This window comes from Sciurus vulgaris (genome assembly GCF_902686455.1).
Source record: "Sciurus vulgaris genome assembly, chromosome: 8".
NCBI lineage: Eukaryota > Metazoa > Chordata > Mammalia > Rodentia > Sciuridae > Sciurus > Sciurus vulgaris.
In genome coordinates, this window is record NC_136468.1 from 146,755,803 (window position 1) to 146,826,191 (window position 70,389).

The window sequence follows — 70,389 nt, forward strand, 5'->3', positions numbered from 1 at the left end:
AATAAAACAATAAAACGTCTATCAACATCTAAAAAAATACTTAAAAAAAGAATTGAAGTGTCCCTTCATCTGTAACAATCTTTAAAATTCAAATCATACACAAAAATACCAAGAGGAAATCAAAGTAGAATTTAGTTGTTATAGTATCACTAATTATAGTGACAGTTCCCCACCAAAAAAAAAAAAAAAAAAAAGGTAAGCAAGGCAATGATTAACTCCGGGAAAGTGAAAAATTGGGACAATAAAGGAATAGAACTCAGTGCACAAGTTGGATCAAGAGTACACAATATGATGGGCGGGTAGCTCAGTGGACGTGTGTGCTTAGTGAGCCAGAGGCCCTGGGTTCATCCCCAACACCCTCTCCCCCCCAAAAAAGCACACAATATTTTTTGTTTTTGAAATAATGGAAATATTTAATGTGATTTTAATGATATTTGACTTAACTATAATACTATTATTATCAGTTTGTGATACTGGGGATTTAAAGAAGGGGTGCTCTACCACTGAGCTACATCCCCAGGCCTTTTTATTTATTTTGAGACAGGGTCTCACTAAGTTGCTGAGGCTGACCTTGAACTTGTAACCTTCCTACTTTAACCTCCTTTGTAACTGGTATTACAGGCCTGTGTTACTGCTCTTGTAGCTAAATCATAATTTTTAAAACTCAATTTTAATTTTAACCATATTTTATTTATTTATTTAAAAAAATTTTTAGTTGTCGATGGACCTTTATTTTATTCACTTATTTATACGCAGTGCAGAGAATCGAACCTACTGGCTCACATGTGCTAGGTAAGTTCTCTGCCACTGAGCCACAACCCTAGCCCCTGGTAATTCTTTTAAATATGACATGACATATGGATGAAAAGACCATTTAATTTTTTATTCTCCAAATTTTATTGAGGTTTAATTTATATGTAATAACAATTTTGAGATACAAGAAGAAAAAAATTAAATGAAATAAAATTCACTCTATTTTTAAATTTAAATTTATTATTAATATTATTATTTTTATTGGTACTGGAGATTGAACTCAGGAACTTTCTACCATTGAGCTGTACATCGCCAGCCCTTTGACCTACAGAAGCCGCAATTTTATATAGTTCAACCTAATAGTTGCCAGTGAGGTGGGATGGGCCAGATGGACTGCCAGCTCCTGGGAGTGAGTTTGAGATTTCCCTCTTGCCCAAACCACCATTCCCACTCTGGTTGCAACTGTCTGAAAAGTCCAGGCTTTGTGTCACCTTCCTTTACCCAAAGAATTCTGTCTTTAGTAAATTTATATGCCCAGTCTCTTTTGCTACAGTAGTTCCAGCTAAGAATTTCATCCTAGAGCTGGGGTGTAGCTCAGTGTGGAGTGCTTGCCTAGAACACCAAGGCCCTGTGTTAGATCCCCAGCACCACAAAATAATAAAATAACTATCATTATTATTTTAATGGTTATTAATAACTTAATATTTTACTCTAAGGATATGTATACAAGTAATTGTAGCATCATTTATATGAGCAAATATTAGAAACAATGTAATGTCTTAACAAGGAAATTCACTGAATGTTATAGGTTCCACATATAATGAGTTGAGTTTTGGCAACTTCTAGGCACCTCTGGCTTGGTCCATTCAGTTCCTTTTCAGCCTGTCGTACATTTATTGAGCACTGGTTCTGCACCAGGAACCTTGCTACGCACCTTGTAACATATGTAAATTGTTACAACTTTTCTTTCTGAGGCACAGGATTTCTTCTCCATTTTGCAACTGAAAGCTCGCGCCTTGTACCCAATGCCAATTCTTGCTAATTTAACACTGAGGACACGGTTTTGAGAAAAAGAAAAAGAAGTTTTATTGCTTTGGAGGCAAAGGAGAAGCACAGGGGACTCCTGTCCCTGAAGCTGTTATTCTGCCCATCAGGGAAAACAGAGAGCTTTTAAAGAAGGAATTCAAGGGCTACATTCCAGGTGTTCCCTGACGGGGGGTACCTGATGGTGTGTGAGGTTTCACTTGTTAATTTGGGAGATATTCACTTCCTAGACCCTCTGGCAGACGTCTTTTTCCTGTGGAGCACTGAAACTCAAGGTGATCTTGCTTTCCACCCCCAGGTTAGGGAGAGGGAGAGGGAGAAGAAAAGAAAAACGTATCTTTTACTTATTTATTTATTCATTTTTCTGCGGTGCTGGGGATTAGAACCCTTGTGCTTGACATGCAAGCACTCTACAAACTGAGCTACATCCCAGCTCAAAACAAGTCCAACACTCAGCAACCGAGGGCTACATTCACAAGGTGAACCACTGTTACAATTTGACAGAGAAGAAAGCTACGGCTCAGAATTTCCCCTTTTGGGATTATTTAGGGGCTGGTTCACCGATCAGTCTCGAAAACGATACAACAGTACGTTGAGTTGCAGCCTGAAGGAGCTGGGCTCCAGTGGGCTCTGCCACTGAAGAGCTGTGGTGCCTGGGACGGTGCCTGGACTCGGACCACTGCGGAGGTCACATCTCAGTGAGAAGTGCTCCTGTTCTTGTTTGCACATCTGGAAAGTCCCTTCGGCACTCGGCGACAATAAAAATGAAGACAGCAGCCACAATACCACGCCAGATCGGGAAGGAGCTGCGGAGGACCTAGTTCCGGGCTCTGCAGGAGAAAGCCGGCCCGGGAGGAGGAGCCCCACCCCCACCCACCACGTGGAGCTCGGGCTGGGCCCGCAGCTGGGCTGCCGGGCGATTCCGCCAGCGCCGGGCTGCGCGGGGCGGGGCGGGGGCGGAACCAGAACAGCCAGTGGGCCGAGGCCTCTGTTAGGCCAAAACACCCTCAAGGGGCGCGGCCCAGCCCCTGCGTCCCGCTGCTCCCCGGCCTGCCCGGAGGGGTGGGGGCGGCGAGGGGCGGGGCAGAGAGGCGTGGCCTCTTTTCTTTTTTTTTTTGTCCTCCTAGATAAGGAAAAGTGCCCTTGCGCCTTTAAGAGGCCGACGCGGGCCTCCGATTGGCCGAGGCGCGCCAGTGACGTCACGCGGGGTCGGTGCCCTCCCCCTCCCGCCCCGCCGCGCGCTCGCGAACGGTCCGCGCGCGGGCTGGGCCGGCGCCCCTCAGCCTCGCAGTCCCGCGTCGTCCGGACCCCGGGGGATGCCCGCGGGTGGGCCTCCCTCATGGCCGCCGACGTCTTCATGTGTTCCCCGCGCCGACCCCGCAGCCGGGTCCGTTCGGTGCTGCTCAAGCCCCAGGTGCCCGAGGACGACGACGACTCGGACACGGATGAGCCGTCCCCTCCACCCGCCTCCGGCGCGGCCACCTCGGCCCGAGCCCACGCGAGCGCTGCGCCACTGCCGCCCCGGGCCGGGCCGGGCCGCGAGGAGCCTCCGCGCCCCCAGCAGATCATCCACAGCGGCCACTTCATGGTGTCGTCGCCGCACCGCGAGCACCCGCCCAAGAAGGGCTACGATTTCGACACGGTCAACAAGCAGACGTGCCAGACCTACAGCTTCGGCAAGACCAGCTCCTGCCACCTGTCCATCGACGCCTCGCTCACCAAGCTCTTCGAGTGCATGACCCTGGCCTACAGGTGGGAGCCGGCGACCCTCGCGGACCCGGCTGGGCCCGGTCTCTCCACCGGGCCTCCCTTAGACAAAACGAGCGCGGAGCGCTGGGCCGCCGGGGGTCTCTTTGGCTTCACGCTTTTCCTCTGGTCTCCCTTTGGGAGGGGGTCCCAACGTCGGGAGAGGCGCCGCGGGCCTGGCCGCCTCCCCTGTCATCACTGCTCGGGTTCTTCCGCCTTCACATTCCCCATCCAGGCCCTCCCCTCCAGTGTCCCGGGAGCCACCGATCTCCGGCAAGATCCCTGGTGGGAAGGCTGCACCTTGTGTGCCCAGTCTGTCGACGCCTTCCCCCAAACTCTTTGTGTGTTTCCAGCAATACCCAGCGGGTGATTAGGACCACCTGTCCAGGGTGTCTGGGGCGCTGACTCCACGGTTTAATGATTGTGTAACACCTCGGAACCTGCTTCCTCCTTTATAAAGAGGGGATGACAGTCATCTGCCTCCAGGGGGCTATTGTGGGGAGGGTTTGAGATGGGTAAGGTGCTTATTACAGCGCCTTACACAGTTAGGTGCTCCGTTAATGTTAGCTACTTTTGGTGTTGGCCATGTACCTGGAGGCTGGGCCGCTTTGCAACCCATTTGTTGGGTGGCCCTTGGGGAGGGCCCTAGGTGCTCCTAGGAAGACTTTTGGATCCACAGCTGTTGGAAGTGCAGTCTGTCCTCCTGGCAAGTAGAAGGGTTTTCTGGGTGTCCCTGAAACATTATATGAGGGAGATGTCAGTGTTTAGGGCACACATCCCAGATACCATCCTGACGTGTGGATTTGGCTCTGGGCAGAAATCTCTTTTTCCAAAGTCACAGAAATACCTGGCTTTCAAGGGTTAAAAAGTCTTTCCACTCTTCTCTCCCTTCCCCAGGTTATGTGTTAGACCTTTGCTTCAGGTGACTTCTCACTCAATTACAGAATTTCTTTGCCCTGGCTGCCTTGGCCTGAACAGTCCATCCCTGCACAGAACTCCCCATGGGATTCCTACAGAGTTGAGCTTCTAGCATTAGTAAATGCAGTGGCCCTGGCTCACTTAGTTCTGCTTTGCAGGCAGCACAGGCAGTTTCCTATGAGACTCCACTAACAGTGTAGAAGAGCACAAATATTTCCCTCTCCTTTATTTATTTTTTAAGAAAGTGCCTTGCTATGCAACCAGGCTGGTCTCAAACTCCTGGGTTCAAGCAATCTTTCTGCACAAAAGACTTTCTTTTTCCTTCCTTCCTTCCTTTTCTTCTTCCTCTCTTTCTTAAGAGTGGTGAGCCCTGAATAAATCCAAGTTAAAACATTCTTTACCTGAATTTAATATACTAGTTACTTAGCTCTGAATGGCATTTTCCTCCTCTGGAATAAATGATTAGTCTACCTGTTCCTTTGTTTTTGAAACACGCCCCTCACCCCTGTTTGCTTTTATGAAGGTTTCCCTGATGGATTGTTCTGTAGCTTTTATCCTATCCCCCTGACGTGGCACATTGGTCAGTCTCTGCTCTGATTCTCAGGTCTTGCCAGTTTGAGCTGGCACTGAGCCTGGAAGATGTTCTGCTTTAAAAAAAAAAAAAAAATGGCATTGATGTGGTAGCCCTGTGCACCCTTCAGTCTCAAATTTTGAGAACTTCCATTGGAATTAAACCCAACTAGACCACAGCATGATCTATGAGAAAGCTTTTTCAAACAAAACCAGAGGTGAAAGACAGGAATGTGTTTTATTAAGAAAACTTAATCCTCTTCTTTACTTTAATATAAACTTCACCATGTACAGGGAAAGAACGATGCTTGAGTCACAGGAGGTGCAGGCTAGAAGGCCTCACTTACGTCAGCTCAGCAAAAGGAAAATTAAGCTAGTCTCCCCTTTGCCCTTTGTTTGGATAACCTAAAGGCTTATTAAATAACACCAAAGAATTTCAGTAATGGCTTTTTTTTTCATTTCTTTCAAAAATATTTTGGCAACTGGCCACTGCTCAGTTACCTTTCTTGATTGCAGAATGCACCACTAGTTTGGAGCTTACCTTGCTTTCCAGAGCTTCTAGCCCTCGGCTCTCTTGCTTTTATTGCTGTCCCTTGTGCCTGAGGTCTACTGCCACCCTAGGTCTATTCACTGCCCAAGGTCCCCTGCTGGGATCTGCTTACTAATTTCTCATGAAGATGCTCTTTGTCTCTGTGTGAGGCTCAGTTTGACCTTCCTGAGTTTAGTGGTCATTGTGGAATTTTGGTAGAGATTGACCGAAAAGCTGGGGAGAAGAGTTTTTGAACTCAGCTCTTCTGCCACAATGACCAGGTAACTTTCAGAGAAGTAAGGTTGAGGTGGGGGCCAGGGAGGAAAGAGGCTCTCTTCAGAGGTGGTCTGACTTCCTGTTCAGTGGGGTCAGAGCCTTTACTGCTTTTCCTGTTTTTTTTTTTCTTTACTTCAACTGAGAGGAAGATCAGTTGAAACTGCTCTTCTGTGTGACTGTTTCTGTCTTGGTTCTTTCTAACTTCAGCGTCCTGCTGTCCCCTGGCGTCTTGGTTCTAGCTGCCTAATTCTCCCTGGTACACTCTGTGCTTTTTCTTTTCTTTTCTTTTTTTTTTTTTTTTTTTTTTGCTTCCTGTTAACTGCTGCCTCCCAGCTGTTTCCAGCTGAGGTTCAAGAGTCTTTGGGGAGGAACCAAGTGCAGGGGAAGTTGCGGTTATTTTTCACCCAGTTCTGAGAAGTGGTCTAGGGATCATGAACATGATCTGTTCCCGAACAAGCAAAGGCTTCAACTCCTGAAGTCTGGCTAGGACTGACATTGGTCGGGAGGATATGGTATTTGGGGATAGGAGACTGTGAGCAAAGCCTGCCTGGTGACTGCGAAGGGGATTCCAGTTTCTTTGCAACTGGCTTTAAAAGCCATGGCCACTCATTCTGTGATGCTAAGTAGCCCTATGGCAAAATGTCTTGATTTGGTCCTAAAATATATGTTCAATTATTGGGATATCTTGGAGGGGAAGAAATTGCCTCTACCTTAGGCAAAATTTAGGTGGTAGAAGACATGGGAGAGCTACAGGTGGCTTTACTTTCCTAAATCTTCCTGTCTGCTGCTCTGGAATGTGGTGGATAGAACTTTTCTGCAGGGTGGAAATGAGTATTAACTGAGATACGTCTGTGAAGGTGCCTGGTACTTGGCAAGTGATAGGGAAGAGGTTTACCAGTCTGATTGTAGCAGGTGGGGCATGATGGAATTTCAATTCTGCATTCTCATTCAACTGACATTTTCTAGAATCCCAAGTTTCTCATCTTGTAATCAGGAAAAAAAAATAATGTATCTAACTGATGTCTTTTAGGGGAGTTTTAAAATGTCTGCCTAACAAATACTAAACAGAAGCTTCTTGATTTGACGGAGTCCTTCCTAGGGCTCCACAATGGAGCTATGCACTCTAGAACATAGTTCATGGTTCTTGCCCTCTTAACATTTTAAGGAATGTCACACATGTGCATCCCCCACACAGATTCTGAACACATTTAGTGTGCAGCTTTTTGGATCAGTTTTGGTTTCACTTTTCTACCTTTTAACTCCTTGTCAAGGAGCCTTGGTATGAAGTTTCCGAAGGTAGGAGATACTTTTCATGTATTTAAAGATAAACGGTAGTTTCTGGAAAACAGCTTTCTGCTTAAGTGGATATTGAAGGAGACATTTTTACTAGGAACTGTAAAGTAATCTAGGTATGTTAGTTTCCAGGATGTAGCCCCCACACGTGTGCCCTGTGTGGTAACCCTTTGTTCATGGCCTAAGGAAGGAGCCTGGGCCACACTTGAGGAATAACAAGAACTAAAGACTTAGAGCATTATGTCCTCCACAATTTTAAGTTTCAAAGCAGCATCCTCTTCCTCTTGATCCTCCTCCTCCTCCTCTTTTGGGGGGGGGTTACTGGAAATTGACCAGGCCCTTGTGCATGCTGAGCAAACATTCTACCACTGAGCTACATCCCTAACCCTTTTGATTTTTAGACAGGATCTTGCTTAGTTCTCGGGGCTGACCTCAAACTTGCCATCCTTCTACCTCAGCCTTCTGAGTAGCTGGGTTCACAGTTGTGTACCACCATGCCCAGCTGAGTTTTACTCTCTGCTTCTACAACAAGATAAGGTATTTTTCTTCTCTCGTGCTGTCTTTAACCTTTAATTATTAGATAGTGTTCACTAACTGCACTGTGGGGTCCTAGCACTCTGGAGGCTGAGGCAGGAGTATCCCTTGAGTGTAGGAGTTGAAGACCAGCCTGGGCAGTATAGCAAGAGCCTCCTTCTAAAAGGTGGTGGGGATGTAGTAGCACATGTCTGTAATCACAGCACCTTAGGAAGCTGAGACAGGATCACACATTTGAGATTAGCCTGGACAACTTAGCAAGACTGTCTTAACATTTAAAAAAAGAAAGAAAAAAAAAAAAAAAGGTTGGGGATATAGGTCAGTGGTAGAGCACTTGCCTGGCATGTGCAAGACCCTGGGTTCAATCCCCAGTACCACCACCACCACCAAAAAAAAAAAAAGAGGTGTGTGTGTGTGTTTGCACACTCAAGCACTGAGATGGGATTTGTGGCTACAGAGATGAAAATGCCAGTCCCTAAAGGAGCTCACAGAAGACTAATTGTGGGACAGACACAGGCAGTGAGAGAACAGTTATTAAGGACTGTGACAAGGTGAACCAGGTCTAATGGCAGTCCTGAGGAAGTGTCTGCACTGTACCGAGAATGTGTGCATTGCTCTAACTAGCATCTGTGGGGACAGTTTTGCCGACATCAGATTCAGTGCTTATCTCCCCTTCTCTGTATTAACTGTCAGAAGCCTTGGATTCTCTTCCCCAATGGGAAGTCCCACTATTCTTCTTACCTACTTTCTACCCTTCAGTAGTTGAGGACCAGATTTCCATTTTTATGTAGAGCTTGAATAGTTAATTGCCAGCTCAATGAAAGGGTAAAGAATGGGTGATAATTGGGGAGAGTCTGAGTAAAGAGGTTGGAGCGGGACGGGGGTTGTGGCTCCCTGATAGAGTGCTTGGCTAGCAAGCGTGAGGTGCTGGGTTTTATTTTCAGCACTGCATACAAATAAATAAAGGTCCACTGGCAACTAAAAAAATATTTTAAAAAAAGAAGAGAAGTAAGAGGGGTTATTTGCTAGGGCAAGAGAAGAAGATTCTTTTTTTTTTTTTTTTTGAAGATTCTTACTAACTGAGCAGCTGCTATGTTGTAGATTCTTTTTATGGTTTTTTTTTTTTTTTTTTTTTTTTTTTTGGTCATGGATTGAACTGAACCCAGGGTGCTCTACCATGAACTGCATCCTTAGTTCCTCAGTCTTTTTAAAAATTTTTTTGTTGTAAGCTAGGCTGACTTCAGACTTCAGTTCTACCTCAGCCTCTTGAGTAGTAGGGATTACAGATGTGTGCTGTGGCACCTGACTCAAAAGTTTCTTGGGGAAACATAAGCATACAACCATGGTACAAAGTCTTTTAACTCCTTTTCCCCCATCGGAGAACCCACCCAGGATTATATTGATTATGCTGAGTACATTGGGCTCCAGTTCAGGGGGCTCTAGCAATAGGAGGACCCTGGTCAAAGAAAAGTCTATAAAGTGGATAGTGTCGTTGTTTATTCCCTGCTTGGTATAATTCTCATAAGAGGGTTTTATGGAGAAAGTCAATAGACCTTTTTTTGGGGGGGGGGGAATGCTGGGGATCTGAACTAGGACCTCAGTGTGTGCTAGGCAAGTGTTCTGCCATGGAGCTTCGTCCCAGCCCCAATATGATTTATTTTGAAGGATTCCTATAGTAGCTGATGAAAAATTCAGATCATGAGCACCCCTTCCTCAGAATTTTTTTTTTATACTGGAGATTGAACCCAGGGTACTTTACCACTTAGCTTCATCCCCAGCCCTTTATTCTTTATTTTGAGACAGGGTCTTGCTAAGTTGCCTAGGCAAGCCTTCAACCTGTGATCCTCCTGCTTCATCCTCCCAAATTGCTGGGATTGCAGGAGAGTGCCATGGCATCTAGCCCCTTCCTGGAAATTGAATAACCTCTTGGGTATAAAATGTGCAGTCTAGATGTCCTGTGTCTCCAGTGATTATTTTCTGTCTTTTAGTGGAGATCCCTGGTCTGTGGTTAGAATTCCAGGTCCCAGGACTGTGACTGATTGATTGATTGATTGATTTTGTAGTGCTGGGGACTGAACCCAGGGCCTTGTGCTTGCAAGGCAAGCACTCTACCAACTGAGCTATCTCCCCAGCCCAGGACTGTGTTTTAGACAGGGCTTTTTAGGCTGCATGCCTTTAGGATAGGGGTTTATTAAACAGATAAGGCTGGGCACAGTGGCACATGCCTGTAAATTCCAGCAATTTGGGAGACTGAGGCAGGAGGATCGCAAGTTCAAAGCCAGCCTCCACAATTTAACAAGACCATATTTCAAAATAAAAAGTCAAAAGGCTGGGGATGTGGCTCAGTGGTTAAGTGCCCCTGGATTCAGTCCTTGGTACCAGAAAAACAAAACAAAAAGCAAGGATCAGGGAGGGTGCTGGTCATGTCACACCAATTCCAGGACTCAGAGAACTACTGGAAGGCAGTGGAGACTGGTGCTGGTGCCTGGTGGCCTTAGTGGTCAGCAGGGGCAATGCTCCTCTTTGCGATGGACCACCATGCTGTCCTCGGCTCCTCTAGACACCGCTTTCCTGGCGATCTCACTCCTGCTGCCTGCTGGCGCTCTCGCCTGCTGCTGTTTCTCCTATCTGCTGCTCTGCTTATGGGAGCTTCTGTCTGCCACCTTGAGCTCCCTGGGGCCTGTGTGTTCACCTGCGGACCTCACTCGGAGCTTCCTGTCATCACCAGTGCTCTTTGCCAGTCGTCTAATTACATTAGCCCTGTAGTCTCCAGTTCAGACGTTTGAGGGAGGCTCCCTCTCTGAGCGAGGCTCGCGAGCCACAGCATGAGTCTGGCTGTGGTCTTGGTGTAGCGGCTTATTCCCCCAACGCTTATTCATTGGACCTCTTGTGTGCCAGGCACAGGTAAGCTGTTGGGCCACAGTTGTAGATAAGACAGATTTGTCATTTCCCCTCATGGAACCTACACTTCAGTGGGAGAGTCAGTGAGCAAATGTTTTACTCACTAAGCTACATCCCCAGCCCTTTTCTTTTCTTTTCTTTTCTTTTTTTTGGGTGCTGGGATCGAACCCAGGGCCTTGTGCTTGCAAGCACTCTACTGACTGAGCTGTCTCCCCAGCCCCTCATTTTTATTTTGAGACTGGGCCTCATGAAAGTGCCGAAGCTGGCCTCAATCTTGCAACCTTCCTGCCTCTCTCTTGAGCACCTGAGAATGTAGGCCTGCACCACTGTGCCTGGCAGATTTTATCTATTTATATTTATCATCTTAGAAGCCAAATCTGAAAAAAACTTGAAGTATTTATTAAGCATTTAAAAAATAAACTCATTAGCCAGGCATGGTGGTGCACACCTGTAATCCCAGTGGCTCCAGAAACTGAGGCAGGTGAATTTGAGGCCAGCCTCAGTAATTTAGTGAGGTCCTAAGGAACTCAGTGAGACCCTGTCTCAAACTAAAAAATAAAAAGGCCTGGGTATGTGGCTCAGTGAGCACCCTGGCTTCAATCCTCAGTACCAAAAAATCCCAAGCGGGCTGGGGAGATAGCTCAGTTGATAGAGTGTTTGCCTTGCAATCACAAGGCCCTAGGTTCGATCCTCAGCACCGCAAAAAAAAAAAAAAAAAAAAAATTCCAAGCAAACTTTAACTACTTGTCTGGAAAGCTGCACCGCATACTCTGCAGTGAATGAGTGTAAAAAAGACTACAAACTTCTTGTATTACTTTGAAAATAGTTTTGATATCATGGACTCCTAGAAGGGTTGTAGGTACCCTGTGAGAACCACACTGAGAACCACTGCTTAAATAAAATAAGATGGATTGATGGAGGGACTGATGAATTAGGGACAAATGAAGTATGTCAGCATGTGAATACGGAATCCAGGTGGTGGTTACATGAGTGTTCATTGGATAATTCTTTCAACTTTCCAGTATGTTTGAAAATGTTCATAACATGCTAGAGAAATGAGAAAAACTGCATGTATTTAACGAATGATCATTGTGATTCAATCAGAGAAATCTATACTTTAAAAATATTGAAGGACTGGGGCTGTCACTCAATGATAGAGCACTTGGGTAGCATGCATGAAGCTCTGGGTTTGATCCCCAGCACCACAAAAACTAAAACAAAAGCAAAAAACTGAAAACAACTTGAAATGAAGCTCTGACACATGGCTACAACATGAATGCACCTTGAAAACATAGGGAGTGAAAGAAGCCAGACACAGAAGGCCCACGTATTGTGACACCATTGATACGAGCTGTCTAGAGAGGAAGCTCCATAGAGACAACGTGGTTGCTGGGGGACCTGAGAGAGGAGAGAATGGATAGTCCCTGCTAACATTTTTGTTTTGTTACAATTTTGTGGCGTTGGGTATTGAAACCCAGGTCTTACACATATAAGGCAAGCACTGTACCACTGACCTACATCCCCAGCCCCCTGAATACTTTTTTTCCTTTCTGTTTTATTTCTTTTTCCTCTTTTTGATACTGGGATGCTTTACCACTGAGCCGCATCCCCAGCCCACCCCCCTTTTTTTTAAATTTTGAGACAGGGCCTCACTGAGTAACTTAGGGCCTTGCTAAGTATCAGAAGTTGGCCTTGAACTTGTGATCCTCCTTCCGCAGTTACCCGAGATGCTGGGATTACAGGCTTGTGCCCCTGGACACAGCAAGGGTACATATATTTGAAGAAATGATGAAATGTTCTAAAAGTGGTGCTGGTGTGAATATACCAAAAACTATTGAACACTTTTTTTTTTTTTTTTTAGTTGTAGGTGGACACAGTACTTTTATTTTTTATTTTTATGTGGTGCTGAGACTCCGAACCCAGGGCCTTATGCATTCTAGGCAAGCGCTGTACCACTGAGCCACAACCCCAGCCCTATTGAACAATTTTTAAAGGGTGATGTTTATGGTACGTAAATTATATCTCAACATAGCTTTTATTCTTTTTTCGAAATATTTAAAACAATTCAGATTTTCAACATTATCTTTAGGGAATCTGACTTGGAAAATGCAGTACCAGATGATCCGAAGAATCCTAAATACGTCAGTGTCTAGAACATGATTCTGTATCTTCCATTCCCTACAGTAAATGTAGGAATAGTTGGGGAAAGTGACCTTCTCTGAGCCTTCCTCCTAGATCAAAAGTGGCTTGGGAATTGCTATCTGCATTTGCACCAGAGCTTGCCAAATTACCCTCTGTAAAGTTTTCCTGTTAAGACCTTTCTCCTCTTAACATTGCTTTTTCTGGGTCAGGGTTACATGTAAATGCCCACAAGGACCAGGAAATAAAGTGGGCCATCTGTAAGCCCAAGAGGCCCTTTCTTATTGTTTGTTTTCTTATTTTTGATAAAGTTATAGTTACAGAGAAATGTTTATTATGAAAACCATCTGAGTGTAAACTGTAATTGACTTGGCCTTGGTGATGGGAAGGCACTAGGGAGTGGTCTAGCGCGGTGCACCGCAGTTTGCCTGAGAAGGCAGCCCTCACCCACCTCCGGGTGACTCTTGCTATTTGGGAATGTGAGCCCAGTGTTAGAATATCTGGCATGTTTGAACAGCTCGATTTTGGGGGATGAGGGGTACTGGAGATTGAATTCGGGGCCTCATACCACTGAGTTAGACTACTCCCAGCCCCAGAAATCTGAATTTTTATGTGAACTCTACTTTTAAATTTGGTTCTGTTTGTAATTTAAGGTTGGATTTGGTGTAAAGTGAGCCTCGCCTAAGAGATGAAGGTAGTGAAATGTGGAAAGTGGGGGGAAAAAGAGAGAGAGAGAGATAAAGATACTGTGCTGTGAGCCAAAGGTCAGCTCTGGCACAAGGACATTTTTTAGGTGTTCTCACTGCTATATATACCTTCTTGGTGCAGCTTTGTTTAAGGTCACAAGACCATAATCACCCCTCCATCTCTTTTACTGGGAATTGAATGGAGGGGTACTCTAGCACTGGGCTATATCCCCAGCCCTTTTTATTTTGACACAGAGTTTCACTGTGTTACCCATACAAACCTCAAAGTCAAGATCCTCCTGTCTCAGCCTCCCAAGTAGCTGGGATTACAGGTGTGGCCACTGTGAGCATCTGGGCTGAAGCCTCTGAATACCAAATCTGAGACTCTCTCCATAAGTCTTCATGCTCCTCAAAGACAGTGGCTCTTTGTTATAAGGAGGACCAGGATTCTAAATGCTCTTTTCCCAGGGAGGAAGGGTTTACTCTTGCTTTGTGAAATTCTTGTACTCTAGGTTAATCTTAGCCTTACATTCCTTCTTGAATTACTATCCCTCAGCCTTACCACCATACTTGACTAGAATGGTGCTGTTTTCATAGGGTGATTCTGAGTTTGGGGAGCGTGGCAAAAAGTTGGACTTCAAGCAGTTGATCTGGTTACAGTTCAAACAAAATTACAGCTTCTGGATGGAGTGGGCCTCTTTCTTGCCTCCCGTTTGAAGTTGCTAACCTGCTCATTTTATTGCTTTGGGTGTGTGTGTGTGTGTGTGTGTGGTAGCCTAATAGTGGGTGCCACTAAGAGACCCCACCTACACACCCACCTCACACACAGCCACCAGATTTCGCCTCTGTTTGTCTCTTTTTGATGTGATTTATAAAGGTGTTGGCAAACAGCCTTATGGTTCACAAATGCATTACTTCTGCTTCTAAACCAGAGTAAAACGGAATTTATATTTATTGGAGATACAGTATTTCCTCTGCTGAGACATGTTCACTGAAAAGTTGGTGAATCCTTCTAAGCTTCGATTCTTACTTTTTAGAGTTTGGCTTTGCTTTCCAGGTCTCCTTCCAGATTTTATTTGTCATTATTTCTCTATGTCCGTAGTATTTTTTAACATTGAAAATAAAATGAGGGACTGGGATTGTGGCCCAGTGGTAGAGCGCTTGCCTAATACGTGTGAAACATTGGGTTTGATCCTCAGCACCACATTAAAAAAAAATAAGTTAAATAAAGGTATTTCGTCCACTGCAACTAAAAATATTAAAAAATAAAATAAAATGAACCTTTTCCTTTTAAACTGCATTTTTATGATAGAAAATTAGAAAATACAAATAAAGCTAAAAGAAGAAGAAAAATCACAACACCCAGAGATAACCTGTCAATTCCCTCGTGTTTATCCTTCCAAACCTTGTTTTAAAATTATTTTTGGCATGGCGAGTATATTTTGTTTTCCATTTAAGAGATTGTGAACATCTTTCCAAGTTCCAAAATACTCATGTGCAGTGTTTTTAGTTGCTGAACCATATCTCATTGTGCGAGCTGTTTATTTAACCCTCTGTTGACCCTGGAGAATGACTTCCACGGTGTTTTTTGGAACTTCAGGTTTCTGGGCCCCTGTTCTGTTTGCAAACTCCAGGCTGGCTCCTTTCTCCAAAGGTCCCTCTGCCTCTTCCTCCTTCCTGACAGAATAATTTGCCCTAAGAACATTTTATTTTATTTTATTTTAAAAATTTTTTTAAGTTTTTTTTCTTTAATTGTTGATGGGCCTTCATTTTCTTTATTTATATGCGGTGCCGAGAATCGAACCCAGTGCCTCACACATGCCAGGCAAGCGCTGTACCACTGGGCTACAACCCTAGCCTAGCCCTGAGAACATTTTAGGACTCTAGGAAAAGAGGCAGCACCTCATATGGCCACACCAGGTAGGTGTGTGCAGGAACCGTGGTGAGGAGGCAGAGAGCTGAACGGTGGCCTTGTTCTGGTGCCCTGACTGCTTATTTGAAAGCTTCCTGTGTTTCCCTGCAGAGGGGCAGGGGACAGAAGACAGTTGGTAGCTGCCAACAGGAGCCTGTGTGTGCTTTGCCAGCTGTCAGAATCCTTAGGCAGTAATCACAGTGGTGCTGGTGGTGAATGCTGTCCCTTGGCCTTTTTTTGGGTACTGGGGATTGAACTTGGGGGCTCTCAACCACTGAACCACCTCCCCAGCCCTGTTTTGTATTTTATTTGGAGACAGGACTTGCTGAGGCTGGCTTTGAACTCTCAATCCCCCTGTCTCGAGCTGCTGGGATTACAGGCGTGCGCCACTGTGCCTGGCTTCCCTTGACCTTTTGTTCCAGTCAGGAGGGGGAGGGCTTCTGAAGGGTAGATTGCGGATGCTCAGTGGTGAGCTCCCACAGTGTCGAGTGCTGTTCCTGCGACTTAGGAACTGGACTGAGGAAGGACCATGGAAGGAAGGGCTGACTCACTCTGAAACATGGTTTAAAAACTTTGTTAGGTGGAGTTCTGAGATGCAGACTGATCTCTGGTTTTGGCAGCCTTCCTCACTTGAGGGGGCTTCTGTGGTCCTGTCTGTCCTGCCTCCTGCTCTGTCAGCTGAGTGCTAGGCAGGGGGCTGGTGATTGAAGATACAAGGAATTTGGTTATGTTTAGCCTGTCCTGTGTGATGGTGGGGTCCCAGTGCAGAGCCTTGGAGCCCTAGGCGTCTGTGTCTGCCTTTCACATTCTTGCCCAGACCGCTTACTGAGGAACCCGTAGGTTGGACTTCTAGCTCCATGTTCTTTTGGGGTAGTCCCGTCCATTGGACCATCTGTTTCCATTTAGTTTGGAGTGTTTTTGTTGGTGTTTTGGTTTTTGTTTTTCATGGTGCTGGGGCCCAAGCCCAGGTCTTCACACTTTCTAAGCACACGCTCTGCACTGAGCTACATCCCGGGCCTCCTGTTAGTTTTAGAATTCATGTTTTTCCCCTACTGTGAAACCTTGGCAGAGGCAGTGCCCATAGGAAAGCCTGCCCTCACAGCAACCAAAAACCCAGTTATCAGCTCTGGCTTATCCTTGGCATTGTCCTTGCACAGTAGCTGAGAGCGAGCAGGCAGGCAAAACTCACCTGTGCTATGCAAGGGCCCCTCCAGATCCTTCTCAGTAGCTTACCACAGACCGTAGATTACAGCGGAGCTGGCTGGTGTGGCCTGTGTGTAGCCAGCTGCTCTTCACCTGATAAGTTTGTTTGCTTACCTTTGTTGTTGTGCCTGCTGCTGGCTCCTTGGAGCTCTGGGTGTGTCAGTGGAGTGCAGGAGATTGCCCGGATTGGAAAGTGAGGATGAAGTGAGGAGGGCAGGGTGTGGCGTGAGAAATACTGGAACCTGCTCTCTCCCGAGCCTCTAGTTCTTCTGCATAGGGAGTATCCTGAATCCTGTCCTAGAAGACCCTGGGTAGCCACTTTTAGGGTCTTGGAGAGATAGCGTGTAACCATCTCAACTTGGTAGCTCACATCAAGGTCTTAAGTGCTTCCCTCCCAAGTGACTGGAACTTGACACTGTAGCCCATAGAATACTTGATGTTTCAACCCTTTGTTCTTTGTTGGCTGGGATCACTGGAAATTCATCAGTGAGATTTAGACATGTCCCGGGAGCCCTGGCTCCTGGGTAGGAGATCCCTGCTGCACAACAGGTGGCTCTAGTGATGTGTCGTCTCTGAAGGGCAGCTGGTGACCTTCTCTTGCATCACATGCATTGGCTGATGTTGGTTTATGTGTATAATTTCATTTCCTTCTTTTTTTCTTTTTTTGGATTGAACCCAGGGGTGCATCCCCAGTCTTTTTTTTTTTTTTTTTTTTTTGGTTCTGGCAAATGAACCCAGGGGCACTCAACCACTAAGTCACATCCCCAGCCCTTTTTTTGTATTTTATTTAGAGACAGGGTCTCACTGAGTTGCTTGGAGCCTCATTAAGTTGCTGAGGCTGGCTTTGAACTCACAATCCTCCTACCTTGGCCTCCCGAGCTGCTAGGATTATAGGCGTGTGCCACCATGCTTGGTGCCCAGCCTTTTTACATATTTTAACTTTAATTTTTTATTTATTTATTTTTGAGATAGGGTCTCACTAAGTTGCTTAGGGCCTTGCTAAGTTGCCGAGGCTGTCCTTGAATTTGTGATCCTTTTGCCTCAGCCTCCTGAGCTGCTGGGATTACAGGCGTGCCCCTCTGTGCCCAACTCTTTTCCTTCTTTTTAACATGATATCTCAAAGTCATGGGGACTGGAGGGTAGTCATGGGTGGGGAGGGCAGGTTTTTCAACTGCCTCTTCTTGGGCTGTTGCAATCTCCTGACAAAGCCGCCATTGTTTTGAATAAGTGTCAGTTGGTTTGGTTTGAGTTGCACCAGTGCCCTGAAACTGGCTTTATTCTTCCTTTTACCTCTGCTGCTGTTTCTCAGGGCAGGTGGGGAGGAGGACCACCAGCCATGGAGGGGAGAAATGCCTTCCCTTTGTGGTTCAGCAGCAACAGCAGGGGATATGTTAGCTGTCCCAGAGTAGGCAGCTGTCTCCTGCTCCAGTGGCATCCCAGAATCACCCTGGACCCCAACTGGGCTGCAGCCCATGTTACCTCTGGGTAAGGCCCCTTGAGCAGGAATCAACACTTGCTGGTGGCCTTAGCCTGCTCCCTACACAGACCACCTGCTCTGGCCAGGCTGCCTGCCTGCTATTGTTGCTGCCAAGGCCGACCTCCCAATTGACCCTTTAGACCTGGCATCTGTCCCTATCTTGTATATGATGTTTCAAGTTATAGAGGTAATCAGCGAGAGCGAAGAGTTTGTCTGGCTGAGCTCCCTCAAGGACAGGAGTGGAGCCTCAGTAGTTTGGTTTCCGATGCCAGCTTCAATAGGTCGTCTCACCTCCACCTCTCAGTGCAGTGTCCTATTTGTGGGGTCAAATTATGACATCCAGATGTCTCTGGAACTCCTACTCCTGAAGGGAAGGGAGATCAGGAACTCCCCTGGGGTTGAGGTGGCTCACAGAGGAAGGTGTTCGTAGTGGGATCCGGACCCCCGTTTCAAGAACTTCACTTCTGTATATTTGAATTAATAGCTCTTAAGTGCAGTGTGCATACAAATGACATCCAAAGAGTTTAGAAGGTAAGCCAGGTGCAATGGCGCACACCTGTAATCCCAGCGGCTCTGGAGGCTGAGGCAGGTGGATGACAAGTTCAAAGCCAGCCTCAGCAATTTAGTGGGGCCCTAAGCAACAGAGTGTGAAAAAAAAAAAAAGTTTTAAGACTCTTGCCCCATGGAACTAATAAGTTAAAGTTCTTTTACTCAAAGATTGGGTTGCAGGAGTGAGAGGAGACTGCACGGTGACAGAGCCATGTGGTAGGGTGCATGTAAAATGACCTTCTCCGTAGAGCTAATTCTTGTTCAGAGACACTTGGGAAGCACCTTCATGATTCTGTCTGAGGAGAACAGAAGAATCTAGGAATGGATCAGCCCCCTGTTTTCAAATCTTTAATGATTGTCCCTTCTAGACTGTCAGCTCCACAGGCTCTGCAGTGAGTTCACTGCAGAACCCACTCCTTTGTCTAGGGTGCTGGGGCTCAAACCCAGGGGCATTTTACCACGGAGCTACACCCCCAACTCCTTTTTTATTTTTTATTTTGAGTTAGAGTCTTGCTGAGTTGTTGAGGCTGGCATTGTACTTGTAATCCTCCTGCCTCAGCCTCCCAAAATACTGGGATTACAGGCGTGCACCACACTGCCAGCCAGGTCTCCCATTTTCTATTGGTTTGCATAAATTGTTAAATTGAGTGTGAAATAAGAGTAATTAACTTAGGGTTTGGAGACTGTCCATTGAGTCAAGTGCATAGACCTTTCTCATCCATCTGGAATTACTTTTACTCACTCTTAGTTAAATTGAGCTCCAGATAGTTGTGAGAGAACGCTCCGTGTATGGACTTCTTTTCTGGAATGCTCTGAAGCTGTAATTACCCACTTATGTCACTGAAAGTGTTGGTCAAATTAACTAGTATATATGATAGAAATGACCTGCAAGTCCTGGGAACAGGTATGGATACTAGACTCCTAAGAAAATTACAGCCAGGCATGATAGCAGATACTGCAATCCCAGCAGCTCAGGAGACTGAGGCAGGAGGATCACAAGTTCAGCCTCAGCAACTTGGCAAGACCCTGTTTTAAAATAAAAAAATAAAAAGACTAGGGATGCAACTCAGTGGTTAAGTGACCCTGAATTTAATCTCTGGTGCCACAAAAAAAAAAAAAAAAAAGAGGAAAGAAAATTACAGTGTGTTCTCATTTCTCAAATGTTCCAAGTATAAAAAAAATCCAGTCAACAGGACAAACTGTGTGTCCTGACTAGTTGAATTTTACTTTATGTTAAATGTGAGGTGAACATTCACTTTTTCCCCTTTCCAAGTGGAAATTCTTTTATGTAGGTTCTTCCCTACCACCCTCCTGAGTACATAGCGATGCATGCGTATCATTGAATGGGGACTGCATGCTTCCCTAAAGACAGGAAGAAAGGGCAGAATCCTTGGAAACACTCCCGTTGGGGGTTCCGTCTTGTTACTGTCCTTTTAACTTTTCTCTGTGCCCATGTAAGTAAAATAGACTTGCACCATCATTTTCAGGTGTCTCTCTCATTTTTTTTTTTTTTTTTTTTTGTACTGGGAATTGACCTGGGCATTTTAACACCAGCCCTTTTTTTACTTTTTATATTGAGACAGGTCTCACTAACTTGTTGAGGTTGACCTTAAACTTGTGATCCTCCTGTCTCAGCCTCCTGAGTTGCTGGAATTACAAGTGTGCACCATTGTGCCTGACTTCAGTTGTTTTTTGTAGAGCAGAAGTTTTTAAAAACCAGTCATAGAATGTTTTCTCTTACAGTTCATGCTTTTTGTGCTCTATTAACAAAATATTTGCCAAACCCAAGGCCTCTAAGATTTTCTTCTCTGTTTTCTTCAAGAAGTTGTTTTGTGGTGTTGGGGATTGAACCCAGGGCCTTCCACGTGATAAGCAAATGCTCATTCTAGGCAAGAGCTCTACCACTGAGCTATACCCTCTGCCTCTAGAAACCTTATACTTGTAGTTCTTACACTTAGGATTGCGATTCGTTTTGAGTTAATTTTTGTATATAGTGTGAGGTAAGGGTTGGAATTCAGTTTACATAGGATGAATAACCTTGTTTATACCTTTTGTCATTATACTTCTCTATTTTTTTATTTTATATTTTTTATTATGTTAAAAAAGTTTATATATATAGTAGTCAGACACAGTACTTTTATTTTATTTGGTACTGAGTGCCTTGCATGAGCTAGTCTAGTGCACTACCACTGAGCCACAACCCCAGCCCACTTCTTTATTTTTTTATTTTGATTTTTATTCATTTGAGACAGGAGTCTCAAATTGTTCCCCAAACTGGCCTTGAACTCCTGGTCTCAAGTAGTCTTCCTGCCTTAGCCTCCTAAGTAACTGAGATCACAGGTGTGTACCACCACACTTGGCTGAAATCTTTGATATATATTATTAGAGTGGGTTTCAAAAATTGTACCAATTAGAAAAGAACCCCTAGAATTGAGAGAAAATTTTTGCAAATCATGTATCTAGTAAATATTTAGAATATATAAAGAGATTTACAACTTGGGCTGGGGTTATGGCTCAGCCTAGTGTGTGTGAGGCACTGGGTTCGATCCTCAGTACCACATAAAAATAAATAAATAAAAATAAAGGTATTTTAAAAAGAGATTTACAACTCAAAAATTTAAAAAATCCTAATTTATAAAATGAGCAAAGGACTTGACTAGACATTTTTCCGAAGACACACAAATGACCAGAAGCAAATAGAAAGATGTCCAGCATCATTAATCATTAGGAAAATACAAATCAAAACTACAGTGAGATCCCACTTCCTACTCCTAGGCCACAGCCCACGTGGAGGATTCGTCACCGTTGCACTGCTGACACTGCTAAAGGGCGTGTAAAATGGTACAGTGGCCGTAGCAGACAGTCTGGCAGTTCCTCAAAAAGTTAAACATAGAATTACCCTATGATTCAGCAGTTTCATTTCGGAGAAATGAAAACATATGTCCGTGCAAAAACTTGTTCATGAATTTTTGTAGAAGCATTATCATAATAGCAAAAAGTTAGAAATAAACTCAGTGTCCATCAACTGAATGGATAAACAAAATGTTAAGAATCTAAGCAATGGAGTATGATTCCACCATGAAAATGAATGAACTACTGACACCTGCTTTAATGTGAGTGAACCTCAAAAACATTATACTAAGTGGAAAAGCTAGTCACAAAAAGTCATATAGTATGATTCCAGTTATGCAAACTATCTAGAGTGAACATACGTGTGGAGACTGAATGGATTAGTAGCTCCTTAGGTTTGGAGGGTGATAGCTAAAGAGTGCAGCATTTCTTTTATTTTTTTTCCTTCAGTATTTCTTTTTCAGTTGTAGATGGGTATAATACCTTTATATCATTTATTTACTTGTATGCAGTGCTGAGGATGGAACCCAGTGCCTTACACATGCTGTGCAAGTTTTCTACCACTGAGCCACAAGCCTAGCCCTTTTTTGTATTTTACTTAGAGACAGGGTCTCACTGAGTTGCTTAGGCCTTGCTAAATTGCTGAGACTGGCTTTGAACTTGCAATTCTCCTGCCTCAGCCTCCCAAGCCTTATGCACCACGGCACTTGGCAAATTTTTAATTAATTATTTTTGCAGAACCCAGAGATACTCTACAACTAAGCCATATCCCCAGGCCTTTTGAGCCCCTGCCCTGTCTCAAAATAAATCTAAAAAAGGGCCAAGGGTGTAGTTCAGTGGTTGAGTGCCCTGGGTTCAATCCTCAGTTACCCCCTCCACCACAGAAAAACAGAATCAAGGTACAGCACTGAAAGGTTCCTTGGGTCCTTCCCAGAGAAGCTCACTTCTCCCACTGGGTGTCCATCAGAGATGGCCTTGCATAATGTATAGGATGTACTTCTCCTGGCTTCTTTTGTCAGCGTTTTTGAGATTGATCTGAGTTGCTGTGGCACCAACAGGCATTCACTGTGCATCACAGTTTCATCCATTCACCAGTTGATGGGACTTTTGGCTTCTATTCAGTTTTATTGTTTTCAACTTTATAATGAATAAAACTGCTCAGAACATTCATCTGCAAGTCTGTGAACATAAAGTTTTCAAGGGGAAGCAAACCTGTCTGTGGAGGCTGAGGCAGGAGGATCAAAGTTCGAGGCCAGCCTGGGCAATTAGACTGTAGGAAAATAGAATTAAACAAAAAAGGGTTGGGAGAGGAAAAAAAATTTCTATTTCTTTTGAGTACATGCTGGGGTCGTATGCGAATGTGTATTCACCATCACAAGAAACTGTGAAAGTGTTTCCCAGAATGACTGTATTCTTTTTTTGTTTGTTTGTTAAGCTGTGTGCTAGTATTACCCTGCTTTTAAAGATTTTTGTTAATCTGATAATCACAAATGGTATCACCAGTATTTTAATGTTTATTTCTTTGATCTCTAGTAATTTCTTTGTTTCCAAAGTTTGACCATTTATATTTATGAGTTTTTGGAAAGCTCTGAAGCTACCCCCAACCTTTTTCGTTCCTTAAAAAAATAAAAAATTGGGACATGGGCCTTTGTTTTCCAGTTTTTTTTTTTTTTTTTTAATATTTTTTGTTGTAGATGGACACAATTCCTTTATTTTATTTATTTTTATGTATGCTGAGACTCGAACCCAGTGCCTCACTCTTGCTAGGTAAGCACTCTGCCACTGAGCTACAGCCCCAGCCCCTATTTTCCAATTTTTTTTTTTTTTTCAGATTTTTGTTATAAAGGATTTTAACAGAGAAGTTTAAATAATGGTGCAGCCACCACCATTACTGTCCCCCTGCAGCCCCCATTTGTTGGCTTTTGCCACACTTGCTGTATCTGTGTCTCTTGCTTTCAGATGGTTCAGGGGAAAAGCTGTAGACAGTCCAAAGCCAGAGAGGCGCTAAGTAACTCGGTGAGACCCTGTCTCTGAATAAAGGGCTGGGGGGTCGTGGGGGGGGGAGTTGCATACATTTATGACGTTTCATTCCTAAATACATAGTCTACATGAAAGTTTCTAGTTTTTCTTCTAACTGTCTTTTGTAACTAGTTTTCATGAGTCAGGATCCAGTTCAGGCCTATACTTTGTATTTGGTTTTCATCTTTTTAGTCTTTTAATCTAGTATAACCCTTCTACCTTTTCCCAATGCAGTGACTTTTTTTTTTTTTATTTTGGTGATACCTGGGTTGAACTCAGGGGTGTTCTACTATGGGGCTGCACCTCTAGCCCCTCCCCCCCCTAAATTTTGAGACAGAGTCTTGCTAAGTTACCTAGGCTGGCCTCAAACTTGGAATCCTCCTGCCTCAGTTTCCCAAATCGTAATTATAGGCACGTGCCATGCATGCATTGACCTTTTAAAGGGACCGACCTAGCTGAGAATGTCCCACATTCTGCATTTGTTTTTCTGTTAGGGTGTTCACCCTGTGCACCTGTCCCCTTTCACTTCCTGTAAACCACACATGAGGCCTAAAAGACTTGATTAGATCGGGCTGAACATTTTTGGTGGGTGCTTCGTGGGTGTGTGATGTCAGGTTGCCCCACTGTCAGCAATGCCCACTTCAGTCATTTGATTTGGTATTCACTGCCAGATCTCTCTGTAAAGAAATGTTCTAGACCTCCTGCCCTGGCCTCTGGAGCTGCTGGGATTATAGTGTGTGAAACCACATCCAACCGATTTTAGTCTTTATGGTCAGACCACCAACGTGGAAGAGGTGTCTCTCCAGAACATCCCTTTTATGAGCCCTTCTCTCCCCTCCTTCCTCTCTCCTGCCCCCGCCCTGCCCTTTCTGCTTCACTTCAAACACTGGTTTGACAGCTGAACCCTTCCTCCTGTTCCATCATCTTTTTGGACCATAAATTCAGAAAATTACCCTTTGCCTAAATGTGAGATTTAAGCCAGCAGACTTTCCCATAGCCCTTTTCTTTTTTCAAACAACTGACACCTGCTGGTCTCCCACTAGCAGGGAACACAGCAGGAAGGTACAGACTTTGACCCTTGGCTCCCTGCATTCAGGTGCTGTTATCTTAACTCCTTCCTTCAAAACTAAGGACCCATTTATGGTCCTGATAGGGGAGGGAGAGAAGAGGAGCCCAGGAGCTAAGGCTGCTCATGTCTGGAGAGGGGGCTCCTTCCTTCTGCCGGGAGCCCTTCCTCTGCTTCCCCTTCCCTGATCAGCTCTGTCCAGCCTGGAGACAGCTGAGTCATCCTGCTGGAGGAAGCCACCATTGAATGGCCTTCCTTTGTGTTACCCTGTGCTTGCTCTGTACAGACCTCAGCTCACTCAGAGGTGGATGTCCCCAGCTCCACCCTTTGCTGCCACTGTGCAGGGCCCTTCTGTGGTGGGCTATGAACAGGCTGATGTTAGAAAGACTGCTCTGTGCCGCCCATATTGGCTGAAGTCTTGTGTTTTCGTTAAGGGGTGTGATTTCTCAGAGGGTCTGGCCAGTTCCCAGGACCTTGTTCATCCCCTCCCCTGCCCCCAGTTGTTCCCTTTCTACATTGACTGTAATGCCTTGAGACCTTTAATTGTGCCCTGTCCCTGTATCTAAAGGCATGGCAAGCTGGTTGCATAAATCCATTTAATGGAGACTTTTGTTCCAGATGGAGCAGTCTGCTGCGACCGCCAACTTCATTTTTTCTTACCATAGCTCTGTGAGATCTATTTCTTTCTTCCCAAAGAAAGTGAAGTTCAGAGAGGCCAGTGGTCTTCCTGTGCTCAGTGCTACAGTGGGGGACATTGATGTCCTTTTCCCTTGTTCTCCTGTGGCTGCAGGTAACAGGGTAATTCTGAAAGTGTCTTTCTGATTAGAAAAGCTGGCCCTGTGCCTGAAGTCACCCTGATTGGGAAGTGCTCTGTGTTTCTACCCATGAAGGGAGCCTGGCCAAGTTTCTGCTGAAAGGTCAGATGACTTTATGACATCATGACAGATATGGTGGACAAAACCAGATTTCCTCCATACTGTCTGGGGTCTTGACTATAGCAAAGTCAGGTATTGTCTTTCTTCCTTATGCTGAGAAAACATAGCAGGCCCTCATAGACAGCACAGGCTACTGAAACCCTACAGTCAAAAAATCCATTTAAAGTTTGGCTTCGGGCTTTATTCCTCTCTCCCTACTTGCCTCCTCCCATGCAGAATTCACTGGCCCCTAATGTCTATGGGAACCGAGAAGGAGGAGAGCTTCTCTCCCTTGGTCTAGACTTGGTTGTTCCACAAGCTCTTGCACGGCCTGGCTGCATCAGTATATAGGGATTTCAGTTAAGAGAAGATAAATGCCCATGTGTTTTTGGTATGTGTGATACTGGGGATTGAACCCAGAGTTGCTTTACAACTGAGCCGTACACCGCCCACCCCCCCACCTTTTAAAAACAAAACAAAACAGTGTCTCACTAAGTTGCTGAGGCTGACCTCGAGCTTGTGATCCTCCTGCTTTAGCCTCCCAAATTACTGGGCTTATTGACATGGGCCACTGTGCCTGGCTAATGACCATTACTTTCTGTGCTGACTTCTATAGTTTTCTTAAATAATCTGTGGCTTAGGCATTCTCATTTTCTTTTTATCTCTTTTGCCAGGAGGCCTTGAAGCTGGAGTAAATAAGATATCCATTAGTTACCCCTCCACTTGATTTTCATAGCACCCGAGTAACTAAAGGTGTTCTTTTCTGTTGTTTTTTTTTTTTTTTTTTTTTTTTTTTTTTTTTTTTTTTTTTTTTTTTTTTGTGGTGCCGGGAATTGAACCCAGGGCCTTGTGCTCATGAGACAAGCACTCTACCAACTGAGCTATATCCCCATCCCACTAAAGGTGTTCTTGCTGTCACATGCAGCTTTAAAACATACATTTCTCTTTATGCATTTGCATTAGCAGTTGAGATAGGAAATGCCTGTGCATCAGGGCTAATAATGTACAAAGGTCTGATGTTAAAATTGGGATCAGATAGTAAACTACAGCTTCACCTTATCTCCCTCTGCTGTTTTTAAGTTGATGAAAAGAGGGAATTTTGTTTGGGATGGCAGTAGCACTTGGAGGGAAGTCATCTGTAGCAGGCAAGGAGAACAGATTTTGTTTGGGAGTTTTGACTGAAGAGGGTAGTAAAAACTTTTTGTTTGTTTTATTGAACTGCTTTCTCAGAGATAAGCCAGTCTGTGGTTGTAACCAGGTGGTGCAGATCCAGGTATTTATTCTTTTGCTTAATGGCAACAGGTGTGACCTCCAACCACTCCTATTTGGGTACCTCTCACTCACTTTCTTTAGGACCTCCATCTCCTTTTCTAGGGAGGGGAATGCTTTGGGACTGTTGGAGCTGGAACAGAATTTGGACTAAGCTGCTGGAATTCTCTCTAAAAGGGAGAAGCTATGGAAGCCTATTTATAGGTCTTGGCTACCTGGAGAGTGTTATCTTATCCTTTGAGATGCATCAGATGGCTTCAGGTTTCCCTGACTTTTAAGCAGGTTGCGTAGCTGGCAATGCCTCAAAAATGACTGAGGTGATAATAACAGATTTGTTGCTTGCCAGTCTTCGCTGACCCATGACCCATTTCTGTTGCATCTCTGGTAGCCAGTTTCTAGAGCCTTCACTCTTCGTGTGGTCTCTGGCCAGAGAACTGTTTGTCGATTCACTTCCTCTTTAAGCCAGGTGTCTGCATGTGGGTGAAGGTTTTCATTCTTTACGTAAAATCTTACCATGGACTATTTGAACCTGCCTTCTTGCACAGGTAGGGGAAGAGGCTAGGGCAGGTGTATTTTGGGGGGACGTTATTCCTGGTACTGAATATAATAGAAGTCTCTCACTCTTCTCTGTACCCAGTGCCTTGCTCACCCCTGGACGGTTACCTTATCAGCTAGGTGGGGCTGTGTTGAATACAATAAAATGTATTGTATTGAGTTGCTGTAGTTCAGGGGCGTAACTGTGCAATTTGGTTTTGTTTTACTGGTTTCACTTTATAAATTTTATTTTTATACTATTTAAAAATGTTATAAAAGTATAATGATAGAAATGTGAAAGACATATAGAAAACCAAACAGCTTCAGATTTCTCTTTTCCTTTTTTTCCCCTTTAGTGCTGAGTGCCAGGCAAGCTCACACTGAGCTGCACCCAGACTTTCTCTTCCCTCTCAAGTGGGTCGCATGAGTAGAGAACCTAACCCTAGCCTGGAATGGGGGCGGCCCAAACGGAATGTCAGTGGGGCCACCGTAGGTACAGCCCCAGTCAGAATGCTAGAGGCATGTTCTAATCTTCTTCCTTTCCCCTCCTTTCTTTCTGTTAGGAGACAGGGTCAAGAGTGGCCTTGAATTCCTGGGCTCAAGTAATCCTCCTGCCCTAGCCCGCCAAGTATCTGGGACTAAAGTATGCACTGAGCCTGGCAAGAGTTTTCTTTTGAGAGTTGACAACATGATTGTAAAAAGTTCAAATAGAAGATATATAGGCAAGAATTCTAAAATTATTTTAAAAAAAATGATGGGGGCTAACCTTATCTAGACAGTACATAGTATGTCACAAAGTTATAATTATTGTCAGGGTCATGTTAGCAGACGATTGGACACCAATCAGTGATAGGAGGCCCTAAAGAAGACCCTACTGTATGTCATGATGACATATGTATTTGTGGAAATGCTGTAAATTAGTGGGGGATGCTAAGACAGTAAGACACCTAGTCAGAATTTATTTTGGAGAACTATGTAAGGAACTGCATTGATTCCCTCCCCCACTCCGTGAAGAATCAAGAGTTGAATGTTAAAAGTGATAAATCATTAAAAACATATGTATGGCCAGGTGTAGTACATACCTGTAATCCCAGCAGCTCAGCAGACTGAGGCAGTAGGATGAAGTTCAAAGCCAGCCTCAGCAAAAGCAAGGTGATAAAAAGAAAAGAAAGTAAGTTCAAGGCCAGCTTGGGCAACTTAGTGAAATTCTGTCTCAAAATAAAAAGAGCTGGGCGTGTTGCTCAGGGGTAGAGCACCCCTGGGTTCAATCCCCAGTATCCCCCCCTACAAAAAAACATATACATGAAAACACATAAGAAGTGGGGCATTCAGAAGTTGTCCCATGTGTGTGGAAAGGGTATGTGATGGGGTGGAAGTTTGGTATAACAGGGTTTAGCAAGTTGGTGGGAACCACTGACTAAGCAGGATCCCCCTCTCATTCATTCCACCAAAATACATTCCAGATGCCAAGAGTTGATGTATAAAATAAAGCTGTGGAAGTTCTAGAAGGAAATGTAGATGAGTAGTTTCACAGGCTTAGGGTAGGAAACCCCTTTCTAAAGTATGACAAAAAACAAACGTAAAGGAAAGGGCTTACCTTTTGACTACATTAACAAAAAACTTCTGCTAAAATAGCAACAATAGCCCACCATACATTAAAACATTAAGTGGGGCAAAAAAATTTTTTTTTTACCTCAACAGTCAAGACAAATAGGACGGGGCATGTTAACTGTCATAAGTTGCAGACATTTCCACCAGATGGAGCCAACAGGGAAAGAAACATTTAATCTTAGGAAGACCAGTAGGGAATACACATAAAGAGAGACTAATAGGAATCAAAGTATCATTTAACCAGATTTTGCCTGTCAGATTAGGAAGTATTAGTAATTAATATAAGTAATATTTGGGGGACATAGGCATTACTCATTGCTGTTGGGAGCGAAAATGAGTATAAATTTTTAAAGATTCTTTGACTATCAACAAATTATATATAAACGCTATGATTCAACTTTTTCATTTCCAGGAATTATTTTTATAGAAACAGTCACACAGTTGCACAAAGATATATATACCAGAAGGTTCATTACACTGTTGTTTATAATAGTAAAAAATTGAAAGAGTTTGAGTCTGTTAATATGAATGTCTATCTGTGGAAAAGTAGTTAAGTACATTATGATAAATATGTACAGTGGATTATTCTGTAGCCAATAAAATAATGCAAAACTCCATATAATGCCTGTGACATATAAGTAAAAAAACCTGTTGTAAAATAAAAGCATGATCCCTTATTTATATGTTACATTTATTCATATATTTATGTCTTCATCTGAATAAATATGCGGTAAAAGGACTCATGGGCCAGCTACAAAGTCAGAACAATCCCTAAGACTTCTTCAGTAAACACACCAAATACACATTGTGGGGTCTGCAAAACCATCTCCAGGTTCAGTGATTTGCTAGAAAGACCCCAGAATTCACCTAAGACTGTTAACACTTCCAGTTATAGTTGACTACAAAGAAAGAACTCAGCACCAACCAAGAGCAGAATTATTACAGGGCTCCATCCGTATTGCTCATGGCTGACCTTTATTCTCCAGTTCCTCCAGAGGTCCAGCTGAGACCTTAATTGCCAGGTGCTCTGGTGGTCAGAACTGATGTCCCCTGATCCAGAGTCCCCATGCAAACAAAACACTCCTATCAGGCAGGAGTTGCAGGGGCCCAGAATTCAAGACTGAGGGTAAGCTATACCTGTCTTTAGATAAGATACACAATGTTCTCACCAAAATTTAAACAACAGATACTTCTAGGTGTTGAAATTGCACGTGAATTTGCTTTTGCTCTTTGTACCATTCAGTATTGTTTCAATTTTCTTTAATGTGAACATGTGATCTTTTTTCAAAAATCAGTAAGATTAAAAAAGCTTAAAAAGAGATTAATGTTTAAACCAAATCTTTGAAGGCAGCATCTGGGCAGGGAAGGAAGCAACAAAACACATAAGGAAAGACCAGTAGCTACGACGACACAAAAGTGTGAACTACCTACTCAAAGACATGCTATAAGAATACATAAAAGACAATTAAAAACCTCAGAGAGGTCTAGGGATGTAGCTCAGTAGTAGAGCAGTTGCCTCGCATGCAAAAGGCCCCACATTCACCCCTAGCACTGCAAAGACCAACAGAACACCCCAAACCAAACAAGCAAAAGACCTAGAGGAATCATCTTTTAAAATATCATTAACTGTAAATATCTCTAATATAATAATATTAAGTATAAAATAGCAAGAAAAAAGCAATCCACATTTCAGTGAATGTTGAAAAGCTGAGTAAGATTGTAGTCTTCTCACCTGTAAAGCACCAAGGCCAGTATCCTGGTTTTGATATTATCCTGCAACTATATGAGATGCTACCATTGACTGAAAGGTACCTGGAACTCTTTGTTCCATTTGTAACTTGCTGTAAGTCTGTGATTATTTCAAAATTAAAAGTTACATTTTTACAATACAAAGAACATAGCCAGGTGGGCGTAGTGGTGCTCGCCTGTAATCCCAGTGGCTGTGGAGGCTGAGACAGGAGGATCACAAGTTCAAAGCCAGCCTTAGCAATTTAGCAAGGTGCTAAGCAACTCAGACCCTGTCTCTAAATAAAATACAAAATAGGGCTAGGGATGTGGCTCAGTGGTTGAGTGCCCCTGAGTTCAATCCCTGCTACAATAAACAAACAAACAAACACAATCAGATAATCATAAAATAAATAAAAGAGACAGCGAATGCTGTCCTGGAGATTGAACCAGGACCTCATGCATGCTAGGCAGGCAGTCTGCCACTAAGCTACATGCCCAGCCCTTTTTATTTTTGAGACAGGGTCTCAGTGAACTGCTGAGGCTGGCCTTGAACTTGTGATCCTCCTGCTTTAGCCTCCCAAGTAACTGGGATTACAGGTATGTGTCACCATGCCCAGTAGATTTTTTAAATTATTAAATGTCACTAACAAATGACATAAAATGAAGTGAGATACTACTTTTTTTCAGTCACAAGTCTGGTTCCATGCCCAATCTAGAGGAAGGGAGCCACCTGAGTTTAGTTTCCTGGCAAATGAGCCTCTATCTATCTATCTATCTATCTATCTATCTATCTATTTATTTATTTATTTTGGCCCTGGGGATTGAACCCAGGGCTTAGTGCATGCTGAGCACACACTTTATTACTGAGCTATACTCCTAGTGCAGATAAACATTTGTACAGGACTTTAAGTGGTATCCTGCCCTGTGAGTCCAGCTATGGCCAGAATGTAACACTTTAAAACCAAGGGACGTGCCCCACAATGACTAGTATTTCCTCTGCGCTGGACCCAGACCTCCATGCCTACTTGTAACCCACCCACTGCTCTTGTGCAGGGGACATTTCACCAGTGCAAAAGGTGGACTCAGGTAGATAATGAGACTTGTCCAGAAATGAAACCTCTGCTTTTCTTCTTTGCTTAGAAGTGGTGTCCATCTGCAAGTGGAAGACAAGACCACAGTTCACTGGAGGTCGCAGTCAGGCTGAAGCAGAGGTCAGCATTGGAGCCAGGTAGAATCTCCACATGCTCTTACTCTTGCTCACCTTGCTGTAGGACCGACCTGGAACAGGACTTGCAGTTTGTATTCCTGCCTTGCTGCTGCGGCCCTTAGAGGCTGTTCCTCTGCAGGCTGCCTTTGAATGTAAAATAAATAAGCAAACAAACACACCAGGTGACCCATACAAAGGATGGATTTCAGGTGCAGGAGGTGCCCATGCTCAGGCATGGGAGCAGGCCGCAAACCTTCGGGCCAGGAGCGTCCTCTGTTTGGGTGGCAGCTGCAAGGTGCCATGGCGATTCCTGTGTACACGTTGCCCTCTCCTGCCCTGCACTTGTGGCTGCTCCCCTTGTCCCAGCTCCTCAATGAACCTTTGTCCCTCTGTAGCCTGTTAGTTTTGGCTCTTAAACAGCCTGTGGGACCAGGCCCAGAACCCAGGACAATCCAACAGAGACTGGTCTTTAGAAGAAAAAGAACTGGAGTCTTGGAGAAGAGACGAGGCTGAGCATTGTTCCTCCACTCACTTGTTAAAGACAGCCACTTACTAACCATTATCCTATCTGGGTCTCATGCACAGAACTGATTCATTTGAACTCATTTGCAAGTTGATGTCTGTCTGTGTGGTTAATTGCCTTTCCCAATTAACTGGAGCTTTGTATGTTTCTGAACTGTGTCTGATCATTTTTCTTTGCTTTTTTTGGCGGGGTAGGTACCAGGGATTGAACTTGGGGGCACTAGACCACTGAACCACATCCCCAGTCCTATTTTGTCTTTTATTTAGAGACAGAATCTCACTGAGTTGCTTAGGGCCTCATTTTTGCTGAGGCCGGCTTTGAATTTACCATCCTCCCACCTCAGCCTCTGAGCCACTGGGGTTATAGACATGTACCACCACACCTTTTCTTTGCTTATTTTGAAAAAATAATATATTCCTATGTTACATTTAAACAAGACAAAGCAATAAGCAGTTAAAATTCCTTCCTACCAGTCCCCATAACTCTCTAGTTTGTTTTTCCAAAGGCAATTGCAGATATCAGTCACTGTTACCGCTTTCTCATGTGTCCTTCTTGAGATTGACTGGCTGTCTATCCTCCTCACTCCCCTTCTTCCTCCCTTCTTGGGTGTCTGTGTGTGTTATATACACCCCTGTTAATACAGGTGGGGTTGGGGTTGTAGTTCAGTAGTAAAGCACGTGCTTAGCATGTCTGAGTCCCTGAATTTGATTCACAGCACCACAAACAAAATTATAAATGCAAACCATACTGTATACCTTGTACCTTGTTTTGTTTTGTTTTTTACTTAATTATAGATTTGGCCTCTATATCAGCACATACAAATGTTTTTTAATGACCCCTTAATGTTCCACTACATGAATATATCACAGTGTTTGAACCAATCCCCTCTGGGGAACATCTAGTCGTTTCCAGCCTTCTGCTTCTGTGAATAGTGCTGGAGTTTAATGTACTTCTGTGTATGTATTTGTGCCCATGTGCAATTGGATCTATAAAATCAATTTCTACATTTTGAGTTGTGGATCAAAAGGATGTGCATTTAAAATGTTGATAGACAGTTGTAAGCGTGCTCTCCAACAAGGTTCAGAATCATTTCTGCCCATCATAAGCCCCCAGTGCCAACTCAGTGATGAGACCTCTCTCCCATGCCAGTGTTCTGAACCAGTTGGGAAATATGACAAAGGAATTAGTTTTGGGCAACACTGTTCACAGTAACCCAAAGGTGGAAACAACCCAGATATCCATCAGTGGAGGAGTAGACAGATATGTGTCTAGCCACACAGTGGAATATGATTCAGCCATAAAAAGGAATGAAGTTCTGAACCTGCTGCAACATGGGTAAACCTTGAAAATATGTAGAGCCGTGCATGTGGCCCAGTGGTAGAGTGCTTATTTAGTGTTTGGGAGGTCCTGGTTCAATGCCCAGCAGCACGATTTTTAAAAAAGGGAAAGAAAAGAAAATACTGTGGTAAAAGAAAGAATCCTGACACAAAGGGCCACATGTTGTATGATTCCATTTATATGAATTGTCCAAGAGGTAATAGGGGCGACTGCTAACAGGTGACAAAAACAGTTTGGGAACTAGGTAATGGTGATGGTTGTGTAACATTGTGAACATATTTAGTGGCACTAAATCATATACTTTAAAATGGCTAAAATGGCAAATTTTATGTTATATGTGATTGATCATGATAAAAATAAAAAACACCAGCAGATGATGGCCAGAATATTACCGTTATTGTTAATCAAGCTGAGGGTGGGCTGGTGAGTTAACCCCAGGCTGACTTTCTCCCTCTATGTTCACTCTGCAGAGCAGAGCAGGGTGAATATGGGCAGCTCCTTCTCAAGAAAAGAGGGACACTGTGCATCTTGTACCTTGTTTGGTTTTGGTTTTCACTTCATAATGCCGCTTATAGATCTGGGCAGCTCTGCCCAGTCCCTCCTTCTGTACTTGCACTGACACCCCCTCCACCTGTCTGTGGGGAAGGGCTAGAGATGCTTTGCTATTGGCCGACCGCCCACGTAGCCTCAGGAACAATAGGGACGTGTTGTCCAGAGCGTGCATGATGGAGTGAACAAACGAATAACCCCTGAGCCCTCTGCATGCTTCCTTTTAGAGAGCAGGTTTGACCAGGAGTTAGGTTCCAAGTCTACCTGGGACCCACAAGCTCAAATCTGTGACCTGTTCCTGCCCTCCCTCACTTTGCTGCCCTTTCCTTTTTACTAATTATCTAGCTTGGCCTGCACAAGTCTTGCAATTTAATTTCCTTTCATTCCAAAATAGTCTCTTGCCAGATCTCTGAAGAATTTATGGTGTATTCACTCGGTCCAGCAAAGTTTTGAGAGGGACCTTTGTTGTCCTTGTGAATTTCCTGTTTCATGTCCAGAACCTGCCTTCTAAGAAGGGTGGCCAGGCAGAGTGGTGTGAAGACTTCTCTTCATGGAAACACTTAGTGTTCATTTAAAAACTGGATGTAAAGGCATTTCCTTTGTAGTGGGCACTGTGCTGGCAGCCCCAGGATGAGCTGGAACTTGCCAGTGACCTTCCCACAGGGTGGGCAAGGAGCTTAGTGTATGGTAAGTCCCACCGGGATCGTTGTTCTGATGTAAGCAGGGGCAGGGTTGGGAGGCAAAGGCTGGCAGAGGACTTCAGGGTATTTGGGGGAAAGCTCGTGGTCTCAGAAAATTTCCTCAGTGTCCTGGTTGTGCTTTGAAGAAGGAATGTATTTGGACTGAGAAGCATTGTCCTCCCTAGCATCTGGAAGTTGAGTTTTGCTGTGCAGAGTGGGGCAGAGTCTTAACTAGAGAGACTTTATGGGAGCTCTGTTCTTGGCTCTGCCAGGGAGCAGCTCCCTTCCCGCTTGCTGGAGCGCCCTTGAGGAGCCATGTAGAGAAGCTTCTCCTAGTTTCAGGGGAAACTAGACTAGAGGTCCTCCATGAAAAGGCTCCTGTGGATGTCTGCATGGGATGTATAATGTCTCCTCTTCCCTCCCTACAACGCACAGTGCATTTGAGCATCTTGAAGGCCAAGGAACCCTTCAGGAAGGAGACTTGGGCCCATCCCTGCATTTCCTAACATGATTTGTCTTTGTAACCTCGATACCGAACAGCTATGTGTGTTGCTTCTTCAGATCTTGATTTGGACTTGCTGTGGCGGCAAGGAGATCCGCCTTAGGTTTTGCCTTTGCATTTGGGCTCATTTCTTTGTGTCTGTGGAGCGCCACCTGTTGGCTGTGAGGGCAGCACAAGCCTGGGGTGATGGAAGTTCTGAAATCCTGCACCTTCCTGCTGAAATGGGACTGAACTTGACATAAACATCACGGAGCAGGGGAACATTTCATCAAGCCGGGAGGAAGAAGCAAGAATCCCCAGACTCACCCTGTCAGGATTCCTTTTTAGCCCATACGGTTGAATTTCTTTACCTCCCGCTCCTGTCGTGCCTAGCTGAAGGTACTCCAACTCTGAGAAGCGGCTCTGTGGCACATCAGCCCCTTCGCCTCAGTATATCGCAGAGTTGGGGTTGGATTTTTTGTTGTTTTCTTTCGATGCTGGGGATTAAACCCAGGGACACTTTACCACTAAAGTACATGCCCAGGCTGGCCTTTAACTTGTGAACCTTCTGCCTCAGCCTCCTGGGTTGCTGGGATTGTAGGTGTCACTGCTCCAGCTTTGAGCTGGGTTTATGTCAGCCGGGTGGTTAATTCTTCAGAGCCCATATCAGGACACCAGCAGCCACCTCTTCCCCAAAGTCCCCAGCCGATATCAGTGCTCCACAGCCATCTCTGGGAGTCCAGTACCTGGTCAGATTCTGGTGCTGCTGAGCACGTGGAGTGGCTTTGAAGTCTCGGCTTCAGAATGAGGAATGAGTGTCAATTATGGGAAAAGTTTTTTGTTTTTCTTTTGTGTGTTAAAGGGTGAAAGAAGTTAAGATTTATTCAAGTGTGAAGAATAGAAATAGAACTCTGGCAGGGGCAAGAGGGGACCCAATAGGAGTTGCCAAGGTTGGTTTTTTTTTTTTTTTATTGTTGTTGTTTTGTTTTTTCCTTAAGGAAATAGAGACAAGAACAGTTTTATTTTATTTTGTTTTCTAGAACCACCTGCCTGGCCAGCCAGGTGTCAAACTGCTTGAGAACCTCTCCCGGGAGGGGGAGGGGTTGCCGTTTTCACGGTGGAGGCTGTTAGCTTCTGGTAGGCTCTGCCTCCAGCCTTGTCTGCATGGCCGCCGGGGACTTCACTGCCCTGGCCAGTGGCAGGCAGTCGGAGCCTTAGCTTAAATGCTGCTTCCTCCCATTCTCCGACTGGGTTGGTGTGCCCCACAGTGCTCCCGGCCCCTCCTCTCCCTGCCTGCTCAGCACAGGCCTGGGAGGCGAGGGCCCACTGCCTTGCTGTGCCCTTCCTTGGTTCTCAGCCCCACACCACAGAGTAGGTGCTTGATACTTGTTGAGCAAATGGGAAGCACCGAAGAAGGGAGCCCTTGGCCCCACAGCTTTGGGGGCTTGCAGGCACCGCAGGGCTGACCTGCCTGTGTCTCTGCTGGTGGACACGAGTCACCTCCCTCTTCCACCTGTGCAGGAGGTGCAGCCACCTGGCAGTGTGGCAAACACCAGGACTTCTCAAGTCAGAAGGTGTTAAAAAGACAGCTTTCAGGAATAACTAAAGTCTAGTCCTGGTTTCTCATAGTTTTTTATATTTTCTTCAGGGTTCACCAGCTGCGTGTATGTGAGAGAGAGCGGGTGGGGTCTGTATGTATGCACACATGCACACTCTCCTTCGGTCCTTAGTGAAATGCCCTGGAGGAGGGGCATTTCATTTTGATTTTACCAGGGAAAGGTTGTGCTGGGACAGATGGGTGCCTGCCTAGCTGGGGTGCGCTGTGCAGGCGAGGCTCAGAGCCCCAGAACTGCGGTGACAGGTCAGTCACATGGAGGTGCGCCAGAGGAGTCTCTGGAGTGGGAAGCAAAGGAGTCACAAAGGGTTGTGATTCTTCTGAGGTTCCTGATCCTTCGGGCAGAGGCTGCCGCTACTAGTGTGTCCCCTACATGCAAAGAATGTTCCATGAGGGCTGGGGAGATGGCTCAGCTGGTAGAGTGCTTGCCTTGCAAGCACAAGGCCCTGAGTTCAATCCCCAGTACCCCCCCCCCAAAATAAAAAAAAAAAAAAAGAATGCCCCATGACGTGTCTTCTGTGGGGGTGAGTTTTCTGGCCAACATAACCCAAAGCCTGGGCTCCTTGATGTCTTGAGTGGAGAGGTAGAATACCCTGGGTTCAATCCCACACATACCCAAAGAATGCTTATTACTTGAGGGCCTCCTTCGGACAGTCCAGCTGCTGCCTGGTTGCAGGCACACCTCTGCCCTCCCGGGGCCTTTCTGAATGGGTTTGGAGATGAGTTAAGGCTGTGGCCTGTGACGAGGTGGATCACTCCAAACCTCCTTTGATGCAGATCAGAAATAGCACCTTGTCCATCTTACACCATCTGAAAAAGGACCTCTCTGCCAGTTGTCAGAGGTGGTTCCTGGTGTTGCTCTTGAAAAACTGAATTGCCTGAGAAGCCTGCACCCTCCAGGGAGCTTTCTTTGCTGGCTATTAGCTTGGTTTGCAAGTGCTTGTAATTTATTCCAGTAAGAATTACTAAGTAAACCCATTCTTGGTGGCAAGAGAGCTGCAGTCACACGTGTGTGTGCACCTAAGCTCAGACATCACTGCATCGTTGTCCCAGAAGCTGACTAAAGCCGAGAAGGGAGGCCAGACCAGCCCAGAAGAGGTGGCACTGGAACAGCATCAGGAAGGCAGAGCAGAGGCTAGGCCTTCCTTCCATAGTGAGGACACAGTGTCAGGGGCTCTGAACAGGAGGAACTCCCAAGTGCCAAGGTTCATAGGACATTTGTGCCTGGATTGCCAGTGCCACCCCTAATCGTTAGAGGATTCTTCCTGGAATACGTGAAGGGCACTTGCAGAGCAGGTTAACAGCAAGCAAGGAACGCTACTGAAGGCGTTGCCCTCTTGTCGGTTCAGTTTTCTAAGTCCTGTACCAGGAGCCACCTCTGAGCAATGCAGAGAGGTCCCCTTCTCAGAAGTCTTGATATGGGCAAATGGGGACCAGGGACAAAGGAAGTGGGTCAAGACCAGGGGGAAGGAACCTAGTTTTCATCCAGTGGTCAATAGATTTCTTTTTGGTATTTAATTTGGAAAATGTTACAGAAAGTCAAAAGTAGTCCAAAGAGTTAAGTGAACCCTCGTGGTATCAACTGCTGCAGTATTTATGTCCTCCATGCCCTGATGCTTTTGCCATCGTGCCCTGTTCCTACCCCATATGCTCTGAAAACTCCTGAAGTGACATGTTCTGTCGGGCCCAGCCTGTGGCTGGTGATGGATCCACTGAGAGTTCCGGGATCCAGAACGACAGGGTGGCACTGTTTAATTTCACTTCATTTTCCGAGAAACTACTGAGTCTCCCTGCTTTGTCTTCTCTTTCAGTGGGAAGTTGGTGTCTCCAAAGTGGAAGAATTTCAAGGGCCTGAAGCTCCAGTGGAGAGACAAGATCCGGCTCAACAATGCCATCTGGCGGGCCTGGTACATGCAGTGTGAGTGCCTCGCCAGCCTGGGTGTGGGGCTGTGGGGCCTCCAGTCCTCTGGTGTCAGAGCTCTACCCATTGGAGGCCCAAGCACCTCAGGGTCCAGAACCTGCTCTGGGGGCATTGTGTTCTAACAGGAGAGTCTCTCAAGCAGTCTGTGGAGATGGGAAGACCAAGCCAAATCCCAGGGACCTGGACACTCAGCAGTGTCCAGGCACAGTTGACTGACAGCTCAGTCTTGGAGGTACAGATGTATGAGACTGTTGTTCACAGTGTAGTGTGCTTAGTAGCATGTTAGACACTTGTGCCCAGAGGAAGAGGAGTGAAGTCAAGAGGTGATGTTTGAGAAGCTGGGAAGTGGTTCTCATTTTCAGCAGGTCTGAAATGCAGGCTACTGGGCATGGCTGCACACACCATGATCCCAGCCACTCAGGAGGCTGAGCAGGAGGGTCACAAGTTCAAGACCCATCTGGTAACTTCGTGAGACCCTGTCTCAAAATTTTAAAAAATAAGTAAAAAGAACAGGGGTTGTAGCTCAGAGGTATAGGACCCCCAGGTGAACCTCAGTACACACACACAATTTTTTTTTTAATAAGATGCAGGCACAACTATGTCCTGTTCCCAGGGGCTTGGATGCCTGAGAACCTGGAGACTCAAGCTGAGTGGGTGAAGCATGCTAGCACAGGCTACCTCCCTCTCCATGAGCTGATTCTCTTTCCTGCTCACATATTATTGTCGGATTCTTTGCCTTGCACCTGGGTGGCTTCCAGGAGAAGTAGAAGGGAGGAACACCCTAGAAGATCTCATCTTGATGGGAGGGATTCTTGGTGCAGTGACAGAGTCTCACCTTCTTTCCAGATTTGGAGAAGCGCAAGAATCCCGTGTGCCACTTTGTCACTCCACTGGACGGCTCTGTTGACGTAGACGAGCACCGCCGGCCAGAGGTACTTGGCAAGTGATCGTGGTGGGCTGGGAAGGGGACTGCCCTCACTTCCCAAGACAGACTCTGAGGCCGGGTTCTGTATGGGAGGCTGGGGATGAGGCAGGGGCCCATACTGTGAGAGCAGTCATTGTGGACTTAGGAAGGCTCCAGTGGCCTCCAACCTGGTGGAGACTCATCCTCTCCTCTAGTGTAAGTGGGTCCTTCTTTTGGAAGTCATCAAGGAGGAAGCCTGGCTTCTTAGAATAGACATCATTAACAGTTACAGGGACCTGAGATCTCTAGGTACTGAGATCAAGAAAGAGCGCCTTTTTAAAAAGCTGGTTGCCCAACAGTATTTTTAGTACATTTATGTACATTTTAAAAGTGTGCACTTGTGATCCTATGTACGCATGACATGTCTAGAAGGGCATATGGATTCGTTTGTTATTTATTTATTTAGCTGCTGGGGATGAAACCCAAGGCCTCATGCATGCAAGGCACGTGCTCTATCACTGAGCTGCATCCCCAGCTCCAGAAACCTTTTAATAGAGGGTCCCTCTGGGAAGTGAGATTAGAGTGGGGGCCAGACAAGGAGGGCAGACTCTGTTTTCACTTTATTCTTCTTGTCTAAGAATGCCTTTCTATTCTGATAAGGCGGGGGTGTGATTTAAAGTCACCTAATGAAATAGTCCTGAAACTCTCAGGTGCAATCTGGTATTGAACATCATATGGTTTCGTTAGGTATGATGGTAATATTGAAATTCTGTTGTAGCTGAACGCACCTGGTCACAGTGGCACACACCTATAATCCCAGCAATTGGGGAGATTGAGACAGGAGAATCAGTAAATTCAAAGCCTGTCTCCGCAGCTTAGCATGGTCCTAAGCAACTTTGTGAGACCCTGTCTCAAAAATCAATCCATCAATAAGTAAAATAAGTAAAAATTAACAACAACAAAAAAGAAAACCTGTTTTTAAAAACATGATCCTTCACTGTTGCTGACACACAGTAAAGGGTTTGCAGGTAGAGGGATGTGAGCTTGAAGCCTGAAGTCTGGGCCTGTATTGGGCAGAGTGGGTTCAGTCCTGAGTCTCCAGGGCCACAGGGAAGGCATGTATCCTGCTGTCGTGGAAGGGTAGACTTGGTACTCTTGGGGTACCTGGTCCACCTGAAACTCTTGTGATCATCTGCTCATTTTCACCCTTTGGTAGTACAGCAGAGTCTACTGGAAAAGCACATACGTGGGTTACCCACACGTTTCTGTAGCATTCCTCACACTGGGTCATTGCTCCTGTGCCCCAGTGCAGAGCCTTAGGACCCAGACCATGGATCCTGCTTGGTTGTTCTAGGTCTTGAAATGAAGATGTGTTTTGGGGGCAGAGGGCCAGTTATAGCCCAGAAGAAATGGGATATGCTCTATGAGTGAAGCTGTAGCCAGGCAGCGATGGGGTTTCCTGAGCTGGGCTGCCTGAGGCCCACTCTGAGTGTTGGGTACTTCAGTGTTTGCGGGTTGAGTTTTGCTGATTTTCCAAGACAGCTCTTTTCATTGTGGCCTCTCTGTTACAGGCCATCACCACAGAGGGGAAGTACTGGAAAAGTCGCATTGAGTTTGTGATCAGGGAATACCACAAGTGGAGAACCTACTTCAAGAAAAGGGTATCTCAAAATGAATGAATGAATGCAAGGGACGTTGGGCTGGGGCTCCCCAAAGAACGTGTCCAGGAAGCCCCTGTAGGAGAGGGAAGGAGCACAGCCCCCATTCAGAACACTGGTCCAAGGCTCTGAGCTCCACACTGGTCCACCAGAGGGAGAGCATCAAGAAGGAAAGCAGGGACCCAGCGTTGGCACCCTAAGTGGGGGCCTTCAGTTTCCTCAGCTTTGAACAGGGCTGTTTCTCACACAGACCCTGGTTGGGAACCTCCTTTTTAACCACTTCCTGGGCATGGGAACAAGCAGGATCCCTCTCCTCATCTGCCTCCCAGAGAGATGAGACCTGGGTGCTTCCAGAGGATCCACTACCATGGCAGGGAGGTGAATCTGGGGCCTCTCCCTCCCAGGGTTCTTGGTGACCCCCTTGTCCCACTCGTTTTGTCCACAGCTGCAGCAGCACAAGGATGAAGACCTCTCCAGCCTGGCCCAGGTGAGCGTTCCTGTGAGCCCTGCCTGGGAGGGCGTGGGACACCGTGTGACTGCCTGAGGTGGAGACAGGTTCAGCTGAAGACCTGGGATGACGAGGAGGCAGCCATGAAGGACCAGCTGAGCAGCCTGGGAGGCACTGCTCCCTGTGTGTCCCCACCTCCACTCATCGTCCCAGCGTAGCTCTGTGCACAGTGGGACTGAGGATCCTGGGTTCCACTACTGCCCTTTGATTCTCCCTCCCCCGTTGGTGGTAGGATGAGGACATGCTGTATTGGCACAAGCACGCGGACGGCTGGAAGACCCCAGTGCCCATGGAAGAGGACCCACTGCTGGACACAGACATGCTCATGTCAGAATTCAGCGACACTCTCTTCTCCACACTGTCTTCACACCAGCTGGTGGCCTGGCCCAACCCTCGGGAAATAGGTAACCCCAGCGCAGTCCTGGGACAGCTGGCGTCTCTCCGCCAGGCCTCTCAGGGTCATCACTGAGCTGCTACACGTCACTGGTCAAAGTTAGGCAGAGAGGAAGATAAGGACCAGCGACCTGCTTAACGGGGCCGCTGAACTGAATGGGGTGGGGACCGCAGACAGTCTTACTGCAGCAGCTCTCATTCCCTTGGTACCACTCTGAGAAAGGGGTATGGTCTGAACCAATGTAATATTTCTGATAACTGTCCTCTTAGTCAGGGACACATGCCAGTACTGAGGCCTGCAGATCAGGATATGTGACTCTAAAGAAAACTGGAGCACTCCTGGACCTGACCTCCCAACCAGAGACCTCCAGTCTTCCAGTTGACCCCTCAGGGAAGATTGAAACTTGGAACTGGGAGAGAGAGTTGAGGGTGGCGTCTGCCAAGCTATTCGTGGCTTCCTGGTTCTGATACTCAATTTACCCATCTTGTAAAAACTCCCTTTTTTTCCTGCCTTCTGAGGATGAGATTGGCCATAAACCTCCAAGAATGTAGAAATTCCAGCCAGCTGCCCACAGCTCTCCTTGGAAAAATCTAGAATGTGAGCAGGGCCAGGAAGATCTATTCCAGACCTTTTATATGTTCCCACACCCTATCTGAGAAGGCAAGATGATTTCTGTCTCCTAACTCTCCCTCCTGATTCTTGCAGCCCACCTAGGAAATGCAGACATGATCCAGCCAGGGCTGATCCCTCTGCAGCCCAATCTGGACTTCATGGACACCTTTGAACCTTTCCAGGGTGAGGACCCCCAGGGCAGGGGGAGCATGGGACCTGGCTCTCCCTGCCTGGCACAGAGCACATTGGTGCTTCCCTTTCAGAAAGAGAGTGGTCAGAATGGACATGGGAGAAGACTTAGAATTTTTCAAAAACTAAACTTTTATTTTGTATAACTGCAAAGCCTGGGAAATTTTTCTGAGATATTGCTCCCTCGAAGGAAGTTGGCGTTCTCAGAAGGCTTTGTCACCAGTTTGGAGCCTCGGGTTGGCCGTGACTGTGAGCAGTTCTCCCTCTAAGCCACAGAGGGCACTGGTGACACAGCCACCTCCCAGCACAGGTTCCTGCAGTTAGCTCAGGTCCTTGAGCTGCTGCTGCTGTCGGGCCTGTGAGAAGGCCCGGCCTCGGGGGTTTTCAGTCAGCAGTGGTGGTTCTAGACAGGTCTCCTTCTACAGAGCTTTTCCCTGGGGGGTCGGGTGCTCTCTGGCAGCCCTGAGGTAGGGTGGGCTCCATCCTACATGTGTTGGGTCTGTCTCCTAAGGAACCATGGGCGCATGCAGCTCAAACCTTCCCTGCACGCCTTGTTCTCTTTTAGACCTCTTCTCTTCCAGTCGCTCCATTTTTGGCTCTATGCTGCCTACACCTGCCTCAGCACCTGTACCAGATCCCAACAGCCCACCTGCTCAGGTAAAGATGTTGGGAGTGGCCAGGCGTGGCAGGCTTGGGCTGTTATCATAGTCTGCAGCCAGAGCTAGGTCAGTGACATAACCATGCAGTCACAAGCAAAGCACTGGGTGTTGCTAGATGCAATGTTGAACGCCGGGGTCCTGTGCAAAGGAATTCCCCAGCCTCTTTGGAAGTGTTCGTACATATCCACAGGTGGGAGACTCAGCAAATGCGTGTTCTCCCCTGAGGCATCTCCTGACCCATGTGTGCAGCTCTATTTTGACCAGTTGAGATAGGATTAGCTAGACAGAACAAAAACACAGATAACTAGTAAAAGTAAGTTCTGTATATTTCTTTCACTTTGTTATTAAGCAGTCAACAAGAGTTGGTTACCAGGTGCTTGGGCTACAGAGCTGAACGAGCTGCCCTGGGAGAACCCTCTCTGACTGGTGCCTGTGTCCAGTTAGTCACTGGTAACCTGGCACCATCTCCTTCCATCTGACTCAGGGAAGAATTTCTCCTTTAGAGATCAAGGTCTGCACAATTGATTCTTCATAGCTTTTCCCACTTAGGAAGATGTGGCCTGCCTAGAAGTTGACATCTGAAGCGGTCCTGGGGGAAGCCCTGAGCAGCTGCAGTCCAGGCCGCCTCTGCTCTGTAATAGAAGACAGCAGGGACGGGGGGAGGCCCTTCCTGGACTCCAGAAACCAGATATTCCCAGGCTGCCGTCCAACTGTGTGGAGGCTGTTGCTTTGCCTGAGCTGTGTTATCATTCAGTTCCTAATGGAAACAAGACCCCTGTGGACACCCAGGGGACACAGATCCATTTCCCCAGCACAGCAGCAGAGGGGTGTCACTTCAGCCCCTCAGTCCCAGTGTCTGAAGTCGGGCTTTGTGTAGGGACGGTCTGATCCATGCTGGCCCTTCACTTCTCTTCCTTTCTAGGGGAGTGTCCTGCCAGCCTCTGCTCTGCCCACTGCGAGCCTTCCCGACAGCCTCATCACACCCTCTGCCGCCCCCTCCCTTGACCCCACAGGTGGGCAGGGCTGTGAGCGTGCCTCCCAGACCGAGGACCCGTTTATCCAGTCCACGGACTTTGGTCCCTCGGATCCGCCTCCGAGCGTCTCGCAGCCCTTCCTCCCCATCTTTGCCATGCCTGTACTCTCCCCCAGCCCTGCCCCAGCCCCTGTCCCACCTGCATTACCTTTAGTCCCCCCTCCTGTCACTGCCCTGAACCCCCCAACTCTGCCTGCCTTTCTGCAGCCGCAGAAGTTTACTGGCGTCAGCAAGTCGCCCCCCGTCATCACCCACACGGCTTCCACCACCCTCACCCACACAGCCTGCACCACCACCTTCAGCCAGAGCCAAGGCCTTGTGATCACAGCCCGCCACCCCACCCCCACCCCATCCCCCTGTGGCCTGGCATTGTCTCCTGCCCCCCTGCCACCAGCTGTTGGGCCTCTGCAACCTCGTTTGACTTTTGTACACCCCAAACCTGTATCCTTGACTGGAGGGAGGCCCAAGCAGTCCCCCAAAATAGTGCCTGCTTCCAAACCCGAGCCCATGTCTTTGGTGTTGAAGAACGCTCACCTGGCCCCAGGTGAGTCAGGGGAGTGCACCAGCATGGGATCTCCAGGGAGGGATGTTCCCCTGTACCAAAGGCTGTCAAACTTGAGGCCACCCCCTCACACACACACATTTAAGCAAAGCAGAAGTGCCATGGTAATCCATAGGTATGAACTGCTCTATTTTCTATTTTGTGTCTTTTTTTAAAGTTAGTATCAACCCACAGTTTGAAAACATGTGGTCCTGGGCTGGGGTTGTGGCTCGGTCGTAGAAAACTTGCCTGGCACATGTGAGGCACTGGGTTCAATCCTCAGCACCACACAAAAATAGATAAAATAAAGATATTATGTCCATCTACAACTAAAATTATTTAAAAAAAGAGAGAGAGAAAGAGAAAGAAAGAAAGAAAGAAAGAAAAGAAAGAAAAGAAAGAAAGAAAGAAAAGAAAGAAAGAAAGAAAGAAAGCAGGCAATTAATTGAACACATGGCCCCAGGCATCTCTTTCCAAAGGTCTATGATGTGTCTCCTTCAAGAAGTCGCAAAAGCTGGACATGGTGGCACATGCCTGTGATCCCAGCAGCTTGGGAGGCCGAGGCAGGAGGATTGAGAGTTCAAAGCCATCCTCAGCAAAAGCGAGGCACTAAGCAACTCAGTGAGACCCCGTCTCTAAATAAAATACAAAATAGGACTGGGGTTGTGGCTCAGTGGTTCAGTGCCCCTGAGTTCAATATTCAGTACCCCCTCCTCCTGCCAAAAAAAAAAAAAAAAAAAGTTGCAAAATAAACTTAGGTGGCTCTGTCTCCCTGTCCCCTGTGGTGAGGGGCCTAGAGGTGGGGGCATATGCTGCTTCTGGGGAGCCAAGCCGTCTGTAGCTCGGGGGCTGGGTCAGTAATGGCAAGCCCAGGCCGTCACCTCACTTTCTCCTTGTCCTGTCAGCTGCCTTTTCAGGCCAACCACAAGCAGTGATCATGACGTCAGGCCCTCTGAAGAGAGAAGGAATGTTGGCATCTACCGTGTCCCAGTCCAGTGTGGTCATCGCACCTGCTGCTATCGCTAGGGTGAGGAGGGCCCCAGGTAGACCTCAGTGTCCGAATCACCCCAGAGCAGCCTGCATTTGGTCTGCTCTGCTGTGCAGCAGCAGTCGGGTGACCAGTCTTTCCTGTGCACTGTAGGCCCCTGGAGTCACAGAGTTCCATAGCAGCGTCCTGGTGACAGACCTCAGCCACAGCACGAGCAGCCAGCCCACCCCTGTCTCCCGGATCTTCTCTCCAAGCACAGTGCAAGACTCCCTGGTGAAGGGCGAGCAGGCCCCGCTGCATGGGGGCAGTCCCAAGGTCCCTGCCACAGGATCCAGTGAGTGTTCACACTTGTCAGGGCAGTAGGGACTCCATATGGAATGAGAAGCTGCCCACAGACCTCTGAGACATGCAGCCTGCGGGTGGCCCAGGCGGGACATGCTGGGTGGTCGGCAGGGTGACTGGAGCTGGCTCGCGGGAGGCTGCGGGCACAGACTGCTGATGTACTTGGGCAGCCAGTTTCTTCTGTAAGGACAGATTTTGTAAAAAACAGGGACTCCAGTCTGGAAAGGTAAAGAGTTGAGAGAATTATGAGTCTAGTCCCTAAAGTAAGCTCGGGAAGGCCAAGAGCCAGCACAGCCCTGCTCGCGAGATGGAGGAACCTGGGTTTAGGGAGCCCGACCGTAGTTTGGGGGAAATGATCCAGTAGAGAGGAAGTGAACCAGGGGTGTTGGTTCAGTAAAGTGGGGCAAGGCCAAGAAGGTTGGAAAGGGATCCAGGAAATGTCTCCCTGAGAGACATGAGTGACTAGAGCCACAGAGGTCACAGTGCTGCTCCATTGTGTTCTGTGTGGGTCCAAAGGTGATAGTGGGGATTGATTGAAAATTTCAGGAAGTGGGTAAGATAAAAGTTTAAGAAAGCATATTGGTAGAGTTTAAAGAACAGGAATAAAACAGATACCGGTGTGCTGCACACATAGGGTAAGAACGGGCACCTTACAAACCCTGTGGAAACCCCTGGCTGCCTGGAGGTGTCATAGTAGGGGGCTGGGTCAGCAGGCATACCTCTCCTCTAATTGCTGCCACTCCCCGAGACCTGGGACTGCAGAGCTCAGGCTGCGTTCCTGTCCCCAGCTGACTGAACTGTGTCAGGCCTCACCTAGGCTGAGCGGACATTGCAGTTTTACAAGGATTTCTCCAGGTTTTGCTCTGGGGCAAGTATGGAAGGTTAAAAAATGAACTTGCTAGTCTCAATAGTTGGGGGATCCGTGTGCTGAGGGTCACTAACCATGCTGCATGATCCTGAGTCCCCATCTCAGGCTGTGCCCTGAGAGCAGTCTCTGTTCCCAGGTCGAGACTGCCCGAACTCAGGGCAGGCCTCTCCATGTGCATCGGAGCAAAGCCCCAGTCCTCAGTCTCCCCAGAACAACTGCTCAGGGAAATCTGCAGACATCAAAAATGTGGCTGCATTAAAGGTATGACACGTCTCTCCTGGGTGGCGATTCCCTCGGCAGGATGGGGAGGGAACTTTGGGCAGCTGTGTCCATCTGGAAAGGAGAGCCACTGGTTAGTCCTTGTCTGGTGTACAGCAGGCTGAGGCAGAACCAGAAACATTGAGAGCAGATCGGCCTCCTTGTTGCCCGCCTTCCCCCAGCCAGGCCCATGACGATGAGGACCTGTCAGAAAGCTCTGGGTGGACCCTGAACCCAGAGATTGGTTCTGAAGCCTCTAGTGTGGTGGGGGTGCAGCTTTGGCTACCACCAGTTGAGGAAAGCAGTGGCAGCTGGAAGCACTGGGTTAGAGAGAAGAGGTGGAGGCTATAACGTGTCTGCCCACCCTGGCCCCTCATTGGATCCTCTTAGGTGTTTTTTGTTGTTGGTTTTTGGTTTTTGGTTTTTTTGGGCACCAAGGATTGTACTCAGGTGCACTTGGTCACTGAGCCACATCCCCAGCCCTATTTTGTATTTTATTTAAAGACACGGGCTCACTGAGTTCGCTTACTGCCTCACTCTTGCTGAGGCTGGCTTTGAACTCATCATCCTCCTGCCTCAGCCTCCTGAGCTGCTGGAATTACAGGCAGGCGCCACCGCACCCAGCCCCTTCGTTTTTTGCTGTCCTTCTTCCTGCATAGCTCTCATGGCCTATCATGTGCCCCAGGGTCCCAGTCTGCCTCCTGCTGCTCAGCAGCAGGTTGGGCAGTGAGGAGGGATGTGGCCCAAGGTTTGCCCCTTGTCTTAGTGACCAGTCACTTCCCCAGCAGCACCGGCAGATGAAGCATATCTCAGCTGAACAGAAGAGGCGCTTCACCATCAAAATGGGCTTTGACACCCTCAACAGTTTAATCTCCAATAATTCCAAGCCGGTGAGTTGCCTGAGAGCGTTGGGTGGGGGTGACAGGATGGCCCTCTTGTGTGCCTTTGGTACACCAGGTGCTGCCGCCTCTGAGTCACCTGCCCTCCGCAGACCAGCCACGCCATCACGCTGCAGAAGACTATGGAGTACATCACCAAGCTGCAGCAAGAGCGGAGCCAGATGCAGGAGGAGGCCCGGCGGCTGCGGGACGAGATCGAGGAGCTGAACGCCACCATCCTGTGAGGCTCGGCTGGGTGCTCAGCCCCACACGTTCACATGGCCTGGGACAGTGGGGCCTTTGGTGGTTTTGTCGCTGATGGAGCCTCTGCTGCAGCGTTTCGCTTTCGCCCTCTGCCCACAGGCCTGTGTTTGTGCCTGGCGGTGGCCTAGCAGCAGGCCAACCCTCCATCTGGTGCCCAGGGTCCTTCTCTGCCACCAGCTGTCTTCAGAGCTTTCCCTGATTCCTCCTGTTGTTTCAGCTCCTGCCAGCAGCTGCTCCCCGATACAGGAGTCTCTGTCACCCGGCTCCAGTTTGATCACATGAGAGACATGTTTGACGAATACGTGAAAAGCCGGATTCTGCAGAATTGGAAGTTTTGGATTGTATCTTTGGGGGTTTTTGTTCTTCCCTCCCATTGGCAACGTACTGAAACAGCATAGTGACACTCCATTCCCTTAGAAAGTTCTTTGCGTGGTTGTCACTGGTTCATCAAGCTAGGCAGTGCTAGTTTCTCTCTCAGAGGAGGGAGGTCTATTCTGGCCCGGCCTGTATCCAGGGCTAGCACCTCCAGGGCGCTTCACAGGAGAAGCCAGGGAGGCCAAATGGCTGGCTTTGCTTTCTAGGTTTGCAAAAAATGCTGGAGCCACCAGCAGAGGCAGCAAGAGGGGAAGGAAGAGGGGTCTCCATCCAGCAACCTTTTTAGTTTCTACTACAGGGAGGGTGCGCCTGCCTCACTGACAGGCAGAAACAGGGCTTATGTAATCACAGTGGTAGAGCCAGGCACCGTGGTGCACACCTGTAATGCTCTAAGCAACATAGTGAACCCGTCTCAAAAAAAGAACTGGGATGTGGCTCAGTGGTTAAGCACCTCTGGGCTCAATTCCTGGCACCAAAAAAGAAAAAGAAAAAAAAAATTGACAGTGGCAGAACCTGGATTTAAAACCAGTTCCCTCAGACTCCTTTGTGTTTGTGCCACCTGGCTCTGAGTGTCCTGGGTGCTGGGCCATGTCTTTGCCTTCCAGATGGCAGTATGGCTCTTACAGGGACAGCTTCTGTCTGGTCATTCCCCACCCAGCTTCCACTCTGCCTCCAATGAGTAAGCTGGTCAGCTGTGACGTGGGGCCAGGGTCTGGCAGTTGGAGGAGACAGGCACATGGCATGAGGGGAATCAGAGCTGCAGCAGTCAAGCAGGGCAGAGTGCCTGTGTGCTCGCCTGGGTGGTTGTAAGCGAAGAGACGACAGACCCATCATGGTACTCGGCTTGCTTTGGTGTCACTCTCTGGCCCTGTCTCACCTCCTGTCATTAGTGGAGCCGGCTGATGTCTCGAGTGAGTTAGAACCTGTCTGGTAAAACACTATACTCCTCATGGACAGCCCACATGGCGTGCCTTCACTGAGCATACCTAGGATGGTGTGGCACTCAGCTCAGGAGGCAGCAAAGAGAAAGAAGACAAGCCCCCTGCAGACAGCTGCTCCTCAGTCCGCTTTGGGCCTCCTGGGTTACGTAAATATCTTCTCACAGCATTGTACTAGGACCTGTGTCTGCCTTCTGCTCACTCAGTGGTCGTAGTTAGAGCAAACTGTCTAGTCACACGAGGACACCGCTTGCCTGGAGACAAGACTGTCTCTGACTCTCTGATCAACAACCTGGCTGATACTTGCCAGTCCGGGGGAATCGGGAGGCAAACCTGGCTGCAGCAGGGCTTCTGCTTCCCTCAGCCGCATGTCCTGTGGCCCTGCTCCATGCTCGCCTTCTCCTTAACCCAAGCCCTGCAGTTTAGCATCATCATCAAGCCGCTGTTTGAGTCCTTCAAAGGGATGGTGTCCACCGGCAGCCTGGAGGAGCTGCACCAGACAGCACTGTCCTGGCTGGACCAGCACTGCTCCCTGCCTATCCTCAGGCCAAGTGAGTCGGATGGTTGGTGCTGCTCCTGGAGGGAGGGAGGCCCTTAGCTGGAGTCGGTGCCTAGGAAATCGTGCCAGCAGTGCTGGGTGAGGATGCTGCTGCACAGGAGGCCCTGGCCCAAAAAGGTGCTGCAAGGGCAGGAGCAGATCCCTAAGCTGCCAGCCCCATGTCTGCCCGTCGGCTCAGCCCGGCCTCCATCCTGGAGCACCTGTTACTTGCTGGGTGGTTTAATTCCTACAACACTGATGAAGTGTTCCCAGACACGAAGGTTACAGAAGCTTAGCATTTAAACAGATGGGCTCTGCGGGGTTCATGCAGTTTCTGCAAGGACTTGGAGAGCTGCACATGGGTGGGTGTGGGGCTGGGGCTGGGACGGGCACGGGCCTTCCTGGGGGTCCTCCCTGCAGTGGCTCCAGCTGTCATCATCACGCCTGAAAAATCATCATGTGGCGTGTTGTATATGAAGTCACATGCTCTGCATGCCGTGGGGCCCTCCCTGTCCCCAGCTGACGTGCCCTTTGTCTTTCAGTGGTGTTGAGTACCCTCCGGCAGCTGAGCATCACCACCTCTGTTCTGACAGACCCATCCCAGCTGCCAGAGCAGGCATCAGAAGCTGTCACCAGGATTGGCAAGAGATCAGGGGAATCCTAGCCACCTAGCTGGCATGTGACTGCGTGAGAGGCCTAGAGACCTGACTGTCCCCGCTCTTCCTGACACATAGCCTTGGGCCTCCCTCTGCTCTGCTGGCTGTCAGGATGCCACGCTCAGGGCATGCCCACAGCAATAGCCCATCTTGGGAACCCCTTGCTGTGACCTCTCTCACTCAGTGACCTCAGTCACCAACCTCCCCTGCCCACAGGGCAGCCCAGACAAAGGGAAATGCGCCTTTCTAGTCCTGACCTGCTGGTGTCCTGTTTGGGTCCTGGACCAGTGAGTAAAGCAGATGGGACAGGGAGACGAAGCCTAATCCTGCTAGTGGAGACCTCCAGGGTCCCTCTGACTTCCTGTCTTGAGACTTCCTGCCCTACACCTCGTCTCCCTGCACTCCTCTGGTGATCCTGCCCCGGGGCGGGTGGAGGCCTTGCTCCTTCCCCTGAACCTGACGGCACCTGGCCCGAGTGGGCGACCTGGGCTTCAGTTCCAGCTTTGGCTGGGTGGACTGCCTTCTTCTGCCCCACCAGCTGCTAGGGGAAGTGCCTTCCTCCCAGACCCTGGAGCACAGGGCAGAGCAGAGGTGCCTGCGTACACAGTGTTGCAGAGTGGCTGCTCGGCTCAGGCCCTGCGGTCCCACCTGGCATTGTACTCTCCTCAGTGCTGCTGGGGACTTGGCCCAAGGCCTGTCCGGGTGTCCCCGCACAGCTGAGGCACTCTGCCCTTGATCTGCACCCACCTCCACCCAGTGGCCAAGGAAAGGGGGTGTGCCCCAGGAACTGTTTCCCCAAGTTCCCATATTCAGAAGGCCATGGCCTCGCTGCTGTAGTTAGCTGGCCATCTTTTCTGATGGTGTTCAGCTGGGAATCCCGAACAAGGGCAGGTCTTGGACCAAATGTCAGCATGCTCAAAGTCTGGCCTGTCTTGTGTTTGGGGGTCAAGGGGGTCTGCCCTCTGAGCTGTCTGCAGGTGTCTCCTGGGTCAGATGTGAACGACTGCACCCAGATTTGGTGCAGTGGAGGCGTGATTGGAGGGTGGCCAGCATCCAAAGGCACAGGGTCCCTAGTGCATGCTGCAGCTGGAAGGGATGAGGAAGGACAGGTGGGCAGCCCAGTCGGTCCCTGTCCTCTCTCTACTGCTTCTGCGCACAGCTGCAGGTGGCTGGGTGCTCTCCCCTGCACTCAGGTACTCCTGGAAAGAATGTGCTGCTCTGTCCTTTCAACTCTGGCCTCCTGCCTGGCCTCACCCTCATGCCTGCCTGCAGCATCCTGAAGGAGCCACCTGAGGAGAAGCCCTGGGCTGCCCTTGAGGTTCCAACCCATGCGTGGGCTGCCAGTTCCACCTCAGCCTTGGTGGCAAAGGATGGAGAAGGGTGGACTCTCCTCAACCACTGGCTGAGCCACCCTCTCTGTAGTGGACCCCTGACCTGCTTCCTTGTCTGCACTTCTGCCCCATGTGGGAGCAGCATGGTGGCACCCCTCAGCCACCTCAGAAAATGTGTTTACAGGCTGAGGGGTGAGCAAGACGTAGGCGCCAGTCCTTGGGACTTGCACTGGGAGATGGTCATGGAATTTGTCCCTTACCCAGGTTGATTCCAGGTTCCCCTCAGAAGGTTAAGGCCACTGTGGTAAGAGCCCCATTAGGATCAGAAGGAAGAGAGGGACACCAGACATTGCTGGGAGGGCCTCATGGAGGACCCAGGCCCAGTCCCTTCCCACTCCTGTGCCTTGTAACCTGCAGATGATGTGGCGGCAGTCAAGACTCCCCGCGCCCCGGGCTGGGAGAACTGAAGACAGCAAAGCTTGACAGGATGTGAAATCGACCTCTTGCTTCTTTGGCCTCCCTCTCTCTTTTGCTGAATTCTGCTCATGGTTCTGTCTCCTCAGATAGGGAAGGCTGTTAGGTCACGTGAGACTGGAACAGGTGTGTGTGGGCGTGTGAGCGTGCATGCGCGGCAGACTTGACCGCATGCCTGTCTGTGTCTGAGGCGGACTTCTCTCTTGGTGCTTCTGAGCGTTGTGGCCCTGAGGCCACAGTGCTGTCTCTGCTTCAGACGGATCGTTTCTTGCCCTGGAAATTTTCTTGGTTTATAATTTTGCCTGATGAAAATTGGCAAGAAGGAAGGGCCAGTCCTTGACCTTTGTCCCAAGCTTCCCTGGCTGGCATTTGGGGCAGCCAAGGCCGTGCTGCCAGCAACCTTCCGTGGCGCTCCCCTGCGCTGGAGTTTGTTTACACCTCTTTCCACCCCCATTCCGTGCCCGCCCCCTTGTCAGTGCTGACACTCTGGAGAATGAGAAAATTGACATGAAGAGATGAAACCAGAGGCCAGTGGGCGGAGACATCTCTGCAGTTGTTTCTGTGAAATCTTCTGAAGCCATCAGTGTCAAGCAGCTCTGCTTGTTCTTTCACTATGAGTGGGAGACCACGGTGGGGTGGGGCCAGGGGCTTTTGCAGGTCACACTATCTGTCACCTTCCTGGGGCCTGACCCTATGACAAGCCAGCCAGTGGTTTTTCACAGCACTCGGGAGTCCGCGCTGACGATGCACTGGGTCTTGTGGAGGAAGACTGGAGAGCAGTGGAGTCCCAGCCCTGCCCCTGCCCCTGCCACCCACAGGGAGCGTTGCATGCTCTTGTGACCCAATTTAATCCCATGCACTGTACTTGGGGTCTGACCCCACCCCTTTTCCAGAGCTGGGTCCTGAATGTTTCTGTGCAGTGACTGAGATGACCACTTGGATTCTCAGAGGACACAGCACCCAGACCCAGGCAATGCCCAGACCCCAGTTGTGCCCTGGTACAGGAGTAAGGTGGCAGATAGCACTGGGCCACCTGTGGCCAGCAGCCCGCTGGGTGTCTGGAGGGTCATGGGTCCTGGCCCCCACTGGCTTTCCTAGCCTCAGCCAGGGCTCAGCTCCTCTCTTCACTGGCTCCCAGGTGGGCAGGCTTGGAGGGGACATCGCCCCTCCTTGATTTCAGAAATCCCTTTCCCTTGTCCTCACTGGACCCCCTGAGGCCTCCCATCAAAGGTGCATGGGAGCCTTTCCCCATCGGGGAAGTGCCTCTAGGCAGCACCACCACTGCAAGCGAACTGGCTTTGCAAAGTGTCTTCCAGTGGCCTGTGCAGTGGGGAGCGTCGGGAGCTGGGATGTTCATGCAGCAGAAGGACATGGCTTCCGACCCTGTCCCCTCGGTGCCTGCTAGTATTAAAGAGGACTGAACCACGTCTGGCCATGTGTACAGGCACGAGACAGTGAGGTAGCAATGGAAGAGCTTGGAAGCTCAGTAGGCTTGACACTCGAACAGTTCGGTAGGCACCTTGGCCACCATCTGCAGGCCACTCCAGGGTGTGTGGGCAGCTTGTCAAGGCCCCAGGAATGGGGTTGGCCTATGGCTCTCGCAGGGCAGGCCTTGAGGGTGGGCCAGGCTGGGTCAGTCACCGACTGTTCTGAAAACGGGTGCCTCACCCAGCTCACCAGACCAGGCTGCTCAATGGCACGTGTAATATCCAACCTTTAAGGAAGAAGGGAGCTTTTCGTGTTGAATGTAGACTGTGTTTGTCCTCACGCTTGCACAGGCCTGCTTGTGTGTGTGTGTGTGTGTGTGTGTGTGTGTGTGTGTTCATGGAGTTTTATTTTTATAAAATTCCTTTCCAGTTATTTAGCAGAACTCACCTCCATCTGGCTTTCAAACTTTGGATCCAGTCATATCCTGGGTGTAGTGAACTTGGCGCGTTCTCTTGGGGGTTTCCTAGTGGAGATCTGGTGTTCCCTGGAGGGTGGGAGAAGCCAAAGTTTTACACATTTCCTTCCGAGGTTTACATCCTGCAGGTGGGAAGGCCTGAAGGGCTTGGCCTCTCCCAGGTGGTTCCTCTGGGGAGCACCCAGCACCCTTCCCTGTGCCGATTTGAATCTAAACAGCCCCCCACCAACCCAGGTCACGCGGGCTCACTGGCTTGTTCTGTAGCGGCACAGCTGCAAAGCACGTTCTGTTTCTCTTTCAGGTTTCAGTTATGTACATGGCTAATTTTTTCTGTTGTGAACTTCAGTGACTGCAGGGCTGCTTCGAGGAGGTGGTTATACCTGGGGGTATGAAAACCCAAAGCAGGAAAGGGTCTGGTTTGACCAGAGGCTCCTGGCCGGCATCACCCGAGCACAGCCTCTGGCGCTCTGCTGTCAAGAAGCCCGTTTCCACCAGCTGTATTCAACACTACAATGCATTTTTTAAACTATATTTGCATCTAAGACAATTAAAAAAAAACTTATTTTTTTGAAAAGCTGTTCTGTGTGCCCTTCAATGCTGCCTATTGAGCTGGGGGTGAGGCAAAGCAAGGAGGCCAGACCTTGGGAGATGTAGATTCAGCCTGGAACGGAGGACTTGGGGTGAGTGGGTGACACTTTAACCACTGCTCCCTCCCTGGCCCAGCCACACCGACCTTCTCCAAATTCCGCCATTAGCACCTTTTAAGATTCTGCCCACGGTATGGAACTGGGCTCAAGTCTGTGGAAAGAACACAACAGATGCCTGTTGCTTAGCTCTGAAACCAGGGTCCTTCCAGCCCGAAGGGATCTGCAGACCGTGGCCTTTCTCTGCAGGGTGTGGGCCTCATGCCCCAGGTCTTGCTGTGTTGCATGAAGACGTTTCCTTGGCGTCCTGGGGGTCCGATCAGACGAGCCTGTGCCTCAGCCACTCAAGTCGAGGTTTTCAGACTCGGGCACTGTCCTGTGAAACAAGCCAGCACCTCTCTACAGGGCTCGCTCCCCCATCTGCTGCCCTGTGCAGGCACCAGGGGTCAGGCTGGGCAGCGAGGAGTGCAGGAAGATGGTGTGGAAGAGGAGACGCTAGACCTCTGCACCTGAACAGAAGGCCACCCCAAGGGGCCATGGCCGTGGTGTGGAGCCTACACTCTAATTCCAATGCTCCTGGGACATGGTTCCCCGCAGGGGACCGTCACCTCCCCTGAGTGCAGGCTTCTTTAGGACACCCCCACCAGGATGCCCTGCCACCCCCCAGTTGCCAGGTCCACACCTGGGAGAATCGCCCTGATGGCCCTCCTCTCTCCCTCGTCATTCATCTTGACACCAAGAACATCCCAATTTCCTCCAAATCTGTCCTCCACTCTCCCCATCCTACGGCCACAGGCGTGTCTGGGTTGCCAGCTGCTCACGTGGTGAGCTCCAGCCCATCGGCTGAGCCCCTCGCACTGAGGGCTCTTCTGCTGGGCCTCCAGGGCTTCCCAGGGGCAGCCCTGGGCGCTGCACAAGCCCTTTCCCGCCCACCCAGCCCCACCGTGAAGCTGCCCCTCCAGCGCAGCGGTGCTGCGTCTGCCCAGGACACTCATGTTTGTGATCATTCAGTTGATCTCCCTATTACAACCAGGGTCCTGGGCAGAGAACTGGCCCATGGTGGGGGCGGGGTAATGTGGAATGAACTCAGTCCCAGGCCCACCCCAGCCACCCCACACCCTCAGAGAGGTGGAGGCGGGCAGGGAGATGGAAACCAGCAGGTACAGACGTCGGGCTAAAGAAGGGGTTGAGTCCTGAGATGATAGAGTTGATGCCCAAATTTCAGTAATTTGGGTTGTAGATGTAACAGTAATCTCCAGATGCCATTACAGGCATTTCATCTTTTATTTTATTTCTTTATTTGGTATTAGGGATTGAACTCAGGGATATTTTACCACAGAGCTACCGTGAGGTCTGAACCCAGTCATTTTTATTTTGAGACAGGGTCTTGCTGAGTTGTGTAGGGCTTTGCTAAATTGCTGAGGCTGGCCTCAAACTTGTGATCCTCCTGCCTCGGCCTCCTGAATATGCCTCTGTGCCCCCACAAAAGCATTTCATTCATCCTGATGTGGCCTTGGTTTTATGGACAACGGTCTTGCTTCTTATTGTTGGTAGCTCTTTTTGTGTATCAAGATTTGAATTTAAACCTATGTAGGGTGATTGCACTTGTCCTGTATTTTAATAAACATGCTTTTTAACTTTTTAGTTCTGAAAAATCTCCAGTACAGCCAGAGTAGAGAAGGCATTGATGAACCATCATCCACTTTAGCAATGGTCAACTGCAGGCCAGTTTTGTTCCATTTATACCTCAGTCCTACCTCCATTATTTCAAAGCAAATTCCAAGATACAGTATAGATTTCACCCATTAATAGCAAATGTGCTCTTTAATACCATTTCCAGAATTGCATAGAATCCAGCAGTGTCGGTCACTGAAAAGGTCCCAAAGGTTTTGTGAAAAGCTATGAAAGTCACCCTCGGTGAGAAACCTGGAGAATGGGGTATAGTGATTGATCAGATTTTCTGTTTCGCTGAATCATTAGCTAGAAAACCCTGTTGTTTAGCGAGGGGAAAGCTTTCTAAGATAAGAATCTACTTTCCTGCCTAAGTGGGCATAATCTCTTGATCTAGGGTGGCTGATCTGAGCTGGGGGAAGGGACCCGACAGGGTTGGTGGCTCTATGACTGCTGTGTGGTGGGAGTGAGGCCTGGGGAGCAGGGGTCAGCACCCTCACCCGCCCTCCTCCCAGACTTGTCCCCACTGCCCCCAGCAGTGGAGTGTCACCGCGCCAGGGTCCCCACCAGCGCCTCCCTTGACGTCCCTCCTCACCCGCTTTCCCCTTTGATCAAGCCTGGAGCGCCCAAGGCTTAGTTTGAGTGAGGTCGGGGAATCGGTATTGAACCTGAGCAGAGGGGCCGTGTGAGACCCCAGAGGAGCTGGAACCTGGGCCAGGAGCCGTCAGGACGAGCCCGCAGGGAAGAGCGGGTTTCAAAGAAGAAGCCTTTGCCAGACCTCTGGTCTCTGGTCAGGTGTGCCTCCAGTCCCTGTCTCCCCAGGGCCTTTCTGCTCTTGCCCTCCTGCCCGAGTGTCCTTTTCTGCATTGACCCATTCATCTCACAGGTTTCCCTGCCTCAGGCCCCTCCGCCAACCAGCCTTTCTGTGACCTTCAGCCTCCCTGCTGACCGCCATCCCCAGGGACGCCCCCTCCTCCTCTCCCCTTCCCTGCTCCCACCAGGAGGCTCCCCGCTACTCCCTCAGGGGCACAGATCCTCCTTTTGGCCCGCCCCGCAGCCTCTGGCCTGGACAACAGTGTCCTCGCGGTTCACGTCCGGGGCTCCTCCTCCAGTCGCCACCCACAGGCCAAGATGGCCACTCTTAAGACCCCCGATGGTGGCCTTGGGCTCAGACTTCCTGAGGCTCCCACTGGCCTTAGAGTGAGATCTCGGTCCTCAACGGGAGGCCTGCCAGCTGCCCTGGGGAGGCGACAGCCTGGGCCTCGGATTGTCCCCTACGGTGGACTGAACGACGCCCGGCCATTGCGGGGACCGAACGTGCCAGGTGGACCGCGAGCTCCCGCGGAGTGACAGCTCTTGCTGTTTCTCACTTCTTGTCATCTTCCAAGTTCTCACTCTTGCTAGGGCCACCCCTTGGGCCACTGTCCTTGGTAGATCCTGAGGCATTCCGGAGTCCGCTCTCCCCCGGCAGCCTGCCCTCCGCTTCTTCTCCGCCTAATGTGCGATTTATTTTCTCCAAAGTGTCACCGACAGCGACATCCACGTATGTGACTGGCTCTGGTCAGGGTCATCTCCTAGCAGAGTCTTCCTGATCCAAAGGGGCAGCTTGCGGAACACCCATCCCTTCAGACCTCCGCCCCCTCCTGCCCCCCGCCAGAGCACCCTGGCTGCCGCTCTTCCAGAGTAAGACCCCGTGCCTTGCCCGGCGCTCGGGACAACACCAGCTTTGCCTCCCTTCACCCCTGGGATCCCGGGTTCCAGCATGGCCACATGTCTTCCCTACCCCTGCCTTCCTGTCCCTTCCCCACCCTGAAGTCCTGGTGCTTTCTCTCACTCCCCGTGGCCTGCCCTGGCCTGGCCCACCACACCTCAGACTCTGAACTATCACCAGCACACCATGTCTGTCACCCATGTCACATGACACCTTCTGCCTGTGATGTAACTTGGTGGCACCTTCACATCACCATTCTGCCTTAAGGACAGGGACCACATCTCATGTTATCAGACATCTTGCCTAGCATGCAGCTTCTGCACCCCAGGTACTTAGTAAGGTCATGATTTAAATCACATCTACCACTCCCTGCCAGGGCGGTGCAACGGCCCTGTGAAGCAGGTGCTATTATTATCCCCACTTTAGAGATAAGGAAATTGAGGCCAGGAGAGTTGCATAACTTGCCCAGCGTCACTACCTCGAGTGCTGCTCTGAGCTGTAGACCTGTGGGGAGGCCCCATCATAAGCCGAGAGCCCAGCCCCCGACTGGGGGCAGCAGCAGACACGCGCTGGCATCTTATTGCCATTGTCCCGTACTTGTCTTCAAAACACCCTTAGGCATTATTACCCTCCTCTCACAACAAGCCTTACCTCTCATCATGAGAACACTCGACCAACCAGGAACAGAAGGGACTTCCTCAGCCTGATAAAGGGCTTCCGGGAAAAGCCCACAGCCAACACTGTGTTGAATAGTGAAAGAAACTTTCCACCAAGATCAGGAGCAAGACAAGGATGCCTCCTCACCTCTCTTGTCATGTGGCCGGAGGGTCTATCAGAGCCCATAGGCAAGACAAAGAAACACAGGCAATCAGTCTGGGAAGCAGGAAGTAGAATTATTTCTCTCATTCCCACCCTCACCAGGCCTGACCCTGCTTAGTGTCTGAGGTCAGGTGACAGTGGGTGCATTGGGGTGGTATGGCCACAGACAATTAAACTGTGTGAACATGTAGATGACCTGATTCTACAGATAGGAACCATAAGAAGGAGGCATACACACACGCCCCCGTTAGAGCTAGTGAGTTCAGCAGAGTTGCAGGAAACAAGATCAGTATACAAAAGTGAACTATATTTCTGAACACTAGCAATAAACAACCCAAAAATAAAATTAAGAAAACAGTTCCATGTACAATACCATCAGAGAATAAAATCCTTCCGAACAAACTTAACCAAGGAAGTGCAAGAATGTTACACTGAATACTACACAACATTATTGAAGAATATTATTAGCCATAAAAAGGAATGAACTAATGATACATTCTACAATATGGATGGACTTCAAAAGCATGCTAAGTGAAAGAAGCCACATACATAAAGTCACATTATACAATGCCATTCAAATGAAATTTCCAGAGTAGATATGTTCACAGAGACAGAGTACAGATTGACGGTTGCCAGGGGATGCGGGCAGGGTTGAGTGGGCTTTGCCAGCTTAGTTGTTATAGGGTCTTTTGGAGATGATGACAGTGTTTCAGAATTTACTATTAATAGTAACTGTGAACACACTAAATACCGCTGAATTATACACTTTAAGATGGCTAATTTTATATCAATTTTTCCTCTATAAACAATGTCAAAAGAAATTAAAGAAGAACTAAATAAATGGAAGGACATACTGTGTTCATGGTTAGAAAGGCATCATCTGGTAAGAAGGATGTACTTCCCCAAATGATGTAGAGATTCTGAAATGGAAAACCAAAGTAATTCCATTTGGTTCTGACCTGACTCCACTGTACAGGGTCTTTCTGACCTATATGTGCCTCACTTGTTCTTGTGGGTTTTGTGGTTTTTGCCTTTATAAACTCTGTACTTCCAAAAGTAGGGGCTGGGAGTTCTTTGAGGCCTTAGCCTGCTCCCATCTGCTGCTTGCCTGGCACGTTCACTAAAGGACCTTTTTCCCCTTTCGATTTGACTGAGCATGCTTGGTGGTTTGTACTTATCCCAGGGAGAAAGGGGGTTACCAGGCCACCCCAGGCCCCAGGACTCAGCCTCACTCCGGACCTTCCTGATCAGTGAGGAAGATGCCAGGAAGGCGCCCCCTGATGAGACCCCAGGGTCCCACACCTCCCACCGAGTGCGGGGATGTCTGCAGTGACTGCTGTATTCCCGGGCAGCAAAGCGATCAGGTCCTTCTAACCCCCCTAGGGGGCAAGTCAGCCCCGGCTCCGGGTTGGGAAGGGAGCCCCTGATGAGGAGCCTTCCCCTGTCCTCTCTCATTATGTTGGGATGCCAGGAGTGGAGGATCGGGGTTTTCTGACTTGAGAAAACTGGCTTTGGTTTCGTGTGTCCGGCTGCATGGTCGGTCGTGCTGTCGCGTGAACGACTGAACACCTTCTGGGTGGACACTCTGCTTCAACATGTCCCCTCGTCAGTGTCTTTGTCCTCTCTGGTCTCTGTCATCTGTTCTGAGGAAAGGAGCGCTGGACTCTCCTTCGAGTTCTCCTTGGTTTGGTGGCCACCGGAAGCCGACCCGGGGTGCTGGCCTGTCCCTGCAGGAGGAGTTCCTCTGCCCTCGTCGCCTGTGCCACCTGAGCGGCGCTGACCCTCTCTGGGTTACAGTTCCAGTAAACCCCCCTCTAAGTCTCGTCTTCGGTTAGCTCTGTCCCGTCCACGTAAATTCTGTCCTCCGAGCGTGCCTGGTGTGTGGCCTTTGCCAACCGGCCCTCTGTCCCGGTCCGCGGACCCCAGCTGCGGGCCGCGGAGGCGCAGGCGCGGCGGCTGCTGGCATGGGAAACTCCGGCCTCGGGTCGCTCCTGGGTCCGCCCCTCCAGCTCGGAGCACCGCCCGCTGCCTCTGCTGGGGGCCCGGGGTCGCCGCCAGGGGGCTTCCCCTGCGGCCACTGCCCACCAAGTGCCCAGCGCCCCTGCACCGGGGTGGGCGGGGTCTCAGCTGCTCCTGTCCGGGAAGGCACAGGCCCGGCAGCGGCTGGAGCCTGAGGGGCGGAGTCCCGGGACCTGGGCGGGGCTGGGGGCGGAGTCCCGGCGCCTGGGCGGAGCCAAGGGCTCAACGCCTGCCCGCCCTCCAGCCCCCCAAAGCTGCCTGGGCTCCAAACGTGTTCAGAGAGAACCTGTCCTCATCTCTGCTTTCCAGCACCTCCACCCCTGGAGGGTGGAGGCTATTGTCCACAAAGGATGTGGCCATAGGTCCCAGCACTATCCGTTTATGACCTGGGGATGAGAATAATTTCCCCTTTTAAGATCTGACAGGACTGCCCATTTGCCTAGAGGATGTTCATCACGGGGACAAAAACAGTTCTTGCTAAACCAGTATCCCAGCACCGTCCAACCCTCTCCTGGGGTGAAATTTGTTGGGTAAATTAAATGCACAGGTAACAGTCATAAGGTCTGTTTCAGAATATAAATTTAAGAAAGGGTCCAAAAGTTTCAACTGCATTTCGGTTAGAGTACTGTAACAAAAGTATTTCACCCTATTGAAATGGAGTAATTCGTCTAGATTTAAAATTTTATTAAGATTTGTTTTCAAATTGTAAATTTAAAAGGAGAGAAAGATATAAGAAGGTTTGTGAAGGGTAAGAGAGATAAGACTTGTGATGGAAATCAGACATCTGAGTAAGTGATAAGCAGGTCTGAGAACATAAAAGGGGTCTGTGTAAGTGACAGGAGGGTCTAAGTAAATAAGGATACATTTCAGAAAGTTTGCGTTTGTGACTAAATTGGCTATAGTTATCACAGTCGTTAAATTTACTCAAACTTTAATGCACTGATGTGAAACAAAGTCCAACACATTGATCTGCTCCTATCAAGATGATTTCTTGTATTTGTCAGGTTTTATTACTTGTAGAAACTAAGTCTTTAAAAAATTAAGTCTGTGCTCCTGTTCTAAAGTCTTAAATGAATGCTTTGTAACTGGTTAAAACAAATGACCTTATTTAGGTAATAACAATATTTTTGGCACCCAAAATATATATGAATAGCTATATGTGTGCATCTGAGAACTGTCAATCTAAGCCTTGTGTGTTATGTAAAAGTTTAAAGACCTGTCTTGTATCTGTTTGCTTTGACTAAGTAAATTTCTGATCATTAACGCTGTTTCCTAAATGCATAAGCGATTAAAGGCTATTCTTTGATTTAACACATGCAGACCTGTGATTATTGTCGCCATATGTTCTGGATTCTAAATTGTACTTTAAAAAATTAAACGTGGTTAATATGACCAAAGTCGCTGTGATTTGGGGTAGCATAGATTTTAAAGATGCATAATGGCTGCTGGATGCTCCTCTCCCTCAAAATTCTTCAATGTGAAGTGACCAAGTTTTATGTACATATTTATCATATGTACATAAAACTGTTCAGAGAAAATGTTAGCTCTAATAAATTTTGTTCCTTCATACAGAGTGCTTTAATACATAATTAAAACTTCCCTGTTGGGAAAGAAGAATGATGAGATGAAAAAAAAAATTAAACGTGGTTAAATGTAAAGCTTAGGAGGAAGGACACTTTGCCACATTGGTGTTCTCCCAGCTAAAGTTGTGTGTAGCAAAAGTTTCAGATTTGTATAGAAATAACAAATTTGGTTGGTATTTATTCATGTCATTTGATGTTTTCTAGCTGGATAAAGTAACCTGTTATCAGCAAGTTATATGTACAATTTTGTGTTACTCTTCACATTAAAATTGGAACTTAAATGCATTTTTAGAAGATAAGAAGAGCCTGATCTGTTTAAAGATCACGTTGTAAAACATGAAAGTATTCTGCCACTTTTCTCTCACACACACAAGTTTATAGTTCTCTTAGCCTTTGATTCATGTTTCAGATGTAATGTTGCATTTTGTTATTTGTAAAGAGCCCTGCCCTATCTGAGATAAGACTCTGCCTCCCACCTTACTTCATGTTAAAATGGCTCCAAATCGGCTAGGCTAGCTCATTTAAAGTCGCCCCCAGGGGCTGGGGTTATGGCTCAGTGGTAGAGCACTTGCCTAGCCTGTGTGAAGCATTGGGTTCAATTCTCAGCACTGCGCATAAATAAATAAAAGTCCATCAACAGCTAAGAAGAAAAATTTTAAAAATAAAGTTGTGTTCAAAAGGTTAAGGTTGATTTTTGTTATAAAGATTACTGTGATCTCAAACAAAAGATATAATGTATAACTAAGTAAAGGTTCAAGATCACAAAAATCATTTTTCTTGGTTCATAGCTATTACACAAACTAAATATGTTTTTTGCTCTGTTAATTTCGTTTTGTATTTTCCTTGCAAACTTTAAAACTGTTGCCTTGCCTGTTAGTGTTTTTCAGAGTATCGCTTCTAAAAAACTACCTGGGTTAATGTGAGATAATAAGTCATCGACTACAGGACAGAGAGTATAATCCTGACTTCCAGTACTAATACTGACCCTGATTAAATAAAAAGGGTAACTGTAAAACTATAAAGTTATAACCCATTACTCCTTCTTTAAAACTGGTGAAGCTGGTTTGCTGGATGTTTAAAACCAAAAACTTGGAGGCCATAATCAAGAAAGTAAAAGGGCCAAGGAAAACTCAGTCAATACCTTGACCTTTGCCCTCTAAGGTCACCTGGAACTCAGGAATAACGGGACCTTCTCTGGACCCTGCGACTCTGGTAAGTCACCCCATCTGCTGATCAAGGAGATGGAGAGGAGACCTAGGGAGCAGGGAGCCAATCAGTGTGCATTCTGCAAAGAGGAGGGTCTTCGGAGAGGAAGTGTCCCTGATGCTTCCAGAGAGACCTTGACCCATCCTCACAAGTGGTACCACAGGTAGAAAAAAGCTTAAGGAGCGAGGAGGCTCCTCACAAGTCCCCAAGAGCAACTCCTGACAAATCTCAGTTGACTCTTAAGAGTAGGTAGAATCAGGGCTGGAGGTAGCTCAGTCAGTAAAGTGCTTGCCTTACAAGCACAAGGCCCTCGGTTTGATCCCCAGCACCTCAAAAAAAAAAAAAGGAGTAGATAGAATCGAGGTCAGTTCTGACCAACTTGGTCTTAAACACCTGGCAGGAGAATATAGCCTGAGCAGAGTCCTACATGGATGTTTTAAAAGAAAAAACAATTTTTAAAAAAATAAAACAAGATGAACACTTGTGTCAGCCCTACCAAAAGTAAGTAAAGCTAGAGGCTATAAAAAGTGTTCTTCCTCCTCCTCCTCCTCCTCCTTCAGGCTGGGGCTGTAGCTCAGCCTTAAGAGCACTTGCATTGCACAGCACTAGCCTTTATTTATTTAAAAATAAATAAATAAAGATATTGTGTCCATCTACAACTAAAAAAAAAAAATTTTTTTTTTTTTTTCAGTACTGGGGATTGAACTCAGGGCCTTGTGCTTGCAAGGCAAGCTGAGCTGAGCTGTCTCCCCAGCCCCTAAAACATATGTATTTTTTTTAGTTGTAAATAGACACATCTTTTTTTAAATGTATTTATTTTTATGTGGTGCTGAGGATTGAACCCAGTGCCCCACACATGCAAGGCAAGCGCTTTAACACCGAGCTACAGCCCCAGCCCCCTAAAAAATTTTTTAAAAATAATAATAATAATCCTCAGGACCCAGTATCCGTCCCTAAGCCAAAATCAAGAATTTTAAGGTCCCTAAAAAGAAATGGGGGGATGAATGGAAAAGAACCAAAGTAATGCCATTTTGTTCTGACCTGAATCCACAGTATGCTTGTTTATCCTGTTTTCCTTTCAGCCTCCTGAAGCTGTATCTGTGACAGTACAGTGGGACCTTCCCGCTCCCTAAGGCCCTGATGTATATTGAAATGACTCTGAAATGTATAATCAAAGCAAATCTCTCGTGTAATCAAAATAACTGTTTCTACAGGGTATTTCTGACCTACCCTGTGCCTCAGTTGTTCTTGTGGGTTTTGTGGTTTTTGCCTTTATAAACTCTGTACTTCCAAAATTAGGGGCTGGGAGTTCTTTGAGGCCTTAGCCTGCTCCAAGCTGCTGCTTGCCTGGCATGTTCATTAAAGGACCCTTTCTCCCTTTCAGTTTGGCTCAATATGCGTGGTGGTTTGTAATTCTTGCACGCTCTGTAACAATTCAGTGTCGTCCCCATCAAACTCCAATTTTTTGTTGACCTTTTTTACAGAAATAGACGAGTCAGTCCTAAAATACATGTGGTGATGCAAGGGACCCAGATCAACCAAAATGATCTCAAAGGCACACCCATTAATTTGTTTATTTATTTATTTTTGCAGTACTGAGAAGCACTTTCCAATTTTAAAACTTCCTACAAATCTACAGTAATCAGAAAGTGTGATTCTGGAGTTAGGATAGATTTGCTGATCAAGAGACCAGAACCAAGAGTCCAGAAGCAAATCTGTCCAATGCCAGGACTGCCCAGACCATGGGAAAACATTAGTCTTCATGGCCTTGGAACTTACAGAAAATGTGCTTACCTTTCTGGTTTTGGACTGGGCAATGGTTTTTAGATAGGACATCAAAAACCTAATCAAACAAAGAAAAATTAGGCAAATTCATCTATTTGTTTTGTTCACACCTTCATAGGATGACTGTAACTAAAAAACAAAAACATGGCGACATGATGACACACACCTGTAATATTCAAGAAGCTGAGGCAGGAGGATTGCAAGTTCAAGGCCGGCCTCAGCAACTTAGCAAGACCCTGTCTCAGAACAAAACATAAAAAGGGCTGGAGGCAGCTCGATGGTGGAGCCCCCTGGGTTCAATCCCCAGCACTACAAATAAAGAAAGAAACTAGTAAGTGTTGGCAGGGACCTAGAGCTACTGAACACTGGCCAGCGGGGATAACACGGAGCAGAGTCTTTGGAAAATAAATAAGCAGTTCATTTAACGTCAAACACAGTTACCATATGACCGAGCAATTGCCCCTGAGACGTGACATCAGGAGCTGCACACCTTCAATCCCAGTGATTCAGGAGGCTGAGGCAGGAGGATCACAATTTCAAGGCCAACCTAAGCAACTTAGTGAAACCCTATCTCAAAATAAAATAAAAAGGGCTGAAGCTCAGCAACCCTGGGTTCGGGCCCCAGTACCAAAACAAAATGAAAGCAGAGATTCAACCAGACACCTGTGTGAACATGTCAGGGCAGCATTATTCCTAAGAGCCAAATGCAGGAGTGACCCAAATGTCCTTGTACTGACCAATGGGTAAATAAAACTAAATTTATCTGTACCGTGGAATGTTATTCAGCCGTGAAAAGGAATCATGTACTTTGCCTAGCTTAAGCAAGGCCTCTGGTTCAATCTCCAGCCCTGAGGGGCCGGGGAGAAGAAAGAAAAAAGGACTCAGGTACTGATCCATGCTCCAACATGGACGGGCCTTGAAAACAGCACACTGAGGTGTGAGAAATCGAAAGTCCGGTGGTTCGTTTTTAGAACACAGCATTTAGCCTTAAGCGTAAAATTGGAATGTAAGAAAAGCAGCAGGGGAGAGCGGAGAGCAGTCAACACCAGAGGTCACAGAGCCACAGCCCCTGGACAAGCAGGAGGTGGGGGAAGGGCCGCCTGACTTGCAGGGACACACCCTAAGAGGCTCTCTTAGGGGGGACAGTAAAACTGAGGCCATGGGAACGCTCACACCCCCGTTCCCAGTGAGGGACCCTGCACTCTAGGGAATAAAAGACTGACAGTAACCGCTCTTGCAAGACCGTCAGGAAAAGCTTCCCTGCCTCCCGTACCTTGTGTCTCTCTGCCCACTTTTGGGGTTTGAATGGTGAGCATGTTTCTCACTTAAGGAAGAGTCCGGAGACCAAGGGCCACACCTGTGAGGTTCTGCCCCGTGAGTGTCCAGAATAGGGGAAGGCAGATTATGGACTGGCAGGTGAAACAGGAAGATGGCTGCTCACAGGTGATAAAATGTTCTGGAATTAGCTGGTGATAACTGAACACACACACACACACACAAACATCAAAAAAAATTTTTTTTCTGGGTACCAGGGATTGAATCCAGGGGTGCTCAACCACTGAGTCACATCCTCAACTCTTTCATATATTTTATTTAGAGACAGGGCCTCGCTAAGGTACCGAGGTCGGCTTTGAACTCCAGATCATCCTGCTTCAACCTGCCAAGCAGCTGAGATTACAGGCGGTCGCCTCTTCCGGTCCCAGACTGTATTTTTTACAGGGATGAAGTTATTTGTATAAGGTTACAGCACATTTAGTCAGCAGACGACCAGAAACTGGAACCCAAGAATATCTGCTCTTAGCACTAATGCTAAGAGGGAAGTGTAATGTGTCTGGGTCACCAAGTAAGTAAATTAATAAAGTTAGGATGCTTTTCTCCTTTTTTCTTCCTTTTCTTTCCTATACTAGGGATCGAACCCAGGTCCTTGCACACTGAGCTACACCCCAGCCTTTTTTGATTTTTTATTTTGAGACAGGGTCTTGCTAAACTGCCCAGGCTGCTCTGGAACTTGCCATCCTCCTGCCTCAGCCTCTGGAGTTGCCCGGTGACAGGCGTGTGCCATCGCGCCCAGTGTAAAGTTGGGATTTGGGGCAGCCTCCTGATTGTCATTTTGTCCTTGCCATGGCAAAGGATGTCGTTCTGGATAGTCCCTAAAAGTCTGGGAGAAGCGATGCTGCATTTGTCCTGCTGGTTGTGCAAGGCACCGTCTCCCAAGCTGCTACTTGGCCTGGCCATCCAGAGTTCTTTGAGAAAACGGCCTCGAAGGGCACAGAATGTCCTTGTGTGGAGGCACACTAGGGCTGGACTCCAGATGGCCTTGGTTTGAGTTGCTGGGCGCTTGGGGGTCTTGAAAGGTTCCTCTCAGCCCTCAGTTTGGGAAGCATGACTGACAGAGACCCAAGTGACCACATGGCCACTGCGCTTCCCACCCGCGTCCCCTGGCCAGGGACCAGGGCAGGTATCCGCGGGGGCCGTGCCCGGGAGACAAGGGCTCCCCAGTGGGCGACTTCCACGTGGCTCGAGGTTCTCCCAAGGGCCAGCTGGACCCTCCTGGACGGCACCGCAGGCCGGGGCGCAGGGGCCGGTCTTGCTGTCCTCGTCCAGCAGCACCGACGTCCTGCCAGGGCGAGACGGCTCCCTCTCCCGCTTCCCTCTCTCGGCCCGCTGCCTGCAGCCCTCGGGCACGATGACCCTGGCAGCAGGCCGCGTCCCCTTGGGGTGGCCTGCCTGGGGGCCGCTCCGGATGCGCGGCCGGAAGCGTGCGCGGGGCTTTCTCGCAGCCTCATCTGCAGGCCGATCGCTGCTGACGCCACGCAGAGCCGCCGGGCTGAGCAGTTTCACATTTACTGGCCATTTGATTGCTGGTTTCAGTTAGGCTTCTCGCTTTCTTCTCTCTTCCCTCCCCTTCCCTTCTCCTCTCGCTTTCTCTCCTTATCTGATTCCCTCTTCGATTTCTTTTTTACACTGACTCTCATCTCTTGATTCTCCAGAATAAGAAAACACCGTTGTTTAAAAATCCCCTTCTTGCTGAGCAAGGTGGTGCACACCTGTACGCCCAGGTGCTTGGAAGGCCGGCCTGAGCTCGGGTGCTGGAGACCAGCCTGGGCATCCTTGCAGGACCCATTCAAAAACAACAAAGAAAACCCACAACTTGTCCCTATGGTTTTATTACCTCTTCCTCTGGGCTTCCTTTATAATTTGGTATGCATAAGCTTTCAGTCAACCTTAGAGAAGTCTTCCTGAGATAAGTAATTAAATCATATTATTACATTACATTTTGCTTCTCTGTGATCCAGGGCTGGTTATTTTCCTTTCCTCTGTGACTTACTGGCACTGAATTTTATTTTATTTTATTTTTGTACTAAGGATTGAAAGGGGGGGGGGGGGCACTTAACCACTGAGCTGCATCCCCAGCCCTTTTTATCTTTTGAGACAGGGTCCCATTAAATTGCTGAGGCTGTCCTCAAACTTGCCATCCTCCTGCCTCAGCCTCCCAAATCACTGGGATTACAGGCATGTGCCTCCATGCCTGGTGGCCCTGGACTTTTAAAAGTCATTCTTTTGGACAGTTTTGATCACAAGGTAACACCAGGGAAGTTGTTTGTGGGATGGAATATTAAATTTGTCAACAAATACCAAGATCTGCTTTGTGGTTTTTTTTTTTTTTTTTTTTCCCTCTTTTTAGATTTGGGCAGATTATTACCAAAAGAAATTCTAGTTATTTGAGTTTGTGCTTGCTGAGTTCCAGATAGCTTAGGATTTGTCACACATACCCTCTGTGGTTGGCTGTGTCCAAGTTGCCGAT

General features: G+C 47.9%; 1 protein-coding gene and 1 long non-coding RNA gene across 4 annotated transcripts; one reads left to right on the forward strand and one right to left on the reverse strand.

Moving 5' to 3' along the window:
• The first annotated feature begins 3,006 nt into the window (after positions 1-3,006).
• On the forward strand, positions 3,007-51,648 carry MLXIP (MLX interacting protein). 3 transcript variants are annotated; one of them, XM_079149523.1, is made up of 17 exons: positions 3,008-3,549; positions 38,726-38,832; positions 39,682-39,767; positions 41,311-41,400; positions 41,843-41,884; positions 42,138-42,309; positions 43,005-43,094; positions 43,666-43,757; positions 44,682-45,336; positions 46,239-46,360; positions 46,475-46,655; positions 47,668-47,792; positions 48,575-48,679; positions 48,781-48,908; positions 49,149-49,272; positions 50,666-50,795; positions 51,325-51,648. In XM_079149523.1, exons 1-17 carry the CDS (start codon positions 3,137-3,139, stop codon positions 51,444-51,446), a joined length of 2,784 nt encoding a protein of 927 aa, XP_079005649.1. In that variant the 5' UTR covers positions 3,008-3,136; the 3' UTR covers positions 51,447-51,648. The 3 variants fall into 3 exon arrangements, 2 of the variants coding, with proteins under 2 accessions (XP_079005649.1, XP_079005650.1); XM_079149524.1 differs by having other exon boundaries at positions 3,009-3,549; positions 48,578-48,679; XR_013765457.1 differs by lacking the exons at positions 48,575-48,679; positions 51,325-51,648 and having other exon boundaries at positions 3,007-3,549; positions 48,747-48,908.
• On the reverse strand, positions 20,639-35,837 carry LOC306667212. The gene is made up of 2 exons (XR_013765480.1): positions 28,265-35,837; positions 20,639-22,650 (listed from the first exon to the last, which is right to left on the reverse strand). It is a non-coding gene; the product is annotated as an uncharacterized lncRNA (long non-coding RNA).
• Positions 51,649-70,389: the final 18,741 nt, after the last annotated feature.

Excerpts from the sequence above, each read along its gene's own strand:
- MLXIP (XM_079149523.1), top strand. The coding sequence starts at position 3,137 with ATGGCCGCCGACGTCTTCATGTGTTCCCCGCGCCGACCCCGCAGCCGG. Across the intron at positions 3,550-38,725 it reads TGCATGACCCTGGCCTACAG|TGGGAAGTTGGTGTCTCCAA; the intron begins GTGGGAGCCGGC and ends CTTCTCTTTCAG. Across the intron at positions 46,361-46,474 it reads CACCTGCTGCTATCGCTAGG|GCCCCTGGAGTCACAGAGTT; the intron begins GTGAGGAGGGCC and ends TGTGCACTGTAG.